The 72,089-nt window shown below is 50.7% G+C and overlaps 1 protein-coding gene and 1 pseudogene across 1 annotated transcript; both read right to left on the bottom strand.

Moving 5' to 3' along the window:
* Positions 1-17,462: 17,462 nt before the first annotated feature.
* On the bottom strand, positions 17,463-55,126 carry LOC144951936 (muscarinic acetylcholine receptor M4-like). The gene is made up of 3 exons (XM_078882296.1): positions 55,000-55,126; positions 26,059-26,401; positions 17,463-25,623 (listed from the first exon to the last, which is right to left on the bottom strand). Exons 2-3 carry the CDS (start codon positions 26,287-26,289, stop codon positions 23,764-23,766), a joined length of 2,091 nt encoding a protein of 696 aa, XP_078738422.1. The 5' UTR covers positions 26,290-26,401; positions 55,000-55,126; the 3' UTR covers positions 17,463-23,763.
* A 15,990-nt stretch (positions 55,127-71,116) lies between these two features.
* LOC144951854 (THO complex subunit 7 homolog) lies at positions 71,117-71,857 on the bottom strand (annotated as a pseudogene).
* Positions 71,858-72,089: the final 232 nt, after the last annotated feature.

Raw genomic sequence — 72,089 nt, 5'->3', positions numbered from 1 at the left:
GGAGATATCGTTCGTGGCATTGAGATCGCTGCTGACAAGAAGCTACTTCGAGCAGTGGTCAAACAAGACTTGCACAGTCAGTTCTGCTACAACGCGTGTTTTAGAACACGAGTTGGACATAAACACGACGAATGTATTCGGGAACGCATTTTCTATAACGCGGATGCGAATTGGATATAATGCGACTGAGTGAACGGAAATACGTCGGGCGCGTTGTAGCAAGCGGTTATAATGGGCGCCTCGGTGCAGTGCAGAGATGCTGCTGGATGCTGCTGGATGCTTCTAGACGCTACCCACGCGCCTCAGTGTTTGTTCAGCTTGAGTACGCATCTCACCGTGTTATCGGGGAATGTGCTTTACGCCGATATACAATTTATTATAAATTTATTATAACGCCATTTTTCTATAACGTGGCGGTGTTCTTCAGGAACGCAACTACGATCGCGTTATAGGAGAAAATACTGTTGAAGACAGCCCCCTCTCCCTCCGCCCCCCTCCCCCTACCCTTCCCCCCTCCCCCCTCGCCCGTAAGGGCTGTGTGCACAAGCGTATAAACACTATTGACCAGAGCCATCTCACAATCCCTTCTGCCCTTCACGCCCAAACTCACAATCGCGCCACCACCATCACCACCACCATAATCAACGCCGCGATTCCACTTGGCTGGGGCTGAGCCGCGCGCGCTGTGAGCGAGGCGACCAGGCGGCACGCGCCTCTGGGTCGGGAGGGAGGGGCCCTTTGTGACGTCACTGCCACGTGGGGGAGTTGGGCCGCTTCTGCGGTCTTCTGCCAGCACCTTTGAGTTGATGTTCCGTTATTTTTAATACATAAATGTTTATTACAGTAATACATCTAGAGTGAACATGCACGTATTTAGAAGTGCTTCTTGTGTTTAGTTGTATTGCTCTTTCTCTACACCTCCCACCGATTAGTACAGTTGGCTACGTACGGTGCGAAAGAAGTCCGACATCCATGATGGTGGTGATGGTGAGGCGGTACCTACATAATGAGGAAGTGGGGGGTGTTGACGTTGATGGTTGTGATGTTGATGATGCGGCCGTCTGGAACGCTCTTCCTTCCGATGTTAGGAAAACACTGGGAGCTATTCACTTTTAAATTATTAATATTGTGAACTCATTTATTTATAATTGAGTTTTGGGTTTAGTTTATTGTCCTTCCTCCTTACCTTGAGCAGACCGACACGACAAGACAGAGAGTAAAGTAGAAACAAATGCCAACGTGAGCAGTGGACACCTACTATGGCATATCTGCCCATGGGTCGCGATGATGATGTGACACATACATAAATAATGAATCCATAACATTGGTCACGAAGGTGTACGGGCTGTTCCAGGAATTCGTTTTGTTTGTTTGTTTAATTTTCATTGACGATTTGCTACTTTGCCTAATAAACCTGTGAACAGAATTACAGATTTACAGGGCTTAGTCGAACAACACAGGATTATTATTATAACGGAAATGCGTGTGCTTGCGTTCTAGTGGTAGTGCCTTACGCCGATAGTCCTGACTGCCAGTCAGTCAGTCAAGGGACAGCGTTTCCGAGTGATAAATACCGAGTGAGTTTTTGGGTGAATTTAAAACACACAAACATCCAGAGGCTGATCTCTCTCTCGCTCTGTTTCTCTCTCTCTCTCTCTCTGCAGTCAAGGGGGGAGTGTTGATGCTCGCGGAAATGAACATCAAGAGTTGCCTCTTGGATTGCGAACGCTTTGGCAGGTTGAATTCCTTGGGCCCAGCCGCTGCTGATGGATGAGCGAGCGCGCGCCCACAAGAGGAGCCTTTAGAGTCGCAATGTGCTCGGGGTGGTGTGCCGGTGGTGGAGGCATTACGCGGCTTGTGCGGAGGCTTAACAACATTTACACCTCCGATCTGTTTGCTGGGTTTGCTCCCCTCGAGGGGAGGGTGAGATGGTTTGAGTGGGGAGCTTGGGAGAGGTGGTGAGAGAGGGGGAAGGGGGGGGGGCTGGGTGGCGGGGCTGGGGTGGTCGTGGGGGAGGGAGGAGGAGGGGGTGACTCCTCATTGTGCAGGATTAACAATTAAGAAACACGCGCAAACTCTCTGCTTCAGAATCGTCAGAATAAGAGTATTGATTTATACTGGAGGAGGAATCCGATGAGCTATAAAGCAATTTTCACAGATGTCCAGTCGGGGAACGGGGTAAGAACGTCACGACAACCAACAATACAAAAACACGATAGGAGTGCTAAGTATAGGAAAGGTAAAAATATATAAAACTAAAACATTTATATTTAACCAGGTAATACTCACTGAGCTATGTCGCTCTTTTTCAAAAGCGACCTGCCGATCACAAATGAAAGCGCAACTCAGTGGCTTACATCACCGTCGTGTGTAAGTGTGGAGCAGCCACATTGCTCTAAGCGCGTGATGTTGATTCGAAATGCGGAGGGGAAAAACCTCGTGGATCCGGAGACAAATCCACGCGACCACGGGTAGAGAGAGAGAGATACGCAAACTCCACATCTACAGCAGGCCTTTAGGTCGGGGATCGAACCCACGAACTTCTGTATGAAAATGCTTTCATTTACGCTCCCAAGTTTTTGTTTTAATTCACTTAACAAGTCGCTACGAGTAGAGCACGCCGGTGTGTTGGAGACACATTTATAGCAGCACTCAACCTGCTCGGATAACTACAGGCCTGGAAGCTAATAAACGAGTTATATTACACTGTTTAACTGCATGTCTACACAGGTTGATGGTGATTAACTGTGAGCAGACAACAAACAGGCAGTGCGATGTTCGTGCTCACAAACAACGGCAGGGTGTGTAAGCAAAATGTTCATGCATAATGGATGTTGATTACACTATGAATAACCTAACTGGTAATGGATATCCATTGTCATTTATATGCATACTCTTTGGTTCTTTCGGTAAAGTCACGTTGGTATAAAATAAAATAAATCACGACGTTTCGGGCGCAACACAAGCGTCCGTCATCAGGTGGGAAAGCACGTGGTCTGCTACTGAGGCAGACTGCTACACACATTACCCCCCCACCCACCTCTGTCCTTCGCACCTGATTGACTCACAAGTGATGACATCACATTTACCCCTGTGGATTTCTCCACATCTCTGGCTGCCGTCTGATGATGCTCGTTGTAATTACTGGCGAATCGTCGTACTCGGAGTATAAACATTGTGGGTTGAATTTTTCAAAAAAATTATATACATATACAAACACGGATACAATTTCAACCGAGAAGATGGATTCTGGCTTAGCAATCATTGGAAGGATTTTATCAACCATTTCGGGTCTTAATTGACTGTGTTCACGCTTACGGTGACTTTCAGACCGCATTCAATTTTCTGCTCCTCCCTCCTCTTTTCCGAACATAGATGGACTCGTCCATCTGGCAAACAGCCAAATCGCTGTCTGTGGTGCTGACGTTAGGAAAAATCGCCACTTTTTTCAAATTTTCTTTCACACCTGATGATGATTGCTTGTGTTGCAGTCGAAACGTGAGGATTTGTATTGTTTGATATTTATATTATTTTATTATTTCCCTTCTACGTGACTTTACCGAAAGAACCAATAATATTGTGGGTTTACTCTCCAACACGCCGGTGTGTGCTGTGCTAGTGTCGCGACATCGTAGATGTCACTGGGTAATGCCGGCTCTGGCGAGGCACGGCGTGCGATGTCTTCACATTGCGGCCACCCCGTACATGTGGGTGTAGTATCAGCCCTCGAGAGGCTGGGTGAGCGCTGGGTCATGGCGCTCAGTGGCGCCACGCGTGGCGTGCAGTGCCGACCCCTACAAGATGGGGTGTGAGAGTGTCAGCCATGGGATGAGGTTACCCCAGGCCATGGCACTCTGGTTGACCTCGGCAGGCACGTGACGGGTAAGATCTACACAGGGGCCCCACGTGGGGGCTGGGGGTGGTCACGTGCCGGGGCGAGATCCTGCTCAAGGGTTTGAGAAGGTGGCCGAGGCCAAGGGCGGATGCAGCCACGGCCAGCGAGCAGAACAACCGGGTCCATAATTCTAGATTTGAAGCTTTCGTGACTGCAAGGATTCATATTCTTAGGTTTTTTTCGGTAAAGTCACGTAGGTAAAACATTAAAATTAATGAAAGTAAAATACGTGACTTTACCGAAAACACCTAAGAATATGAACCGGGTCCATCTGAAGATCCACGTTCTACGTCCAAGTGGAACTAGTGTCGTTAGCCTGGTGGTCCACCACCATCGGTTGTTATCTGGTAAAGGGGCAGTTACCCCTTTGTGTTAAGTGTGTTGGTATTACTAAATGTGTTGCCTCCAAAGAGTACGTCTGCGACTCAGTTGAATCCACTCCACTAGTGACGAATTGCTATGTTTTCTTTAGGTGACAAACTTACTAATTGGCTGTGTTGTGTGGTGGCGGGTTTAGCGACGCATTTATATTCATGCGATATAATCCAAAAACGCTCTCATTTGTATAGATTATGTTCTCCTAAAACGCGGTAGTATTTTCGTTGCATTATAAAGAAAATCGCGTTATAATGAACAATATAGGGGTAAAGCAGAGTCAGCGATAACACGTGAGATGCGTATGCAGGTTGAATAAAGATGGAGGCGCGTGTTGGAAGCATCTTGAAGCATCCAGCAGCATGGCAATGCCTTGTGCGATGCTACACCGAGGCACCCATTGGAAGCGCTTATTCCTACTCGCGCTTCGACGTAGTCCCGTTCACTCGACCGCATTATATTCAATTCGCATTCGCGTTATTAAAAATATGTTCCCTAATACGATCATCGCGTTATATCCAATTCAGCGTTATGAAAACAACATGCGGCGTTATAGCAGAAGGGACTGTATAGATATTTACTTTTATGTGTAGAGACAATCACGTGCAGGAGGAGGCGTTCTGTCAGATTTATGTGTTTTGTTATTTACATTCAGGAGCGGCACCGTGGCTAGGAGATGTTAACTTCCTTGCCTGGTATACAGGAGGTCGTGGGCTCGATCCCAATTGTGACGTCCGCTGTATATTTGAGGTTTCCGTCTCTCGCTCTCTCTCCTCGGAGTCGCGTGATTTGTATCCAGGTCCTCCGCTTTCTCTCTCCACGTTTAGCATCAACAACACGCGTTTAGAGTATGTGGCTGCTGCTATGCATCTCCATGTGACGATAAGCCACTTTGTTGAGCTATCATTTGTGATGGCCAGTTTCCTTCTTCGGAGTGGGCAGGTAGGAACTTGGTTGAACAGCGCATTCGTGCACGACAGAAAGCTTGCGGTCACGTGACGCACTTCAACCAATCCGGGAGCGTACATGTTTGGGAGGGGCTATGCACGACAGACAAATAATCCCTGGTGGGCAGTGTGGAACTGTTGTTCCTACCTGTAAAAGTGCTACATAGGTGAGTGTGGCCTTACCTGGGACAGAAAATGGTGGGAAATAGTTTAGTATTCTCGTCGGTTATGACGATGACAATGACTGTGGGTTCAGTACACAAGCCATGTAGGTTTGTATTTTGAACTTCCTTCGCACCGTACGTAGCCAACCATTGCTGTTCAGAGGTGCATAAGGAAGGACAACAAACTAAACACAAAAAGCAGTTCTAAAGAAGTTAGTTGTAAATCTAGATGATGATTTAAAATTGCATAGAAGAGCGTTCCAGACGGCCGCAGAAGCAGTGCATGTGAACGTGCGCAGTGCCGGGTTCGCAAGCCGCGAACCTACTTGCTGTACTGCCCCTGCTCCGTCTGAGCCAGACCCAGCCGAGCCAGGCACCCCACGCGGGGTGAGCTACGCGTGCGGTGCCTGGCGTGCCGAGTCGGCCCTGGCCTGGCTGCCTCGCCCCTGGCGAGCCCGAGCCACTCGTTAATCACGGGGCGAGTGCCCCAGCTGGGATTCTCACTAAATCGCTGAACTTTACCTACTCCATTTAGCAGGCAAATTATATATCTAGATATTTATTACGTAATATTTGTATTTTTTTTCTCCTGCGGAAAATAATTAACAAACGTCGTACATTGCAAAAAAGCTCGTATGAATGTGATGGATTCTCCCCCCGCGTAATGATGGTGGTGATGAGTGGAGCTGGTGGTGATGGTGATGGTGCTGGTGGTCGTGATGGTGGTGATGCTAGTGGTGGCAATGTTGGTGGTCCTGGTGGTAGTGATGGTGGTGATTGTGGCAATGGCCGTGAGGGCGGTGGTGCGGTAGTGGGGGCGGTAGTGCAGCGGTCAGCGCACTGCGCTACGAACCCGGCCAACCGAGTTCGATTCCCGCTCATGGCCCAACACCAGTGACAATTATCTGAACCGGTCCTGGGCCTCCCTCAGGTCGACTCAGCCTCAAATAAGTACCTAGTGCGGTGTGTAAACATTGGCACGACGGAGGCAAAGGCGGTTTAGTGTGGTGCTGGCCACCTACCCCCTCCCACACCCAATACCAACACCCGCAATGCGCCACTAAGTGACATCGCCACGGCGCCTGTGCCAGGCTAGGTGCACGTTGAGGCCACGTGAATTGTCGGAAGCTCGCTGACGGGAGGTCTCGAGACAGACCCAGCAGGTGCCATGGGTTGGCTGACTGAAATGATTGGTAGATGCACCAGCTGCATTTTAGACGCCCGGCGCTCCGCTCGTTGTTGTGAGCGTCGCTCCTGTGCATTCCGTTGTTACTAGAGGGTGACTGCCTCCAACAGCCCAGTGGCGTCCTTCACGAGCCTCCTCAACAAAGGCCGATCTTTGTACCGCTCGTACCAGCATCGACAAGTCCACTCAGCTCCACATCCTGTGGTACCGCATCAGTCCATCTCTTCTCCAGCCCATGTCGTGCCCGTTTAGCCCACCCACCCACCTACTCACACATTCACCCACCTACCCACCTACTCACACACCCATCCACCCACCTACCCCACCCACCTACTCACACACCCACCCAATCATCATTTCCACAAAAAAGACGAATTTTCATTTTTCATCTCTCTCTATAGCTGCAGAATTATCTCTTTTTGGCGGTGACGTCTTCCAATTAAAATAATGATTCTTCCTCTCAATCATCTCAGAATTTTTTTGGTCCTTATCTCCCCCTCCCCCTTCCCTCCTAGCCTGTCCCTTACCCCCCCCTCCCCCCGCAGTTGAATCCCCGAATCTGCAGAGCAACGCCCCGCGATGTCCCACCTCGGATTGAGTGGCAGTCGTGCGAGAGAGAGAGGAGAGAGTTGAAGAGAGAGATCGTTAGCGACCATCGCTCTCGGTCACAATGAAGTGACACAAAGGCATTGTTCAGAATCAGAATATTAATTTAGACTGGAGGAATCAGATGAGATACAACGCTCTTGTTCACATATATCCAGTCAGGGCACAGCGTTAGAACGATAGAACAACACACAATCTCAATACACGATAGGAGTGCTAAGTATAGAAAAGGTAAACAAATCACTAAAACAATAAGTGGCTTATCACGTGGAAAAGGAGAACAGCAAAATAATTAAAAGTGTCGAATGCTCCCTGGCAGGAGCCCACAGGACTGATTGAGATGCCTGGTAGATGCCCCCATTGAGGCAAAGATCCCCAGTATGGCCGTAACAGACGAGTGCTGTTAGCGAGCACCTATAAAGGTCGAGACGGCGCACGAGCGGGTGGGTGGCCACCACCACGCCCGACCGCCTTTGTCTCCCCAGTGACACAATTTTACACACCAGACAAGCTACTCATTTGAGGCCAAGTCAACCTAGGGGAGGCCCAGGGCCGGTTCAGGTAATCGTCGCTGGTGTTGGTGGCCGTGAGCGGGAATCGAAGCTGGGTATTCGGGTTCGCAGAGCAGCGCACCGACTGCCGCTCCCTACACACCCATCACACTCCTCACACGCGAACTCGGAATCAGAATATTTATTCGTACCGGAGGAATCCGATGAGCTATGACGATCGTTTTCGCACGCTACATAAACAACAGGTGCTGACCGAGAGGACCACCTGTGCCTCTCACGGTGCCAACTCGCTGCGTTTTAGCTGCGCGGCGCTCTGCTCCTTAATAGATACAACACAGGCAGACGATTAGCGAAGAGTCCGCGGTGATGGAGAGACAGAGGGAGAGTGGAGAGAGTGAGAGCGGTTAAAGAGAAAGAAGAGATTTAGGAAAGAGACTTTGACTTTTAAACAACTTTTATTGCCGCCAGCAGCAACAGCACTGGAGGCGATTCCGATATGAAATACACAGTCACCAGCAAACAAATAAACGCTATAAATCTTATAGGACAGAGAGAGAGTCGAGAGAAAGGAGAGAGAGGGGGTAGGAGAAAGGAGAGAGAGAGGGGAGAAGGGAGAGATAGGGGGGAGAAGGGAGAGAGAGGGGGAGGTTTGATAAGGTGCTGAGCCGATTTGACACACGAGTAATTTTAGCAAAAATGCGTCTCAAATGTTAATTTCGCGGCCGTGCCTCGATGACTGCGAGAGAGAGGAGAGAGCCCCTCTCTCTCTATCTCTCTCTCCATCTCGCTCTATCTGCCCGTATCGCTTACACACAGCCAGAGAGAGAAAGAGAGCACGAGAGAGAGAGTAAGCAAATGGAAAGTTTGAGAGAAAGTGGGAGCGACGCGCCGAGCCAAGTGTGATAGGGAAATCGGAGCGTGCATCAAGTCGACTGTTAACGAGTGCATTAACGGAGACACACAGAGAGAGACATAGAAAGAGATAAATTACGTAGCGGAATTATTTTGTGAGCGACCTCCAACAGCGCTGTAACCAACCACAGAAGCAGAGATAAACCAAAACTTGTATTATTTTCACAATAAGGCCCCACTGAGATATGATCATCAGCTGTTGTTCAGAGGCGACTTGGCCACAAGTGATGATAGCTCATCGTCGCTACAGTGGCTGAGATCATCATCATCATCGCCATCTCCAAGCGTGGAGATTTATAGCAGCAGCCGAATAACCTAAGTACAGTCTGTTGTTGGTCTCCTATAACGCGGTAGGAGTTGCGTTCCTGAAGTGCAACGCGTGATGGAAAAATCGCGTTATAATAAACAACATCTCACATAGCGGGGTAGAGCACAATCAGCGAGATCGCGTGAGAAGCATAAGCATCCAGCAGCATCTCAGTGCCTCGTCTGACGATGGTGTTACGCAGAGGCAGCCGTTAAGACTGCATATTCCTTCTCGCGCGACATAGTTCCATTCACGCGACCGCGTTATATCCAATTCGCGTCCGCGTTATAACAAAACGATGTTCCCTAATACATCCATCGCGTTACATACAATTATCGTCTTTACACCACACACATTATAGGAGAACAGACCGTATTTGACTGCTATAAATTTCCACACGATGCTAAGCCGTGGGACCTTTTTGCCAATGTCAAAATGATGAACAAAAAGAAAATGCATGAACATTTATGGCAAAAAAACAGGTGTTAAAATATTACAAGACCAACTAGGCAGGTCATCATGTCTGCATTGACCACACATTCGTGTGGCACAAGAGGTCCCGTAGATGGAACTGCTCAACCTGAGCTATTAAGACGTTGATACTTGGTTGATACTTGCGATGCCTTTGTACTGTTCACCTGTTGAAGTTCTCTCGTCTAACTCTGCTGTCGGCTAATCCGTTTCAAAGGCAATGGATACATTATTACCAGAACATTTTTGTTTGCTTGATTGTTGCCATGAGTATGTGTGGTTAATGCCGACCTGATGCCCTGCAGTAGGGGTGTCTATTAGGTGTTTGAACATCTTAACACAACTCCTATTGTATTGCCAGAAAGTTTATGGCCAATTCTTTCTTTTTTTCATTTTAATATCAGCCACTGCGTTGAGCTATTAAGTGTGGGACGTGGGGGGGGGAGAGACGACCGCACAGGAAAGGTCCTGGGCAATGATTACACTTTGTAACACAATTTTTGTTCCTGGATAGTAAGTGTTATTTCGTAATTTTGCTTTTGCCTAAAGTAGGGAAATTGGCTATTATTCCCCACGAAATTTGCTTTTGTGACCAGGACAGTGATATTTTTAAATGTATCTATTTTTAATGAGAAAACGGGCGAATTTGTGTCTTTTCGTTCACATAAAGTCAGAAAAAAAATACATATGAATCAAAATTAACATGTATTTATACTAAAGCAATACAAAAATGACTACAAAATATTTAGAAGTGAGTCGTTTTTCGAGATTTACGATTATACTGTAAATCACTTTCACGAATCAGCGCCCAAATGTAGTCTCCCATCATGTTCTCGTTATGCTGTCCTTGGTAGCAGCGTTCAAAGTCCAGTATATCCTGGTGGAAGCGCTCGCCTTGCTCCTCCGAGTATGCTCCCATGTTCCGCTTGAATTTATCAAGATGAGTATCAAGGATATAGACGTTGAGGGACATCCTACAGCCCATTGTGCTGTAGTTCTTCACCAGAGTCTCAACCAGCTCCAAATAGTTTTCTACCTTGTGATTGCCAAAGGAAGCCACGAACCACTGTGACAAAGCTGTTCCGAGCCGCTTTCTCATTACTAGTGAGCTTCTTGGGGAATTCATTGCACTCCAAGATCTCTGATCAAGTCGTTGAGGTATTTTTGGTTGGGGTAGTATGGGTTTCTCTCCTCAACTCCACCTTTGAAATTGTCATCTGGATCGACAACGTCTTCCTCGCTCTCTGACATGCTGCTCTCTTCTAAAGACGGCTGCTCTCTCTCCGGAGGAGTGGGTACGGGGAGCTCATGGCAGTGTGGCACCGGGGTGATAGATGAAAGAAGGTCCGGATACGTGATAGCAGGTGCATTCTTGCCAGTCCGACGTTTGGAAGGGTCCACCATGCAGAAGTAGTAGTTGCTTGAGTGGTCAGTGGGTTCCCGCCAATTTTTTGGGATAGCGAACTTCATGGCTCTTTTCCCCTCTGTACCATCCTACCAAAATAAATGTATTTCACCCATGACTAATGTGTAAGAAATTCTCGCAACATTTTTCATATATGATATATTTTTCAATAACATTGAAAATTGTAAAACATTTTTAAATAACAAAAACTTTCACTATTTCTTTTTTACAAATTTTATAACATAAAATTCCAAGCAACAATTGTCCATCTTACCTTCCGGAGTTTTGTTGCATTGCTCGCCGGTGAAATTAGGTGCCCAGGGTTTGTCTTGATGCGAAATATGCCTTGTAGGCCTCACACATCTGAGTAGATGCTTCTACAGAGTACTTGTCGCTCTTGTCTTGATAAATTGGCCACAGACATGGCAAAAATTAGTCTGCCGGATGCTTGCAGCCTCTTGATGCCATCTCAGAAAAATGCAGATATGTATCCACTTAGGCAGCTGGAGCTAAACTGAACTTATGGGCTTAAGGCCCCTGTATTCATACTACTATTTATATTACTGGAAAGTTCTAGAATGTTCTAGAAGTTAATACAAGTTTACTCAGGACTGACTCTATCTGGAATGTTCTGGAAAATAGGTACATTTCTAGCAAAGTTTATGGAGAATAATAGCCATTTTCTGTACTTTACATGCATAGGCAATTTGGAAATAATACTTACTACCCAGGAACAAAAAAACTAATTGTTACACAGTTTTATTTAACATCACTTTGTCAGGCACGCTAAGGAGAGGCTTGGGAAGCCCCATTGTGGTTTCAGGCCAGGGCGGTCCTGCACATATGCCATGTTTTCTGTCCATTTGCTGCAGCAGAGGTGTAGGGAATACCAACAGTACCCACATCTCTGCTTTATTGACCTGGTCAAGACCTATGATTCCATCAATAGGCCTGGGCTCTGGGTTTATTCTTCATGCTTTCTGAGTCCCTGACTCCCTGCTCAAAATCCTTTCGGACCTTCATGATGATGGGCAGGCCCAGGTAAAGCCACGTGACCAGGAGTCAGAGCCATTACCTGTTCACCTTGGGGTGCGACAAGGATGTCCTCTGATCGATGCCTGGGTGCAGTAAAGGAATGGATCCCTATTGGTCAACCATCTTATGTATGCCGATGATCTGGTGATTGCTGTTCACTCAGAGGAGTTGGAGGAGCTGCTGCTCGACCTGGAGCATACCATATAGAGGTGGGAACTTACCATCAGTCCCACCAAAACTTAGCACCTGCCTGGGTATGTTGTGCCATCTAACACTCCACCACCTCAACGAACCATTGGTAATGGGGTAGTTGTGGAGAAAGTGAGAGTTTTACATACCTGGGAAGTGTGGTTATGACCAGCTCCGGTTTGACAGCAGATTTCTCACTCCGAATCATCAACTGCGTAATGCTGTGTGGAAGCTACCTGGTCTGTCTCTCCACACCAAGCTTCGGGTCTTCTCGGTCACAGTCATGCCCTCTCTTCTGTATGCTTATGCAACGTAGGATCCCCTAATAGAACATCTTCGCCGGTGAGATCCACTCGGGCTGGTCTGCCTACAACACATCCTGGGTTTAATCAGGCCGAATTGTGTGAGGAGCTCACACATCCTTGAAAGATCTGGACAAAGTGTCATCAGTAAGCTCCTCCGGCAGACAAGGCTGTGTTGGCTGAGTCATGTAGCCCGCGTGTCCAGCGAGCGTTCAACATTTCACGTGGCCTTAAAGTGCAAATTGCCTGGCACAAGCGCCGTGGTGACGTCACCGCCACTGAGTGGCGAATGTTGGTTGTTTGTTTTGTTGGTGGTGGCAGTGGCAGTGGTGGTGGCGGCGGTAGTGATGATGGTGGCGGTGGCTGTCTGTGGGGAGTGGTGGTGCAATGTTTAGCGCACTGCGCTATGAACCCGGCGACACGAGTTCGATTCCGGCTCACGACCAATCACAGTGGCGAATATTTGAACCGGTACTGGGCCTCTGCTAGGGCGACTCAGCCTCAAATGAGTACATGGTGCAGTGTGCTGGTCACCCACCGCCTGGTGTGCCATGCCGCCCTTCGTCGGTGCTACTCGCTAGGGGCGCAATTGTGGCTCGCAGATGTTAACTACCTGGCCAGGTATACAGGAGGTCGTGGGAAAACCAGAGGATCTGGAGAAACATCCACGTGGCCACGGGGAGAGAGAAAGACATGCAAACTCCAAATATACAGCAGGAGTCAGGGTCGGGCTCGAACCCACGACCTCTTGTATACCTGGCGAGATAGTTAACATCTCCTAGCCACCGCAGGCGCCCTTCATAGTGCATAACACGACACGTCATGGATGAAGCGCGACAGAAAACACGCGGAATGAGCGTAGGTTCATGAGGCTGCTGAGAGCGCGAGTTTATTATGATTCATATGCAGCACAACCTCATCGTAACAACCTCATCATAGGAGCACGTGTCTAATTCAGCAAAGGCAAAGGTGGAGTCCTGCAATTTCCTTCGTCCAGCCACACTCTAAAGAGAGAGAGAGAGCATTTTTGGTGTCACGGTGGCTAGGTGGTGTTAACTACCTCGCCGGATAGACAGGAGCGCGTGGGTTCGATCCCGACCCTGACGCCTGCTGCTGTATATTTGGAGTTTGCGTCTCTCTCTCCCTGTGGTCACGTGGATTTTTCTCTGGGTCTTCCAGGTTCACCCCTCCACATTTAGAATCAACGTCACGCATTTAGAGTATTTGGCCACTGCTCTACATTTCCACGTGATGATGATGATGATAAGCCACTTAAATTTCGATTTAAAGCTTTCGTGACTGCATTATTATGTTTTATTTTTATTCTTTTATTATTAATAATATATTTTATTGTTTTATTTTTATTCTTTTATTATTAATAATATATTTTATTATGTTTTATTTTTATTCTTTTATTATTTCCCTTCTACGTGACTTTACCGAAAGAACCAAGAAGTGGCGGCTTATCATCATCACGTGGGAATGTAGAGCAACAGCCAAATACTCTGAACGCGTGATGTCAATTCGAAATTTGAAGGGGAAAAATTGCAGGCCCCGGTGAAAAATCCACGCGACCACCACGGAGAGAGAGACACGCAAACTCCAAATATACAGCAGGCGTCAGGGTATGGATGGAACCCACGAACTCCTGTACACCAGGCGAGATAACATCTCGCCAACCATGGCACCATCTCGCCACCGTGACGTCCCGCCAGCGTGAAAGAGTAGGCCAAGAGACACCCGTACTGGACAGGCGCTCTTCTCGTCGAGAGCTTCCCCCTCGATAGCAGTAGCGTGAGCACGCCGTTGCAGGGCTGAGCCTTTAGCCGTGACAGGTGATGATGGCTCAGTTGGACTTACTGGACCAACCGATGATGATAATGATGCTGCTGATGTCATCCCTGGTGGTTATCATAGCGAGGTTCATGGTGCACGTAAGTGTTTAACAAATATCCCCCGTTATAGCCTTTGATAAACTGTTGGGGCAAGTGCTGTTAGCGAGCAGCACTAATGAAAGCCGGAAGAGCACACGAGGGGGTGGGTGGCCAGCACCACACCCGGCTCTCTTTGTCTACAAGTGGCGAAGTTTACCCACTGCAGCCAGATACTTATTTGAAGCTAAGTCGACCTAGGGGAGGCCCAGGACCGTTTAAGACAATCGTCACTGGTGTTGGCCTAGAGCGGGAATCGAACTCGGCTCGCTGGATTCATAGCGCAGCGCTAACCGCGACACTACCGCTCCCTATTGTATGTAGCACACACACACTCTTGTCTTTAGCACACACACACTGCTACGCCGAGAGATGGAATCGAACGGGTGTGTGCGCGTGTGCGTCGGTTGTGGGGAGCGGTGGTCCAGTGGTTAGCTGCACCACTGCCCACGACCACCAATACCAGTGACGTTCATGTGAACCGATCCTGGGCCTCCCCTAGGTCGACTCAGCATTTAAATGGGTACCTGGTGTGTAGTAAACATCGCCACTGGGGAGACAAATTGGGGCGGAGTTGCTGGCCACGCACCGCCTCGTGTATCACAGTTCCGACCTTCGTAGGTGCTGATACTCGCTTCGAACAGCACTTGCCCCAAGTCTGGGGGGATCTTTGTCTTTGTGTACGAGCGTCGTGGTCCCAGATTTCCGAAAAACAAAAATCCCCCCAAAATCCCCCCCGAATATTACCACGTGACGCAATGTGACGTCACGCTGCGTCGTGTGACGTCACTGCCATCTACACGAGGACGCAGGGGTTAGTTTGCTCTGCAGCTGGAAGCCGTTGCAAAATATTCAATAAATATTTAGAAGTTATAATTTTTTAAAAGTCCGAGAATCAGAACATTTTAAATGCCAAATTCATACCTACCGTGAATGAGTTATTGCCTGCGTGTCAACGTGTGTGTGGAAGAGCGGTGGTGCAGTGGTGAGCAGCACGCCACGGCAAACTCACGTTAGTTCCCTGTGACGTCACATCTTGGGAACAATCCGAACCGGTAACCACAATCAGATCGTCCGAAATGTGTGTATGGGGCCCGATTGTTTAATATTTTTTTTAATAATTTTTCGTTTGAATTCGAAATTCGGAAACATAACCCCGGCTGGCGATAGGTTTGAGTTTCCCAGTAAAAAAAGATGCGAATTGGCGGAATTTGGTGAATTTAGAATGATTTGGGAAATTTTGTTTCGCTATCACAATCACGTCATCGCCCAAACAAGTGACGTCACTCAGCACCACGGAACCTCAACTGTGACGCCATTTCAAGTAACGTTATTCCGTGTGACGTCATTCCATGTGACTTCACTCTGTGTGACTTCACACCGCGTGACGTCATTTCACGTCTGACGTCACATTTTCGCAACAATCAGAATTTATAGAGATACTTGACACGTAGGCTTTCACGACCAATGTTTTTCGTAATGAAGGTGTTATGGGTTAGATCGCGTAAATATCAGAGCCGATTTGCCAATCAATTGCAAGATAATTCAATTGTCAGATAATTCTGGCAAATCGCCTGATGAAGCTGGTTGTAATTGCCAGTGGAAAGTCGCACTCCAACACACCGATGTGCTGAACTAGTGACTAATTGGTCCGTTTTGCTTACGTGACAACCCTTACTAATTTGCTGTGTCGGGTTGTGGTGGTGGGTTAAACGGCACATTTATATTTACGCAATATTTCCCCAAAAAATATTTTATTATGAATTTACAGAGATTTTTTTGTAGATTATAAGCCGAACTTTCCTATTTTCCAACCCAATTATTTATTTATATTGTTATATATATATTAAATGTTTTATTCCCGGAATTCTGGAACACATGACAAGCAACACACAGACCACAGACGTCCCATGTATACGCGCGTGTCTGTGCAGGACGCGTAATTTGCACATGAGCGCTGGGGCAACAACATCACCATCATCATTATCCTCATCAACATCATCATGATCGTCATCATCATCGTCGTCGTTATTATATCACTGCCTACGGAACAGTCAAGCACACACGATAAAAAAAAACTTTGGGCCGGAGTAAATAATTCCATGGATTCTCCCACGGCCATCACCTCCACCACGTCAACACCGCAACAAAAAACCCGCACAGCGAGACGTGGAATGAGTCGCATTTTACGGAATGGACTTGGGGTGAAGATTCCGGTGCCAGAAAAAATTCACCATTCCCCCTTTCAACGCCCACCGTGGGATCACGCATCTCATCAGCAGCATTGGTTCAACACAAGAAAGTTCTCCCCTAAACCAACTAGAATTTGTATTTTGTATTTTACCAGGTAATGCCCCACTGAGCTACGTAGCTCTTTTTAAGAAGCGACCTGGCTATCACGAATGACAGCTCAACGAAGTAGCTTATCATCATCATCATCACGTGGAAATTCATAGCCGAAGCCAAATCCTCTGAACGAGTGATGTTGATTCTAAATGTGGAGGGAAACACCGAAGGGCTCGGAGAGAAATCCACGTGACCACAGAGAGAGACGAAGACTCCAAATAAACAGCAGCAGGTGCCAGGTTCGGGGTCGAACCCACAACCTCCTGCATACCAGTCAGGCTTTGCTCGAACAAATGCTGGTGAACAGTCAGATGCTTTCGGCAAGGACCGGTTTCGAGACTCAGTATCTCATCATCAGCTGAGTCAGGCTCGCTTGAACTAACGCTGGTGAACACGCCCGGGTGTTTGGAGGCAAAGTCTCTCTCTCTCTCTCTGTGTGAGATAAGGTTTCTCGTTGCTCGCAAAGTTCTCGAAACGATCGTTGAGCGCCGTTGTGGAGAATGTTACCGCCGAACTGAATGACGCCTCCTCCCCATCCCCGTCTCTCCGCATGGAATTCGACTTTTCCATCTCCATCGACTTGGCTCGTGTTGGTATTATTATTATTACGCTACCGGGGGCACACAAAGATCGAAAACCGTCGCTGGCACCGACAAATGCTCACGGAAGCGACACAATATTCATATATAAACTCTTACAACAACCTTTTAATAAACGGACTAAATGTTTTCTTTATATATTTTTAAGCGTAATTAAACCAGGATATTTTTTTGCGTGTGTTCACACAAGACGTGTAAATATTATGTTCACACCACCACCACCACCACCAATAACACAATGTTTGTTTGTATTTTTTGTTTCCTTAAATATTTCTCTTTCAAAAAAAAAGTTTACGATGCAGCAATATTGCTTTAAAATCCACCAAAGTTAACCTTACAAAACTCACGCGCAGTAAACTTCGCCGGCCCGCTCGCCCGCCACGTCGCGCCTAAAGCCATAAAAATCACACGCGACGACACACACACACACATATATGTAATACACGCGGTGTGTACATCACACGCGGTCTGTACATCACACGCGGTCTGTACATCACACGCAGGCTGCACATCACACGCGGTCTGTACGTCAGACACGGTCTGTACGTCACACGCGGTCTTTACGTACGCGCTCTCTGTACGTCATACACGGTCTGTGCGTACACGCTGTCTGTACGTCATACACGGTCTGCGCGTACAAGCTGTCTGTACATCATACACCTGTGGCAGCCCCCTCTGTATGGACGGTGAGAATCTCCCCAAAGAGAAATCCGCGCTGGATAAGGGGCATGGCCGCTGTGCGTGTGTACAGATACTGCGACCACCATCCCCAAACAAAAACACATTGCAGATTTTAGCATGGGTTGTTGTTGTTGCAGCCGCGCTTCGTGACTCGTAAAATCCGCGAAGATTTATTTTATAGCGGATTTTAGGAGTCGGGCAGCCGCCCAGCCTTTTAAAGCGACCGAGGATTTTAGGAGCGGTTTTGTGTTTTAAACCGCGCGCGGATTTCGGGAGTGGAAACGCCGCTGGCTTTTAGCGCTCGGAGCTTCAGAGGGGGTGGGTGAGGGGGGAGGCTGCTTGGCCCCCTGAGGGGTGGCAGGGGGCGAGGTGGCGTTGGGGAGCTGGGGGGTTATCGCGGACTTAAGGAGTGGAGGGTTGATTGGATGGCGCATTTTCGGAGTGTCCCTGTACGTGTGCGTCTGTGGCGCTATTGGTCCAACGAAGATGAGTGTGCAGGACTTGGAGGAAACAGCTTTGGATCGATGTTTCGCGCTGGAGGATTGGCGGCCCTCTTCACGAAGCGCGTTCGTGGGGTTTGACATTCGCGCTCGTGGTGTTTGTTCTTGAACTCGTCCGAGGTTTCAATGATGCAGATGCCAACGACGAGGAATATGACTCCTCATTAAACACTCCCCCTGGATCCAATTTTAAAACAGCTTTTGCTTCTCAAAAGCTGCTTGCCGGAGTTAGGATTTCCCTCGGGTGTGGTGGTGTGGGGGACGCGATGTGAGTGTCGCGGTTAGCGCGACGCTGCGCTACGAATGCAGCGCCACGAGTTCGATTCCCGCTCACGGCCACCAACACCAGTGACGATTATCTGAACCGATCCTGGGCCTCCCCTAGGTCAACTCAGCCTCAAATGAGTACCTGGTGCGGTGTGTAGTAGACATCGGCACTGGGGAGACAAAGGCGGCCGGGCGTGGTGCTGGCCACCCGCCCCCTCGTGTGCCGTATCTCGGCATTCATAATAAGTGCTGCTACTCGCTAACAGCACTTTCCCCAACAGCCTTTAAAAAACTACACGAGGGATCTTTACCTTTGTCTCTGTATCAGCGCAGCGAATAATGTGCGCGTGTTTGAATCAATGCGTGTGTCCTTCTACACGTGTCTATATATACGTGTGAGTACACAAGTATGCATGTATATGTGCGTCTGTATGTATGCGTCAGTTGACCCATGGCACCTGGGTCTGCCCTGTGACCTCCTGCCAGTGGGCGTTCGACACGACACGTGGCCTCAACGTGCACCTAGCCTGGCACAGGCGCCGTGGTGACGTCACCGCCACTTAGTGGCGAATGCCGATTGTTGTTGTTGTGGTATGTATGCGGAGTGCCCATATATAAAAATATAAATATACTTCCACCACATAATATGTACACACCTTTTTTGCATATAATTGCATTTGGGAAGCCCAGGAATTATTATTATTACTGTCTACTCATCGATACTGCAGCGATAGACAATTCACAGGCAGTCATCCTGCCACCTGCACACGAAGCGATCCTCCTCCTTCACCTCCTTCCATTCCTCTCTTAAAGCCTCACCACCTCTTCTCCATCATCATCGCCCATTCCCATTCCCCTCCCCTCCTCCCGGTCCCTTCCCCTCGAGCCCCTGCCGTGACCCCCCAAGGACCCGGCTGGTATTGGTCAACTCATTCTGCGGCCCTTTGCACTGCCCCTGCCACCAGTCACTCGATTTTTGTTAACGCTTTTAAATGTTGTTATGTATATAGCACGCGCGCGCCTTCAACGAAGGTGCCAGCGCTTTATACGTGAATATGTCAATAGATGCATACAAATAAGATAAAACTATAACTATTAAAACTAAACTCTTTTTTTTATTTTAGCAGGTGAGGCCCAACTGAGCTACGTCGCTCTTTGTCAGGAGCGACGTGGCCAGATGGTGGCTCAACGAAGTGGCTCATCATTATCGTGTGGACATTTAAAGTGGCAGCCAAATACTCTGAACGCGTGATATTGATTCTAAATGTGGAGGGGGAAAAGCTGTGCGACTGGGAGAAAAATCCACGTAACCATGGGGAGAGAGAGACACGCAAACTCCAAATATGCAGCAGGTGTCGTCAGGGTCTGGATCTAGAACCCACCGATTTGTTGTATACCAGGCGAGGTAGTTAACATCTCGCCACCAGATAGGATTTCTCACAATGGAATACAAACGGATACTCGCCACGTGGGGACCTCGGGGCAGGGCCCCGGCCATATTGGAAGTCTGTGACAAAGGTCTTCACACCTCTTCGGATTCCTCCCGCAGTCTAAATCAAGATTCCGATTCTGATTCATCCTCTCGCACCAGCAGCACCGCTGCCAATAACAGCGCCAGGCTCAGTCAATGGAGCTGTGATTGATGATGGTGGTGGTTCTGTAGAAGTTAAGTGGCAAGCGGTGGCGTAGCTGTTAGCGCACTGCCCTACGAACTCAGCGACCCGAGTTCGATTCCCGCTCACGCCACCAACACCAATGACGATTATCTGGACCGGTTCAGAGCCTCCCCTAGGTTGACTCAGCTTCAAATTAATACTTGATTGCGGTTATAAGCATCACCACTATGGAGACAAAGGCGGCTGGGCGTGGTGCTGGCCAGCCACCCCCTCGTTTGCTGTGCCAGCCTTTGTAGGTGCTACTGCCTCATCGCACTTGGCCCAACAGGCTATACGGGGGCGTCGTTGTCGTTGTCTTTTGCGTGGTAGTTCTGTCGAAGTAAATGATGATTAAAAATTTGTTAACGCGCAGAGATTTCGTTCATTCTCCTCCCGAAGTATTCAGGATCTCGGGGGAAATACAGACTATAAATTAAATTATTTAAAATTTTACCAGGTAAGGCCCACTGAGCTATTTATCTCTTTTCAGAAGCGACCTGGCTATCACAAATGATAGCTCAACGAAGTGGCTTATCATCACCATAACAGCAGCCAAAAACGCGTGATGTTGATTCTAAATGTAGAAAACCGGACGAACCCGGAGACAACTCCACGCGACCACGGGGAGAAAGAGACGCAAACTCCAAATATACAGCAGCAGCAGGCGTCAGGGTCGTAAACGAACCCACGACCTCCTGCATACCAGGCGAGGTAGTTAACATCTCCTAGCCTCCGTGGCGCTCAACGGATTTCTTCTGAAAAAGAGCTACGTAGCTCAGCGGTGGGTCTTACCTGTTTAAATGTTTTAGTTTACATCATGGTTGTGGGTGGTGGTTGCCAGTTGTTAAGAAAACGTTTCAGCTCCCTGTGCAGTTTGCGCGATGCCTCTAGCGGATATTTGGTGGCAGAATGTTCGCCACAACAGTTATTATCTTTTTGTTTTAACTCCCTACCGCCCCATCCACTCCAACTCGCGACGAACGTTGACGACTCCCTGCGACGTTTGGCCGCTCGAGTCTGGCGCCCGCGTCACGGAGCTCAATTACAATTGTTTTGCACTTTTTGCAGACCTCATCGCCTGCTAGGGAGCTGCTGGGCCTAAACAGCACAAAGCAATCAGGTCCCAAGATTCCACATCTTCAAAGACACATCGCAATAATTACAACAACAATGATCTATCATAACGATGAAGTCAAAACTGGTAACCCGAAAACCCTTGACAAACTAAGAGCCGAGTTATTGCTCGGAAAAATAAATACGTAACATAATTATCGGAATAACGTTGTGCAAATGTATTTAATCTAATCACAAATTAAGCACAAACTCGAAAAAGACACTCGCACGAGGAGAGACACTGACAGACACGAGCAAACACGGACAGACGACACACACACGGAGACGCAGAGATACAGAGAGAGACTCACACACACGGAAACACAGAGATACAGAGAGAGACTCACACACACGGAGACACAGAGATACAGAGAGAGACTCACACACACGGAAACACAGAGATACAAAGAGAGACTCACACACACGGAGACGCAGAGATACAGAGAGAGACTCACACACACGGAGACGCAGAGATACAGAGAGAGACTCACACACACGGAGACACAGAGATACAGAGAGAGACTCACACTCACGGAGACACAGAGATACAGAGAGAGACTCACACTCACGGAGACACAGAGATACAGGGATACACTTGCACACACGGAGACACAGAGATACAGAGAGAGACTCACACACACGGAGACACAGACATACAGGGAGACACTTGCACGGACACACGGGACACACACGGACAGACGACGCTCTTAGAATCCTCGCCGCAAGTCTCTGGATTGTAAGACCGTTGACAGGATTCTACCGTCACCAACATCAGCACGATGGTCATCATTCCCACCATCAGCCTCCTCCGCGACTCCGATTCTACCACCGCAGCCACCTCTGACGACGCTGCGATGTGTAAGGGTCCACGTGGCACACAAAGACTTAGAGCCACGACCACCAACGGACACACTCAAAATAATAATCATCATTATACCGAATCTGACTACCACCATTCAACCTCGAAAACACGAAACCAAAATGACCGTGTTGCTGTAATTAACAGGGCCGCCGCTGCCGCCTCCTCCACCACCAGTGCGGTTAGTGGCGCATTGCTGCCGCCGCCGTCATGATGATTATAATGATCATCATTAATAATGATGTATTATTGTTACCGTCCTTATTTGTTTAAACCACGACTGGTATTTTGAAATGAAATCGCCGAACCGGCCGGGTTTTTGAGAAACCGAAGCCGAGACGATTTGTTGGCGTTCGACCATATCGCCACCATGGGGGTGCCACGCTTGCCAGGAGCTGTAAACTACCTCGCCTGCCGTACAGGAGGAGGCTGTGTATTTGGATTCTGCGCCTCTCTCTCCACGTGGTCGCGTGTAGTTTTTCTCCGGGTCCTCAGTTTCTCCCCCCCCCCCCCCCCCACATTTAGAATCAACATCACGCGTTTTTGGCTGCAGTGATAAATTCCGCGTGATGATGATGATGAGAAGCCACTTCGTTGAACTATCATTTGTGATGACCTGGCCGCTTCTGAAAAAGAGCAACTAGATCGCCTTACCTGGTTAAATAAAAAAATAGTTAAAAGTGTAACGCACGATATATGTGCGCATGTATGTTGCATGTTTTTCGCGCACCATACATAGCCAATCATGCTCATGGGAGGTGCGGGGCCAAAACACCAAACTAGAAACACAACAATCCGTTCCGAAGAAATCATTTTCCAATCTATGTGAGTCTGTGGGTCTATCTGTGAGTCTCTGGGTCTCTGTATGAGTCCATGGGTTTCTATGTGAGTCTGTGGGTCTCTATGTGAGTCTGTGGGTCTCTGTGTGAGTCTGTGGGTCTCTGTCTAGGTCTGTGGGTCCGTGTAAGTCTGTGGGTCTCGATGAATGTATGTATCTTGCACTTCGAGGAGGGGAGCGGTGCAGATAAGTGTTGCGGAATCCCGCTGTAGTTTCCGTGACGTGTATCCGCATACTCCGAGAAATGTGCCCGACAGAGACGTGCCAGAATGTGGTTGTCTCTGTTCGCTTGCTCGATCTTCGGATTTGATCGCAACAGATGGCGGCACTGTGTGGCGCAAGCCGCGTCTGTACGAAGGCAGGCCACGTCGACGACATTGAGACGAATGATGACAATACGACGACTGCTATCATGATACACGAAGCTACTCTTTACCCAGCAAATCCACGCAGAGTCCCAAAGATATCTGCTACACGAGGGTCCTTGCTAGATTGGGATGTTCGATCAAACAAGGTCATGGGAAGGTGAGACACGGCCATCGGGCAACCCACGGATCCTACAAATCCACCACCGCCACCACCATCCACTACCACCCGCCACTACTACCATCACCACCGCACTACGGCCTCTCCCGAGTGGCCACGCGTTCCTCCCCATCCGGGACTCCTCATCTGGCTGTGCCGATGTCCTTGTACTGGCAGAGGAGCAGGCGCTTGAACGTCTTCTTGAAGGCGGCGTTGCAGAGCGCGTAGCACGCGGGGTTGATGGTGCTGTTGATGTAGCAGAGCCAGTAGCCGATGATCCACACGGCGGCGGGCACGCAGCGGTCGCAGAACGTGGTGATGAGCACCATGACGTTGTAGGGTGTCCACGTGATGATGAACGCCAGCAGGATGGCGAAGATGGTGCGGGTCACCTTCCGCTCGCGCGCGGCCGCCTGCCGCTGCTTCTTCTTCTTCCCGGCGCCGCTCTTTCCGCCGAGCGCCTGCCCGACTTGCTTCCCGACGTCCGCCTGACGTTGCTGCTGCTGCTGATGCTGTTGTTGTTGCCTCTGCTGCAGTTGCTGCTGCTGCTGTTGCTGCTGCTGCTGTTGCCGCCGCTGTCGTTTGGAAGCGCCGCTGCTCACCGCCCCGTCCGTTCCATCGCCGTTGCTCGCCGAGGCTGCCGCCGCCGCTGCCGCGGAGACGTTGACGTTGGTGGCAGCGGCTACGGAGGCGGAGGAGAAGGAGGACGAGGACGTGGTGGTGGTGGCCGCGGTGGTGGCCGCGGTGGCGCTGCCGGTGCTCGTGGTGGTGGCCGCGTCGCTGCTGCCGCCGCTTGCCACCGGCGGCGTCGTGTCGATGACCGTCAGGCACGTGGCGTTGCTGCCGCCCGCGCAGCGCGTCACGGCGCGCGGCGCGGACGCGTCCCCCGTGGCCGCCTCGTCCTCCTCCTCCTCCTCGGGCGTCGAGTCGTCGTCGTCGTCCTCCTCGTCGTCGTCTTCCTCGTCGCACAGCTCGGGACCCTTCTTGGAACTCGGCGTCTGCGAACTCGACTCCGAGGTCTCCTTCTCCCCGTCGCACCTCCCCTCGCCGGTAGCCGCGGCAGCAGCAGCAGCCGCCTCCTCCTCATCCACCACCATCACCACCACCACCGCCGCCGGCTCCTTCTCCTCCTCCTCGGCGTGTCGCTTGCAGGAGGCCTCCAGCACGAGCAGCCCGTTGTTGTCGGCGTTCTTCATCACAACCACAGCCGTCGCGTCCGACACCTTCGACTTGACGCAGCCACTACCACCACCACCACCACCGCAGCCAACACCACCACCACCGCCACCACCACCACCACCACAGCCACCACCACCACCGCAGCGCTCCGTCACCAACCGCCGCGTCAGCCTGAGCCGCGAGAGGATGGCGTAGCGGCCAGGCTGAGCACCACCGCCACCACCGCGTCCCGACGCCTTCCTCCCCATCTCGCCGCTCAGCATCTTGCCGATGGCGTCCGCCTTCCCGCGCCTCGTCCTGCGACTCTTCCCGCGGCGTCCCACGCGGCTCCTGCTCGCCCGGGACACGCGCGCGTACAGCGCGATCATGATGGCCACGGGCAGGTAGAAGGCGGCGATGGCCGTGCCGAAGGTGGCGGCGGGGTTGGACAGGAACTGGATGCTGCATTCGCCGTCGGGCACGGTGCGCTCGCCCACGATGTGCTGCCAGAAGAGGATCGCGGGCGCCCAGAGCACGAAGGAGAGCGCCCAGGCGCCAGCGATCATGCAGCCCGCCGTGCGGGTGGTGCGGCGGGTCGGGTAGGCGAGCGGCTTGGTGACGCAGAAGTAGCGGTCGAAGCTGATGATGAGCAGGTTCATGACGGAGGCGTTGCTCGCCACGTAGTCTAGGGCGAGCCACAGGTCGCAGACGAGCGCGCCCAGGGGCCAGCGGCCCGCGATGATGTAGAGGGTGTAGAGGTTCATGGAGAAGGCGCCGATGAAGAAGTCGGCGCACGCCAGGCTGAAGAGGAAGTAGTTGTTGACCGTCTGCAGCTGGCGGTTCACCTTCGAGAATCGGAATCAGCGGAATGTTGGTTTAGACTGCAGCAGGAGGAATCCGGTGAGCAGCGAAGCTCTTTACTTTTTGTTAAACAGATGTCCAGTAAGGGGGGCAGCAGGGGTAAGAGCGTTACAACAACAACAACAAATAATACACAAACACGATCGGAGTGCACAATACAGGAAAGGCAAATAAATAACCGCTAAAACATAAAAATTACACTCAAACTTCCCCATCCTACCGGGCAGAGCCCACTGAGCTATGAACTCATTTTTCAGACGCGACATGGCTATCACAATGATAGCTCAACAACGTGGCTTACCAACATCGTTTGGAAATTAATATTAGCCCAAATAATCTGAATGGTCCATATAATCTGATCAATCCGAGTCATGTGAATAATCCGAATCATCTAAATCATCCATCCATGCATGTTTCACCTTGATGGAGACCATGACGAGGATGTTGCTCACCACGGTGACGAGGCTCAGTGAGCCCGTCACCATGGCGATGAGGATCACCTCGAAGGTCTGGTAAGGACCGCCCGTCGCCGTCGCCGCCAGCGGCGTGCCCGCGGTGCCGTTGACGGCCGCGTCCGCGGGCTGGGAGCCGTTGCTGGCGTTGGCGGACCCATAGGGACCCGGGTCGCCCAACAGAGTGAGGTTCTCCATGATGTTGATGAGATGATCGGGGAGATGTCTTCTGATGATGATGGTGGTGGTGGTGGTGATGGCTATGATAACGACAATGATGATGGTGGTGGTGGTGATGTTGAAGCCAGTCCTGTGGATAGAGAGAAGACGAGTTGGAGGTGGGTGCGTTATTTCTCGAAAGGATTTGTCTTCAGTCTGCAACAGGGTTGACAAGCATTCGAGAAGGAGCTCCCGCCTGTGGGGTCACGGCGGCTCCATGTGGGGTCACGGCGGCACCCGTATGGACGATCACAGTCTCCTAGAACGCGGTGGTAGTTGCGTTCCTGAAACACACCACGTTATGGAAAGATCACGTTCTAACAACCATTGATTCAATGGGAATTAAGGGGTTATGGGGTACAGTATAGTGGAGTGTATATTAGTGTAGCGTATTGTTTACTAGTGTATAGTATGGCAGTGTAATGTATGGTGTAGCGTATAGTGTTGTGTATAGTGTATTATATAGTAGTGTTATCTATAGTAGTGCATATCTGTAATGGTTTGTGTGTGTGTGCTGAACTTATTTCGCAATATATGTAGCCAACCGTGATGATCGGGGGTTCGAAGGCTGTGAAGAGTTGGCAGGATCCTGCTGACAAAGTCATTCGACTCGGTGAGTCGTTGTTGGGTAGCACAAGTGGAATCGTAGCAGTAATAATAACAACGATATTATTATTACGAGTAATGTAATACAATGTACGAAGTGTCACCCATTGTATTTGAATGTCACACTGCATGCGATCATTCATCCTCGCAGAGCGAGGGGCGATTGTGATCGTCGCTGCCCTTCTCGACACACAGAGTCCCTCTCTTCTCTCGGTCTCTCTGCCTCTCTCTTTGTCTCTCTCCCTGTCTCTCTCCCTGTCTCTGTCTCTCTTTGTCTCTCTCCCTGTCTCTCTCCCTGTCTTTGTTTCTCTTTGTCTCTCTCCCTGTGTCTCCGTCTCCCTGTCTCTCTGTCTCACTGTCTCTCTGTCTCTGTCTCTCTCCCTGTCTCTGTCTCTCTGTGTCTCTGTGTCTCTCTGTGTCTCTGTCTCTCTGTCTCTCTGTGTCTCTGTCTCTCTGTCTATCTGTCTCTCTGTGTCTCTGTCTCTCTGTCTCCCTGTGTCTCTCTCCATGTCTCTGTCTCCCTGTCTCTATCTCTCTGTCTCTCGACGGCGCGTTCGTTGGCCCCTGCACGGGGGTCAGGGCAGGCTGAGGAGAGGCGTGGAGGAAGGGAGGGAGGGGGGGAGGGAGCGCCTCTCAGTTTCCCCGGGGCGAGCGGTGCGCATCGTCACCCAGGGGTCGCGCGCTGCCAATTACAGAGGTCAAGAGGCAGCAGGCCGAGGTGAGCCCGCTTAGTTAGAGCCGCGCACTCGGGGGGAGGGCAGCGTGCGGGGGGGGGGGGGAGACGGGGGATGGAGACGGAGGGGGAGGCGGTGGGGGGGAAGGAAAGACGGGGGTGGTGGGGGGGGCATGGTGGGGGGGACGATGAAGGGTGGGGGGAGAGACGGGGGGTGGTGGGGGGGAGACAGTAGGGGGGGGGAGACGGTATGTGGGGGAGGAGTCTCTGGGGGGGAGAGGGGAGACGGGTGGGGGGACCAGACAGTGGGGGCAAGACGAGGGGGGAGACGGGGGGAGGCTAGACGGGGGGGGGGGGGGGATACAGACACTGGGTGATGTCTGCTCACAAGGGGTTCACAAGGGGCTCACGGGGGCTCACAGGCAGTGGGGGTGCGGCTGCCCCCCCCCTTCTCTCCCCGTGCGGCCAACACGTGGCCCGGCAGCCTGCCGCTCTTTGGCTGCCCCCTTTACAGGCATCCGGGTTTATTTTAAACAAAACTTAAATTTTAAACGTAATTTAATTGCAAAAATAATAATAATACATTATATTAAATGTGAGAGGGAATGGAGTCACTATGAGATGTCTTGGTGACGACAAAATATACAACAAACTGTTCTGTAAAAGATTACCTAAAGTGGACAGAAACTCAATACACGCAATGATGAAAACGAATAAAAGGTTTTTACCCCTCGAGCAATAAACCAGAATGTGCTACTACCCCTATCACTACCCCTATCACTACCCCTATCACTACCCAACCCCTATCACCACCCCAACCCCTATCAGTACCCCTATCACTACCCCAACCCCAATCACTACCCCAACCTCCATCACTACCCCAACCCCTCACTACCCCTATCACTACCCCAACCCCTATCACTACCCCTATCACTACCCCAACCCCCATCACTACCCCAACCCCTCACTACCCCTATCACTACCCCAACCCCTATCACTACCCCAACCCCTATCACTACCCCCAACTCGATCACTACCTCAACCCCTATCACTACCCCTCACTACCCCTATCACTACCCCTATTGATAAACCGACCCCTATCACGATCCCTGCCCCAACCCCTCCTCACTCCCAACTGCCCTCCTGTCACCATGAGTCCACCACCACTTTTAATAACAACCCACCCACTCTTTACTGTCATCACGAGCATCTCACGTACAAGATCATTGCTGTAAAGCGACTCGGATTAAGTGGGTGGTATATACACTTGTAAACGATCATATTTCAATAGTCGCATAGAGAAGATAATGATTGAGTTGGCAGGGAGCGTGCTACAAGGGTTGAGTGACCGTGCTGGATGGGTACTTTACGGAGGGGGTCACTAAGGGGCTAGAGTGGAGGGACGGGAATGAGTGGAGGGGGAGGGAAGAGGAAGGGAGTGGCGATGATGGAGAAGAGGTGGTGAGGCTTTAAGAGAGGAACGGAAGGAGGTTAAGGAGGGGACTGCTTCATGTACAGGGGCAGTGTTTAGTTTATAGGTAGCAGTGCTGAGTCTATGGGCAGTGCTGAGTCTATGGGCAGTGTTGAGTTTATAGGCAGTGCTGAGTCTATGGGCAGTGTTGAGTCTATGGGCAGTGCTGAGTCTATGGGCAGTGTTGAGTTTATAGGCAGTGCTGAGTCTATGGGCAGTGTTGAGTCTATGGGCAGTGTTGAGTCTATGGGCAGTGCTGAGTCTATGGGCAGTGTTGAGTTTATGGGCAGTGTTGAGTTTATGGGCAGTGTTGAGTCTATGGGAAGTGCTGAGTCTATGGGCAGTGTTGAGTTTATGGGCAGTGTTGAGTTTATGGGCAGTGTTGAGTCTATGGGCAGTGTTGAGTTTATGGGCAGTGTTAGTCTATGGGCAGTGTTAGTCTATGGGCAGTGTTAGTCTATGGGCAGTGTTGAGTCTATGGGCAGTGTTGAGTCTATGGGCAGTGCTGAGTATATGGGAAGTGCTGAGTCTATGGGCAGTGTTGAGTTTATGGGCAGTGTTGAGTTTATGGGCAGTGTTGAGTCTATGGGCAGTGTTATACTATGGGCAGTGTTAGTCTATGGGCAGTGCTGAGTCTATGGGCAGTGCTGAGTCTATGGGAAGTGCTGAGTCTATGGGCAGTGTTGAGTTTATGGGCAGTGTTGAGTTTATGGGCAGTGTTGAGTCTATGGGCAGTGTTATACTATGGGCAGTGTTAGTCTATGGGCAGTGCTGAGTCTATGGGCAGTGCTGAGTCTATGGGAAGTGCTGAGTCTATGGGCAGTGTTGAGTTTATGGGCAGTGTTGAGTTTATGGGCAGTGTTGAGTCTATGGGCAGTGTTATACTATGGGCAGTGTTAGTCTATGGGCAGTGCTGAGTCTATGGGCAGTGCTGAGTCTATGGGAAGTGCTGAGTCTATGGGCAGTGTTGAGTTTATGGGCAATGTTAAGCCTACGAGCAGTGTTGAGTCGCAGTGTTGAGTCTATAGGCAGTGCTACTCAATGTACAGGGGGTTTTATTCCAGTGGAGGGGTGCTAGGAGGGATATTTGAAGTTCGTATTCAAGCAGAGACGACGCGTACTACTTTCTTACGGTCCGTGCACCCGCAGGATTAACCATGGCGGCCATTTTTGTATTCGAACCGCGAACCTCTGCAACAAGGAGCCCTCCCTCCACCCCGCGTCACCGCCCCATCTCTACCTGCATCTCACAACGTTGCGAACAAAGATCCGTTATGTGTGCAAGTATCATCTTCGTGACACACGCAGCACGCACAGCACGCACACAACACATCGAGATTGGTGTCATTCACCAAAATAAATGCCGCCATCAGCAGCCGTCGCCCCTCTCCCTCCCCGGTGATCACGGACGACGCTCGCTCGCCTCCCATTCTCCCCCTCTTCTCGCGCTCGTCGCTTTACAAACTTTGGGCAACGCAGATCGCTAGCGAGTGCCCCCCCCCTCTCTCTCTCTCGAGGGGCCGCGCGATCGATCGGAATCGCGGGTTTCACACTCGCCCGCCGACTCGGGAGGCGCCGTGTGCGACTATGGGGCACATGGCCCCGTCACTTCTCTCACTTTCCTTGTGTGTTTCTCTTATTTTCCTTGCCCCGCACCTACGATTAGCGCGGTTAGCTACTGACGGTGCGAAAGAAGTTCCACACATATACACGACTTTACACTACACTATGATACACTACACTATATTATGATACACTACACTATACACTACACTATGATACACTACACTATACACTACACTATGATACACTACTATACACTACTGCACACGGATTCATCTTCTTGGTTCTTTCGGTAAAGTCACGTAGAATGGAAATAATAAAATAATAAAATAAAAATGAAACATAATAAGATAATTATAACGACGTTTCGGCCACAACGCAAGCAGCCGTCCTCAGGTGAAAACCAGGTCTGTCGGGGAGACAGCGTGACCTGGGGACGGCTGCTTGCATTGTGGCCGAAACGTCGTGATAATGATCTTATTATGTTTTATTTTATTATTTTATTATTTCCATTCTACGTGACTTTACCGAAAAAACCAAGAAGATGAATCCCTGCAGTCACGAAAGCTTTAAATCGAAATGCACACGCATTGTTTCATGTTGTTGTTTAGCCGTTCTGTTTCACGCATTCAAATGAACGTCGAAAGCGCGATAGCAGCCGCTCCGTCCGTCTGTGTTGCGAGGTCACGATCACTGCGGTGGTAGTCTTCTTCTTCTCGTACCTTCCTACGGATGATGCAGATTGCAGCGCAACAAGAATAATTCACACATCCAGGTGGTCAAGGCAGAAAGCCGCGTGAGGAGCAGCGGAGTGTTTCGCTGTGATGTCTCCTTTGTGCTTGTGGATCGGGGCATTGCGTTGTACGGTCTGTTCTGGATGACCACAGTCGGCACACGACTGGAGACGACTTAACATATTTCATTTAGTGCATCAGGCTTCCGCATCTGCTGCCATGGTCTGTGCAGTGGATGCAGATTAGGATGGACCATGAGTGTCGTGTAAGATCAAACCCACAAACCCAGGCGTCTTCTGCGTTGGGTCTTTCTGTTGTAGCCATGGTCAGAGAGGGAACCAACCTTCCTCAAGTGTGAAGTTGCGTTGCTAGCGGTGCCGTGCCGCAGTGGCGAGGTGCTAACTACGTCGCCTCGTATGCACGGGGTTGTTGCCTCGATCCCAACCCTGACGCCTGCTGTAGATTTGGAGTTTGTGTGTCCTCCAGGTCCTCCGATATTTTTCTCCACATTTAGAATCAACATCACGCGTGCAGAGTCTGTAGCTGCTGCTATAAAAGTCCACGTGATCAGCCACTTAATTGAACTATCATTTATGACCAGGTCGCTCCTGAAAAAGAGCTAAATAGTTCAGTGGGCCTTACCTTGTAAAACAAAAAAATTGTTTAGTTTGAATAGTTCTAGGTTTATTTTTATGTATTTTATGTATTTGTTTTATATATGTTTGTATAGAGCTCTGGCACCTTTACTCAAGGCGCGCGCGTGCTACATACATAACACAATTTAAAAGCGGCAACAAAAATCGAGTGACTGATGGCAGGGCAGTGCAAATGGCTCAATAAAAGTTATATTTGAACTGCGAATGTCTGCATAACGAGTGGCGAACGTGGGAGCGCCTGACTATGGCAGTATCAGCAGTAGTATCAGCAGTATCAGCATCGGCAACATCAGCAGCAGTATCAGCAGAGTGGCATTATCATCGTCAGTTTATATTATATATCTACTCGCTATAACCTCGCGACGCCGCGTCCGCTCTCACTGGGCCATGGGCCCGGGATGACGAGCGGGGAAGCGGAGTAATTCCGTCCATGCACGACAGGGAGATTCGCTCACGGCCCTTCCCCAGGAATAGACGATGAGAGAGTAGCCTTGCAGATCTACCAACCGGCTCGCCATTGAGTCTGCCGGATCGTTCTGCGCTCTGCGCGTCAATGAGTCGGCTCCTGACCCCTATGCTCTGTGGCTCGTCGTCAAGGGTCCTGGCTGCACTCCGACCACGCATCGGCCAGTCGACCCGGTCTGTGCACAGCACTTGCGACGTTCCTCGCCAATAAAACAGTGACGACGAAGACGGCGGTTTGTAATTTGAAGGCAACGCATTCTCCCGGTCTGCCGTCTGAGTTTGATCAACCTGAAACCGATGCAGAACTCGAGACCCTGCCAACAACGTCGGGGGCAGAGGTGTCGATGTTGATCGCACGACTGCCAAATAAGACATCGCCGCTCAACTACATACACGCGTCGATTCTCAAATCACGCTCGGACGTTGCTTGCGCCGCTGATTGTCCACCTGGAAAATCCTTCGTTCAGCGAAGGGCTGTTGCAGCCGTTGTGCCGGAAGTTCCGCAGCACTGGAACAGCTCTGCTAAAGATCACCGATGACTTCTACAAGGGCATGGATGACCGGTGTGCCGCAGCGTTGGTTCGCCACGATCTCTCAGCCGCCTTCGACACCATCGACCATGAGATACTCATTGGGTGGCTAAGGTCAAGGTTCGTCAAGCTGGGCGACGAACAGTCATCGCCTATCCCGTGCAGTCGAAACGTCGTGAGAATTTTTATTGTTTTATACAAATATTATTTTATTATTTCCCTTCTACGTGACTTTACCGAAAGAACTAAACTATTTTTCGATTTAAAGCTTTCGTGACTGCAGGGATTCATCTTCTTGGTTCTTTCGGTAAAGTCACGTAGAAGGGAAGTAATAAAATAATAAAAATAAAACATAATAAAACAATTCTCACGACGTTTCGGCTACAACGCAAGCAGCCGTCTTCAGGTGAAGAATGAGACACTGCCAAGCTAGGAGCTTATATATAAGCTGAGTTGGAGGTGGAAGAAGAAGAGAGCCTTAACAAAAGAATGTGCATATCAAGAGGAATTTAGCATATTCATGGGAAATGCGTAGGAGGTGGGCGGGGGGTTTCAAAGTCATATTATGCCCATGCATTATGCAGGATCAGCAGCACCAAAGGGAGGGGGGGGTAGCATTAACAAAGGAAGGGCATGTTAATAGTATGTAGAAGCAATGAAACATCTGAATGGGAAAACGGTGGCAGGAGATCCGCAGCGGAGCAAGTAATGCATTCCCTGTGGAGAACACAAGATACACAGTCAATGCCAGTGAGTGGACTGCGGTCTGAAAGTCACCATAAACGTGAACAACAATCAGTTAAGATCCGAAGTGGTTTATTACGTCCTTCCAATGATTGCTGAGCCAGAATCCATCTTCTCGGTTGAAATTGTCTCTGTGTTTGTATATGTGGATCGCCTCATGAACGAATCTCTCATGGTAGCCAGATGGCTTGCAGAGAACCTCTGTCTTGGAGAAGTCAATGTCATGTGAACCCACTGAATTGTAACAGTGATCTGCCACGGCTGAGGTGTTTGTCCTACCGTGTTTCAGGTCAGCTTTATGTTCACGGATGCGGTCCGAGACATGTCGTTTGGTTTCTCCAATGTAACTGCTACCACAGAGGCAACTTAGTTTGTAGACGCCAGGGTACTGTATGTCTGGAACCACGTCTTTTACAGACGGAACCAGATCACGGATTTTATGTACTGTGTTGAATCGTACCTGAATCTTGTGTTTAATCAGGATTTTGGAGATCTTTTTTGTGACCCCAGCAATGTAGGGTAAGGTGATGGTTTTGAAAGGCTCCTCAGCAGGATCCTTCTTGACGGTTGGAGTGATGGCCTTGCGGATCGTGTAGTCGGAGTAACCATTAGCCTTAAGAGCTTGGCGTATGTGTTTGAGTTCACTGGCAATGTGTTCCTGGTCGGAGATGCATTGGGCTCTATGGTATAGAGTCTTGATGAGGGAGTTCTTCTGGGATGGATGGTGGTGGGAATCCGGTTTTAGGTAGGCATCCGTATGGGTGGCTTTCCTGTAGACAGAATGGCTCATTGAACCATCAGGTCTCCTTTTAATTAGGACATCCAACCGTCAAGAAGGATCCTGCTTATTTTATTATTTTATTACTTCCCTTCTACGTGACTTTACCGAAAGAACCAAGAAAACTAAACTATTGTTTATTTTACCAGGGAAGGCCCACTGTGCTATGGAGCTCTTTTTCAGAAGCGACCTGGCTATCAGAAAGGATAGCTCAACGAAGTGGCTTGTCATCATCATCATCATCACGTGAAAATTTATAGGAGCAGACAAATACTCCAAACGCGTGACGTTGATTTTAAATGTGGAGGGAAAAAACTGAAGGAACCGGACAAAGACTCCACACCACCAAGGTGAGAGAGCGAGACCGACACGCACACTCCAAATATACAGCAACATTATTGTCGGGATCGAACCCATAGGATCTCCTGCAAAGCAGACGAGGTAGTTGACATCTTCTAGCCACCGCGGCGAGATGTTAACCGGGGCGGCCCGCCCTGTTCGAATCGAGAGCCTCTGCCACCACCCGGCAAAACGATGAATGAAGTCACGGAGCCAATGTTCTCTAGACGTCAGATTTACACGCGGCGCGCCCTACCCCTCACCACCCCACCCGCTCTCGGGCTTCTGCTGAGCGAGTGAATAATTACAGCGCCCTGATGGCATTTTAATCCCCTATTGACGAGGAAACAAAATCCATTAACGAGAACTCTCACTGCGGCCTGCGCCGCGACCACGCAGCAATGGCGAGCTCGAATCGCAGACGCCATCCTCCACAATGTGCCCATATAAACCGCGTGTGTTAAACTTCTTTCGCACCGTACGACAGCGACCGGAGACCGCAACCCGTCGCAACGTGTCACGGTTCGAAGCTAGCAGGCCACCCTGATGAATATATGTGCGTATGTTGAACATCTATCGCACCACCGTATGTAGCCGACCGTGATAATCGGAGATGTGTGGAGAAAGACAATAAACTAAACAAAAAAAGCACTTCGAAAGAAATTGGTTTTCAATTTAGTATAGTGGTGTAGTGTATGGTGGTGTAGTGTATAGTGGTGTAGTGTATAGTGGTGTAGTGTATAGTCGTGTATATGTGTTGAACTTCTTTCGCACCATACATAGACATCCGTGCTATTCGGATGTGCGGGGGAAGGACACCAATCTAAACACCAAAAGCAGCTCTAGAGGAAATTACTTTTCAACTTCGATTATTTGAAATTGCATATCTCCAGTGGCGTCCTAATATCGGAAGGAAGAGCGTTCGAGACGATCGCAGAAACGCATCTGAATGCGTGCGATACAGTGGTCGTCTTTTTTCAATGGTTAACCAACACACCCAGCCACCCATCCACTATCCACTCAGCCATCTAAACCACAACCCATCCAGCCAGCCACCCATCCACTATCCACTCAGCCATCTAAACCACTACCCAGCCAGCCAGCCACCCGACCCTCTACCCAGCCACTCAAACCGCGACCCACCCAGTAACAACCCAGGCACCACCCAGCCACCCACCCACACACTACCCACACACTACCCACCCACTTCCCATCCAGCCACCCACCCACACACTACCCACACACTACCCACCCACTTCCCATCCAGCCACCCACCCACACACTACCAACCCACCACCCACCCAGTCACCCAACCCACTATCCACCCACCCAAACCACTACCCACCCAGCCACCCACCCAGCCACCCACCAAGTCACCCACCCACACAGCCACCCACCCAGCCACCCACCAAGCCACTACCCACCCAGCCACCCACCCAGCCACCCACCAAGCCACCCACCCACACAGCCACCCAGCCACCCACCCACACATTACCAACCCACCACCCACCCACTTCCCATCCAGCCACCCACCCACACACTACCCACCCACTTCCCATCCAGCCACCCACCCACACACTACCAACCCACCACCCACCCACTTCCCATCCAGCCACCCACCCACACACTACCCACACACTACCCACCCAGCCACCCACCCAGCCACCCACCAAGCCACTACCGACCCAGCCACTCATCCATCCACCCTGCCACCCACGAATCTCACGCACACCACCCATCTCACCCAGCCATCCACTCTCCTGCACCTCACATCCACCCACACATCCACCCACACATCCACCCACACATCCACCCACACATCCACCCACACATCCCAACTACTGCCACTCACCCTGCCAAGCACCTCACGCATCCGTCCATTCACACCGAGACACCGCACACATCAACGCGCGCTCATGAATCTCTGCTCACGGCTGTGATGGAGTGGCGCTCTGTGGCGGGATCTGTATGTGTGTGAACTTCTTTCATACCGCACGTAGCCAACCGCTCTTATCGGAGGTGCGGGGTGGGGGTGGTGGGGGAGAGCAGTGGGGTAGCGGTGAGCGCGCTGCACAGGAACCCGGCGACCCGAGTCCGAATCCCGTTCACCCCCAACAGCGGTGACGATCATCTGAACCGGTCCGACGCCTCCCCTAGGTCGAGTCAGCCTCAAATGAGTACCTGGTACGGTGTGTAGTAAACATCGCCACTGGAGAGATAAAGGCGACCGGGCGTGGTGCTGGTCACCCACCCCCTCGTCGGCCTTCATAGGTAATGCTCGCTGACAGCACTTGCCCCGACAGTCTGTTTCGGCTAAATATGGGATCTTTGTCTTTGTTTTGGGGTGGAGAGGGTGGGGGTGGAGTTGGATGGGCGGGGTGGGGGAGGGTGGAGTGGGTGGGTGGGTGGAGGGGGTGGGTGGGTGGGTGGGTGGAGGGGGTGGAAGAGGGTGGAGTGAGTGGGTGGGTGGGTGGAGGGGGTGGGGGAGGGTGGAGTGGGTGGGTGGGTGGGTGGGTGGGTGGAGGGGGTGGGGGAGGGTGGAGTGGGTGGGTGGGTGGGTGGAGGGGGTGGGGGAGGGTGGAGTGTGTGGGTGGGTGGAGGGGGTTGTTTGATCTCCAGATTCCCAACGGAGCGCAATCACCGCATGGTCTCGGTGTGGGAGGCCCGCGATGAACGCGGTGGTGGAGGGGGTGGGGGGCAAGGAGGGTGGGGGGCAAGGAGGGTGGGGGGCAAGGAGGGTGGGGGGCAAGGAGGCGGAAGCGATTCGAATCGTAATCTTTGTTACCGACTGGAGGAGGATTCCGATGAGCTATGAAGCAATTTTCATCGATGTCCAGTCGTGACACGGGGTGAGAACGTTACACAACAAACAGTACAAAAACACGAGAGGAGTGCAAAGTGTAGGAAAAGTAAACATATCACTTCAAAATATTTAAATACAACTTAACACGTAGCAGGCTTTCGCGACCAATATAATCCGTAATTCAGTTTCTTTGGGTTAGATCGCGTGAATGTGAATGTGTCGGTAACTCCGCCACCAGCCGACAGCCAATTAGCCAGGGTTGTCACGTAAACAGAACGTGGCAATTCGTTACTAGTACAGCACTAGTGTATAATAGTGTAGTGTGTAGTGTATAGTGTAGTGTTTAGTAGTGTATAGTGTAGTGTATAGTAGTGTAGTTGTAATAAAGGACTCTTAGGCGATGTAGGTCTCCGTCTGTCCTTTATTGGGTTCTTGTCTCGCACCCCGCGATGTCCCCGGTCGGACCCGCACCTCTTCCCTCGCGTGCCTCGCACGCCGTTCGAGTCCTCCGCTCTTTCTGCAGCCACCCCGCTGCTCCGTGTGACTCCGCACACTCTGCAGCCACCCCGCTGCTCCGTGTGCCCCGCACACTGCAGCCACCCCGCTGCTCCGTGTGCCCCGCACACTCTGCAGCCACCCCGCTGCTCCGTGTGCCCCGCACACTCTGCAGCCACCCCGCTGCTCCGTGTGCCCCGCACACTCTGCAGCCACCCCGCTGCTCCGTGTGCCCCGCACACTCTGCAGCCACCCCACTGCTCCGTGTGCCCCACACACTCTGCAGCCACCCCGCTGCTCCGTGTGACTCCGCACACTCTGCAGCCACCCCGCTGCTCCGTGTGCCCCGCACACTCTGCAGCCACCCCGCTGCTCCGTGTGCCCCGCACACTCTGCAGCCACCCCACTGCTCCGTGTGCCCCACACACTCTGCAGCCACCCCGCTGCTCCGTGTGACTCCGCACACTCTGCAGCCACCCCGCTGCTCCGTGTGCCCCGCACACTCTGCAGCCACCCCGCTGCTCCGTGTGCCCCGCACACTCTGCAGCCACCCCGCTGCTCCACGTACACCACTGGCCGACGATGCCGTGACTCCAACCACGTGGCAAATGGTGCCACTCCTCCGCCAGCACCCCGCGTGGCTTCTCCTATTTTCACTCTCTCTCGACTCCCGATCCCCTTCTGGCTCTCACCCTATATCCTCCTCCTCACGTGACCCTGACTCCTCCTCCTCCTCACGTGACCCTGACTCCGCCCCCACTCACCCCGACGACCAAGCTCCGCCTCCCCTATACTCCGGCCCGCGTGAGTGGTGCGGAGGCAGCGCCCACCCTGTCCTTGCTCGCATTACATAATGTATAGTAGTGTAGTGTGTAGTGTAGTGTATAGTGTAGTGTTTAGTAGTGTAATGTGTAGTGTAGTGTATAGTATAGTGTATAGTGTAGTGTTTAGTAGTGTATAGTGTAGTGTATAATGTAGTGTATAGTGTAATATATTAGTACAGCACACCACTTGTGTGTTGGAGAGCCAAGCCACAACATTTACAATGTGAGTACAAAGTTTCGCCAGTAATTACAACCAGCTTCATCAGGCGACCGCCAGATTTGTGGATAAATATTTCCTTAAATAGTGGGGTAGATGTGATCACATCACTTTGCGTGCCCTTCTTGAGCGAAGTGAAGGGGGATCAATGAATGCATATAAATGACAATGAGAATCCATTGCCGGTTGGGTTATTTATTTGGTAATCAACGTACATTATGCAAGCGCATTGTTCTTGGACCTCTTGTCGATTGTCACCTATTCCGATTCTTGTTATCGGGAAAGTTAAAAGGCATTTAGAGGGAATCCTTAGGATTTTAGATTTTACGATGTTGTAATGAATTAGCGAAGTATAGTGCAGATTTGCCAATAAGTATTTCACGGATCAACAGGGCCCAATGTCGATTTCTTCTTGCATCAAGTGATGTGAGATTGGATTTTAAGGAGAGGTCACAATGGTGGATCCTGTATGGTACATCCAGTGCGAATCGAATAGCAGAATGATGAAGCGGGTTTAGTCTAAATTTTGACTTAAAGCTTTTGTGACTGCAGGGATTCATATTATTGGTTCTTTCGGTAAAGTCACGTAGAAGGGAAATAATAAAATAATAATACAAATTCAGTGGGCTCACATGACATTGACTTCTCCAAGACAGAGGTTCTCTGCAAGCCATCTGGCTACCATGAGAGATTCGTTCATGAGGCTATCCTCATATACAAACACAGAGACAATTTCAACCGAGAAGATGGATTCTGGCTTAGCAATCATTGGAAGGATTTGATAAACCATTTCGGGTCTTAATTGATTGTGTTCACGCTTACGGTGACTTTCAGACCGCATTCCATTCTCTTCCTCTACCCCACTCGTCCATCTGACCAACTGCCAAATCGCTGTTCGTGGTGCTGACGTTTAGAAAAAACTGCCACTTTTTTCAAATTTTCTTGATGTGGATTTCACACCTGATGATGATTGCTTGTGTTGCAGTCGAAACGTCGTGATCATTTTATTGTTTTATATTTTTATTATTTTCTTATTTCCCTTCTACGTGACTTTACCGAAAGAACCAAGAATACGGGTTGAGTGTTTAGTGATTTATTACGAACTGATCTGTAAGCAGCATCATCGTAGTCAAACAGTGGTAAAATGATAACTTCAACAATTTGGAGGCGTATTCGAATGAAAAAAACAATGTGTCAAAAAAATGGGGTTGGAATATACGTTTTGAATCAATCAGTAAACACATTGTTCAATGATATTGTTTCTGATATGAGTGAAGATAATTAACTGGATTTTTGTTTGAGGAATAGACCATGATCCCTGTCTTTTTGGGATTTAGGAGCAAATTTAGTGAGGACAATTGATGTTGAATTAAATCATAATCGTGTTGGAGATTCTGTTTGACTTCGTTAGGAGATTTACATGATGCCAGTATGACAGTGTCATCAGCAAAGATATTTAATTCTGTGTGAGTTCAGTTTAATACAAGATAGTTGAAATATGATGAGAACAGAATTGGACCCAGCATGGAACCTTGTGGAACACTCTTTGTTATTTAAATATTTATGGACGAGATGTTATCACGATGCACCTTTTGAGGACGGTCTGAGAGGTAGCTCCAAAACCATTTATCGTACTCTCTGAAAATTTTAGTTGACCAAGTCTTGTGAGTAGAATATCATGGTCAACATTATCAAAGACTTTTGACAAGTCGAGTAATAGTGCACAGCAGTAGTGGCCTTTATCCAGGTTACTGAAGATGAAATGTCACACATTCACCATTGCTGTGGTGGTGCAATAATCCTCTCGAAGACCAGACTGTTTACTGTGAAGGAGATTGTGAGTTTTTAAGTAGCAGTTCATTTGTGATTTAAATATTCTTGTCATAGATAGAACAAATAATACAAATAATTACAATATCACGACGTTTCGATTGCAACACAAGCAATCGTCATCAGGTGAAACATATAGCGGGAGAGCTGCCGATAGCAGTTAGTGCTACTGTGGTGTAGGTTTAGCGATAAGGAGGAGGAAACCGGAGAACCTGGCAGAAGAGGGGGGAAGAAGACAAACTCCACTCACTTGAGCACACTAACACACACACTCACTCACACTCACACACACACTCACACACTCACTCACACACTCACTCACACACACACTCACACACTAACACACACACTCACTCACACTCACACACACACTCACACGCTCACTCACACACACTCACACACACACACACTCAGTCACACACTCATTCGCACACTCACACACTCACTCAGTCACTCGCACACTCACTCACACTCACTCACACACACACTCACACACACACACACTCACTCACACACTCACACACTCACTCACACTCACTCACACTCACACACACACTCACACACACACTCACACACACACACTCAGTCACACACTCATTCGCACACTCACTCACACACTCACTCAGTCACTCGCACACTCACTCACTCACACACTCACTCAGTCACTCGCACACTCATTCACACTCTGCATAACAGAGGGAGAACATACAAACTCCACTCACACAGACACTCACACACTCACACACACACTCACACACTCACTCAATCACTCGCACACTCACTCACACTCTGCATAACAGAGGGAGAACATACAAACTCCACTCTCACAGACACTCACATACACAAGTTCACTCAGTCACTCAGTCACTCGCACACTCACTCACTCAGTCACTCGCACACTCACTCACACTCTGCATAACAGAGGGAGGACATACAAACTCCACTCACACAGACACTCACATACACAAGATCACTCAGTCACTCAGTTACTCACACTCGAGCACACCCACTAACACACTCACTCACACTCTGCATAACAGAGCGAGAACATACAAACTCCACTCATACAAACTCCACTCATGAAAGGCACTTCTCTCTGTGAGGTCACGACACTAAAGACAAAGATCCCCCACATAGCCTTTACCGACTTTTGGGGCAAATGCTGTTAGCGAGCACCTATGAAGGCCGGCACAGCACACGAGGGGGTGGGTGGCCAGCACCACGTCCGACCACCTTTGTCTCTCTAGTGGCGATGTTTATACATCAAAGCAGGTAATCGTTTGAAGCAGAGTCGACCTAGAGGAAGCCCAGGAACGATTCAAATAGTGATGGTTACTGGCGTTGGCCGTGAGCGGGAATCGAATTTGGGTTGCCGGGTCCAAAGCGCACCGTGCTTGCCGCTGCGCTAGCGCTCCCCACACATACGAGACGACTCACCCACACACACACACGGGAGCATGCAAGTACAGTACAACTGTGGCGTTTGCTGTGCTGCCCGCTACGCAGCCTACAGCAACCCTGTTATGCACAGCGCTCGCCTCTCTCAGCATTCTCCGATCTCAAAAGTCGAATTGGTTCTGCAGTAGCGGCAGCTAGATTTATCTATATAGTAAAGAATATGAAATTGGAATTACATATAATTAAATAAAATGTACGAGATAAGGAATTTGTTGAAGTAATTTTGTTGAAAATAGTAAAAGTTGAAAATCTGTTCACTCGGGGATCATAACGGACAGTAACGTTAATGAAGATGATGGCTATTATGATGATTGCGGTGATGATGATGATGGCGATGACACGCAGACTCACAAAGACCCATAGATGCACACAGAGACCCATAGACACTCACAGAGTGCCACAGATATCCACAGAGGCCTACAAACTTACACAGAGACCCATAGACATGCAAATATTCACAAAGACATGCACAGAGACCCACAGACACGCACAGAGACCCACAGACTCACACAAAGATACGCATACTCACACAGAGACCCATAGACACGCACAGAGACGCACGGACTCACACAGACCCACAGACCAGCCCAAAGACCCATAGACACGCACATACTCACACAGAGACCCACAGACACGCACAGAGACCCACGGAGACTCGATGAGGCTCCAAAGTAATGTTCCTCACTCATTTTCAGACGAGAGAGGGAGAGAGAGGGGAGCGCCGCTTTAGCCGATGAGACGGAGTCAGCGTGGAGCGAGGTGAGGGCCGTCACGCGTTTCAAGCCATTGGGGTGTAGACAGCAGCACGACGGCGATGGGGGGTGGTGTGTTCCTCGTGTCTGGATTGTCAGGGCCCCGCGCGGGGCCTTGACAATGCAGAACCACACCGCCCGACTCTGTCCTTCGTATCGATTGACGTCGTTTCGATATCCCTCGTTAGCGCCTTTCAGTGAACGCATCCCCCCCCCGCCGTGATGTAAAGCGGGGTATTGCCGATCTGTCGCCTTCCCCGCGCGTGCTCACGACTCTGCTCTGTTGGGACATTGTTGCGTAAGAGGGGATTCATCAGCTAAAAGGCCCTGATGCCATTTGTGCAATCAAATTGCCGTCCGTAATGCTGTTACTCTGGATAAACCACACGTCACATACACACACGTCACACGTACATACACGTACACACACATACACACGTCACACACACACGTCACACATACACACACACGTACACACGTACACACGTACACACGTACACATACACACGTACACACACACGTACACACGTACACACGTACACACACACGTACACACGTACACACGTACATACACACGTACACACGTACACACACACATACACACGTACACACGTACACACACACATACACACGTCACACACACACGTCACACATACACACGTACACACGTACACACACACACGTACACACGTACACACACACGTACACACGTACACACGTACATACACACGTACACACGTACACACACACATACACACGTACACACGTACACACACACATACACACGTACACACGTACACACACACGTACACACGTACACACACACGTACACACGTACACACGTACATACACACGTACACACGTACACACACACATACACACGTACACACGTACACACACACACACACGTACACACGTACACACACACGTACACACGTACATACACACACATACACACACGTACGTCGGGCATACAAATGCAACGACCCACGTATACCCTGAATAGACTGTTGGGGGGAGTGCTGTTAGCGAGCACCTATCATGGTACATTAAGGGATGGGTGGCCAACACCACGCCCGGCCGCCTTTGTCTCCCAAGTGGAGATGTTTACACACCGCACCAGGTACTCATTCGAGGTTGAGTCGACCTCGGGGAGGTCAGGACCGGCTCAGATAATCGTTACTGGGGTTGGGCGGCCGAGTTCGTAACGCAGCGCGCGAACCGTAACACTCCCGCTTCCACACACACAGACACGCACTCACACACACAGACACGCACTCACACACACAGACACGCACTCACACACACAGACACGCACTCACACACACAGACACGCACTCACACACACAGACACACACTCACACACACAGACACGCACTCACACACACAGACACGCACTCACACACACAGACACGCACTCACACACACAGACACGCACTCACACACACAGACACGCACTCACACACACAGACACGCACTCACACACACAGACACGCACTCACACACACAGACACGCACTCACACACACAGACACGCACTCACACACACAGACACGCACTCACACACACAGACACGCACTCACACACACAGACACGCACTCACACACACAGACACGCACTCACACACACAGACACGCACTCACACACACAGACACGCACTCACACACACAGACACGCACTCACACACACAGACACGCACTCACACACACAGACACGCACTCACACACACAGACACGCACTCACACACACAGACACGCACTCACACACACAGACACGCACTCACACACACAGACACGCACTCACACACACAGACACGCACTCACACACACAGACACGCACTCACACACACAGACACGCACTCACACACACAGACACGCACTCACACACACAGACACGCACTCACACACACAGACACGCACTCACACACACAGACACGCACTCACACACACAGACACGCACTCACACACACAGACACGCACTCACACACACAGACACGCACTCACACACACAGACACGCACTCACACACAGAGACACGCACTCACACACACAGACACGCACTCACACACACAGGCACGCACTCACACACACAGACACGCACTCACACACACAGACACGCACTCACACACACAGACACGCACTCACACACACAGACACGCACTCACACACAGAGACACGCACTCACACACACAGACACGCACTCACACACACAGACACGCACTCACACACACAGACACGCACTCACACACACAGACACGCACTCACACACACAGACACGCACTCACACACACAGACACGCACTCACACACACAGACACGCACTCACACACACAGACACGCACTCACACACACAGACACGCACTCACACACACAGACACGCACTCACACACACAGACACGCACTCACACACACAGACACGCACTCACACACACAGACACGCACTCACACACACAGACACGCACTCACACACACAGACACGCACTCACACACACAGACACGCACTCACACACACAGACACGCACTCACACACACAGACACGCACTCACACACACAGACACGCACTCACACACACAGACACGCACTCACACACACAGACACGCACTCACACACACAGACACGCACTCACACACACAGACACACACTCACACACACAGACACGCACTCACACACACAGACACGCACTCACACACACAGACACGCACTCACACACACAGACACGCACTCACACACACAGACACGCACTCACACACACAGACACGCACTCACACACACAGACACGCACTCACACACACAGACACGCACTCACACACACAGACACGCACTCACACACACAGACACGCACTCACACACACAGACACGCACTCACTCACACAGACACGCACTCACACACAGAGACACGCACTCACACACACAGACACGCACTCACACACACAGACACGCACTCACACACACAGACACGCACTCACACACACAGACACGCACTCACACACACAGACACGCACTCACACACACTCACATACACAGACACACACTCACACACACAGACACGCACTCACACACACAGACACGCACTCACACACACAGACACGCACTCACACACACAGACACGCACTCACACACACAGACACGCACTCACACACACAGACACGCACTCACACACACAGACACGCACTCACACACACAGACACGCACTCACACACACAGACACGCACTCACACACACAGACACGCACTCACACACACAGACACGCACTCACACACACAGACACGCACTCACACACACAGACACGCACTCACACACAGAGACACGCACTCACACACACAGACACGCACTCACACACACAGACACGCACTCACACACACAGACACGCACTCACACACACAGACACGCACTCACACACACAGACACGCACTCACACACACTCACATACACAGACACACACTCACACACACAGACACGCACTCACACACACAGACACGCACTCACACACACAGACACGCACTCACACACACAGACACGCACTCACACACACAGACACGCACTCACACACACAGACACGCACTCACACACACAGACACGCACTCACACACACAGACACGCACTCACACACAGAGACACGCACTCACACACACAGACACGCACTCACACACACAGACACGCACTCACACACACAGACACGCACTCACACACACAGACACGCACTCACACACACAGACACGCACTCACACACACTCACATACACAGACACACACTCACACACACAGACACGCACTCACACACACAGACACGCACTCACACACACAGACACGCACTCACACACACAGACACGCACTCACACACACAGACACGCACTCACACACACAGACACGCACTCACACACACAGACACGCACTCACACACACAGACACGCACTCACACACACAGACACGCACTCACACACACAGACACGCACTCACACACACAGACACGCACTCACACACACAGACACGCACTCACACACACAGACACGCACTCACACACAGAGACACGCACTCACACACACAGACACGCACTCACACACACAGACACGCACTCACACACACAGACACGCACTCACACACACAGACACGCACTCACACACACAGACACGCACTCACACACACTCACATACACAGACACACACTCACACACACAGACACGCACTCACACACACAGACACGCACTCACACACACAGACACGCACTCACACACACAGACACGCACTCACACACACAGACACGCACTCACACACACAGACACGCACTCACACACACAGACACGCACTCACACACACAGACACGCACTCACACACACAGACACGCACTCACACACACAGACACGCACTCACACACACAGACACGCACTCACACACACAGACACGCACTCACACACAGAGACACGCACACACACACAGACACGCACTCACACACACAGACACGCACTCACACACACAGACACGCACTCACACACACAGACACGCACTCACACACACAGACACGCACTCACACACACTCACATACACAGACACACACTCACACACACAGACACGCACTCACACACACAGACACGCACTCACACACACAGACACGCACTCACACACACAGACACGCACTCACACACACAGACACGCACTCACACACACAGACACGCACTCACACACACAGACACGCACTCACACACACAGACACGCACTCACACACACAGACACGCACTCACACACACAGACACGCACTCACACACACAGACACGCACTCACACACACAGACACGCACTCACACACACAGACACGCACTCACACACACAGACACGCACTCACACACACAGACACGCACTCACACACAGAGACACGCACTCACACACACAGACACGCACTCACACACACAGACACGCACTCACACACAGAGACACGCACTCACACACACAGACACGCACTCACACACACAGACACGCACTCACACACACAGACACGCACTCACACACACAGACACGCACTCACACACACAGACACGCACTCACACACACTCACATACACAGACACACACTCACACACACAGACACGCACTCACACACACAGACACGCACTCACACACACAGACACGCACTCACACACACAGACACGCACTCACACACACAGACACGCACTCACACACACAGACACGCACTCACACACACAGACACGCACTCACACACACAGACACGCACTCACACACACAGACACGCACTCACACACACAGACACGCACTCACACACACAGACACGCACTCACACACACAGACACGCACTCACACACACAGACACACACTCACACACACAGACACGCACTCACACACACAGACACGCACTCACACACACAGACACGCACTCACACACACAGACACGCACTCACACACAGAGACACGCACTCACACACACAGACACGCACTCACACACACAGACACGCACTCACACACACAGACACGCACTCACACACACAGACACGCACTCACACACACAGACACGCACTCACACACACAGACACGCACTCACACACACAGACACGCACTCACACACACAGACACGCACTCACACACACAGACACGCACTCACACACACAGACACGCACTCACACACACAGACACGCACTCACATACACAGACACGCACTCACACACAGAGACACGCACTCGCATACACAGACACGCACTCACACACAGAGACACGCACTCACACACACAGTCACGCACTCACACACACAGACACGCACTCACACACACAGACACGCACTCACACACACAGACACGCACTCACACACACAGACACGCGTACATACATAGCCCTAAGTTAGTAACTGGTTCGATGTGTAAGACATTAGCACTGGAGAAGACAAAGGCGGCCGGGCGTGCTTGCTGGCCACGCCACACACATATAAAACAAAAACCCCCGTATAGCCTCATCAGACTGTTGGGGCAAGTGCTATGAGCGAGCACCTACGACGCCTACATATCCCGTGATTATCACGGTTGGCTACGTATGGTGCGAAAGAAGTTCAACATCCACACATTGAAGTCGACCGAGGGAAGGCCCAGTCAGTGCCGGTTCAGGTAATCGTCGCTGGGGTAGGGAATGAGACTCGGGAAGCCGGCTTCGTAACGCAGCGCACGGACCTCTACACCACCGCCCCCACGCACACGCACGCGCGCACACGCACACGCACACACACGCACGCACACGCACGCACACGCACGCACACGCACGCGCACACACACGCACGCACACGCACACACACGCACGCACACGCACGCACACGCACACGCACGCACACGCACGCGCACACACGCACGCACACGCACACGCACGCATGTACCTAGTCAAAGATCCCCAGTTTAACCTTAACAGACTGTTGGGGAAAATGCTGTAAGCGAGTAGCAGCACCTATGAAGGCCGGCACGGCACACGAGGGGTACCACGCCCATCCGCCTTTGTCTCCCCCCCAGTGCTGATGTTTTAACACGTCGCAACAAATACTCATTTGAGGCTGAGTCAACCTAGCGGATGCCCACGACCAGTTCCAGACCTACACCACGGATCGTGGGGTTCGTAGCGCAGTGTGCTAACCACTACACAAACCGCTCCCCATAACAACACGTCGTCACGCAAAGACAACGACCGCCCCCATCGCCCGCCACGGACTGTTGGGGGGGCACAAGGCAGAGGTCGCAACCGGGTACCCGATACCAGTACCCTACCCGATACCCGGGTAGGGTACGGGTATCGGGTACGGGTATCAAAACCCGTTTGCGACCTCTGGCACAAGGGTTGTGAAGGGAGCAGCACCCAGACACGTCAGGAGCGGTGGCGCAGTGGTTGGCGCACTCTGCGCTACGCACTGCGTTGGATATCCTCGTCCATGGCCACCGACATCTGAGCCTCCCCGCGCTGGGCCTCCTTGAGGCTAATTCAGCCCTAAATGAGTATGTGTTGCGATGTGCAAAAACATCAGAACTGGGGAAGCCAAAGGGTCCGGGCGTGGTTTTTAGCCACACGACCCTTTCGTGTGCTGTAATCGGCCTTAGCACGCAAACACAAATACAATGAAGGTCTCCGGTGAAGTTTTATCAGACTGTTGGGGCAAGTGATGTGAGCGAGCGCCTTTGAAGGCTTACATCAGCACACGATTAGCACGGTTGGCTATGCACGGTGCGAAAGAAGTTCCACATACATATATTGTGGCTGAGTCCACCTAGGTGGCGCCCTGGCCCGATTCAGATAATCGTCACTGGTATTGGCCGTGAGCGGTAATCGAACTCGTGTCGCCGGGGTGATAATACAGCGCGGTACCCGCTACACTACCCGCTACACTACCCGCTACACTACCCGCTACACTACCCGCTACACTACCCGCTACACTACCCGCTACACTACCCGCTACACTACCCGCTACACTACCCACTACACTACCCGCTACACTACCACACTACCCGCTACACTACCCGCTACACTACCCGCTACACTACCCGCTACACTACCCGCTACACTACCCGCTACACTACCCGCACACGCAGACAGACATCCCACGTGTAGCCTCACCAGACTGTTGCAGCGCCTATAAATACCAACGGGGCACACGGAAGTGTGTTCGGCTGCCTTTGTATCCCCAGAACTGCTGTTCTTTACGCATATGGCACAAGTTACGCATCCAAATGTATACATATAAGGCTGAGTCGACCTAGATGAGTTCAGACACCAGTTGCCAACCCGCTGTAGGTCGACCTGCAGCAGTCGGGTGCCGGCAATCCACGCGCTGTTGGCCATCCCCTACCCGAGCTCGACTCCTGCCATCGTTAAATTGTCTCTGTAGCATCAACACCTATTATTACACGATGCCACTATTTAAATTTTACGAGATAAGGCCCCACTGAGCTATGTAACTCTTTTTCAGAAGCCACCTGGCTATCACAAATGATAGCTCAACGAAGTGGCTTCTCATCATCATCATCACGCGGAAATGTAAAGCAGCAGCCAAATGCTATGAACGCGTGGCGTTGAGTCGAAACGTGGAGGGGGAACCCGCAGGAGCCGGAGAAGAACGCACGCCATCACAGGGAGAGAGAGGCACGCAAACTCCAAATATACAGCAGGAGTCGGCAGGGTCAGAATCGAACCCACGATCTCCTGTATACTAGGCGAGATAATTAACATCTCGCCACGGCGACACCTGGCACGGGCCATCCCCTAGGTAGGCTCGGACTGAAATGAAGAGCTTCGTTTGGTTCGAATCCGGCTTCTCCACACGCCACAGATTATTCGGGAGGCTGCTCATACCCACGATCTCCTATCCCCTCTCATCTCACTCCACTCCCCTCCACACATTCTCCTACCTATGAAGGCCGGCACGGCACACGAAGGGGAGGGTGGCCAGCACCACGCCCGGCCGCCTTTGTCTCCCTATCGCTGACATGTACACAATGCATGAGATATTCATTTGAGGCTGGCTCGACCGAGGACAGGACCGGGAACGATTCACAGATTCGCCGCTGGTGTTGGCCGTGAGCAGAAATTTTACGCGGGTCGCCGGGTTCGTAGCGCAGTGCGTTGACACGGACACAGCCACACACAGACACAGCTACACACAGACACAGCTACACACAGACACAGCTACACACAGTTACACACAGACACAGCTACACACAGACACAGCTACATACAGCTACACGCAGACACACAAAGACACAGCTACACTCATACAAAGACAAGGACCCACGTATATCCTACATAGACTATTGGAACAAGTGCTGTTCGCGAGCGCCGATAAAGGTCGGCATGGTGTAAGTTGTTGTTGGGCCAAGGACCCACGCCCGGCCACCTTTGTCTCCCCAGTGTTAATAGTGCACGCATCACACCAGCGACTCATTTAATGCTGAGCCGACCTATGAGAAGCCATGAACAATAACCGGTTCAGATATTTGTCATTCGCCACTGACACACGTACACACACAGGTACACTGACACACGTACATACACACAGGTACATTGACACGTACACACACACACAGGTACACTGACACACGTACACACATACACAGGTCCACTGACACACGTACACACACACAGGTACACTGACACACGTTCATACACACACAGGTACACTAACACACGTACACACACACAGGCACACTGACACACGTACATACACACACAGGTACACTGACACACGTACACACACACAGGTACACTGACACACGTACATACACACATACGGTTGCTGAACGAATACATTATGAGTTTGCACTCATTACACACAAGCCACAAATGAACCACAATACCTTGCTAATTTCGTCAAGGGGCATGAACTATCACGCGATCTCCGATCATCTTCGCTGTAGCAACTTTTGGCTCAGCCATCGAACAAATATGGTCATTGCATCGCTCGCTTTCAGATGCGCTTCTTCGGCCGTCTGGAACGTTCTTCTTTCAGATATGAGGAAGAGACTCGAGCTCATTTCTTTAGAACTGCTTGTTGTGTTTAGTTTGTTGTCCTTACACCGCACCTCAGATGAGCACGGTTGGCTACGTGCGGTGCGAAAGAAGTTCAACTCATAGCACACAGGCAGACGTATGCAAAACTACTTACACTGACATGACAAAGATCCCCCGTATAACCTGAACATACTGTTGGGGCAAGTGCTATTAGCGAGCACCTACGAAAGCCTGCACGGCACACGAGAGGGTGAATGGCCAACACCACACCCGGCCATCTTTGTCTCTCCAGTAGCGATGTTTACACAGCACCAGGTACTCATTTCAGGCTGAGTCGATCTAGGGGAGACCCATTATCGGTTTAGATAACCGTTGCTGGTGTTGGCATCAGCGGGAATTGAACTTGGGTCGCCAGGTTCGTAGCACAGCGCGCGAACCGCTCCACTACCGCTCCCTATACAAAGACAAAGATCCCCCGTGTAGCCTTAACAGACTGTTGGGGCAAGTGCTGTGAGCGAGTAGCACCAATGAGGGCCGGCACAGCACACGAGGGGATGGGTGACCAGCACCATTCCCGGCCGTCACACCTGTCACACCTGTAGTGTCACAGCTGTAGTGTCACACCTGTAGTATCACACCTGTAGTATCACACCTGTAGTGTTCACAGTTGTCACACCTGCAGTGTTCACACCTGTAGTATCCCAGCTGTAGTGTCACACCTGTAGTGTTCACATCTATAGTATCACACCTGTAGTATCACACCTGTAGTATCCCAGCTGTAGTGTCACACCTGTAGTATCCCAGCTTTAGTGTCACACTGTAGTGTCACACCTGTAGTATCACACCTGTAGTGTCACACCTGTAGTGTCACACGTGTAGTATCACACCTGTAGTGTTACACCTGTAGTGTCACACCTGTAGTGTCACACCTGTAGTATCACACCTGTAGTGTCACACGTGTAGTATCACACCTGTAGTGTTACACCTGTAGTGTCACACCTGTAGTGTCACACCTGTAGTATCACACCTGTAGTATCACACCTGTAGTGTCACACCTGTAGTGTTACACCTGTAGTGTTCAGGCGAACTGACCTGCGCGTTGGCTCCGCGTGCATCCCCTCCTTCTCGTACTCTTATCATACCCCTCCTTCTCGTCCGTCAATGACTTACAATATATCCACTGCCAGTAATAGTGTGTATGTTGTAAGTGATAGTATATATTGTGATAGTATGTATTGTAAGTGATAGTATATATTGTAGGTGATGGTATATATTGTGATAGTATGTATTGTAAGTGATAGTATATATTGTAGGTGATGGTATATATTGTGATAGTATGCATTGTAAGTGATAGTATATATTGTAGGTGATGGTATATATTGTAAGTGATAATATATATTGTAAGTGATAGTATATATTGTAAGTGATAGTATATATTGTAAGTGATAGTATATATTGTAAGTGATAGTATATATACGCTGTGTCTATTATTACAGACTTTGTCCTCGGAAGGGGAGCTGCCATCATTTGCCACCACACGTCTCTATATGTCGCACGTGTCCACATCTTCGCCTACCCCTCCGCGTATTGCATTACTGACAGCATCTGGTAGCGTTGTTATTATGACAGTATACACACATACTGTCTTCACAGTCAGAGCGCACGGTCAGATCCGGAATGCTCCCTCGCCTCTAACCCCCCCCCAGTATTGTCCATCACCAACATCATCACAACCATCGCCAACCACCACCATCACCACCACCAACACAATCTCCACCACCGTCACCACCACCATCACCACCACCACTATCAAAGACGTATAGCCTGTAACAGACTGTTGGGACAAGTGCTGTTGGCGAGTAGCACCTCCAATTAGCACGGTTGGCTACGTACAGTGCGAAAGAAGTTCAAAGTACATATGAAAGCCGGAAGGCACAGGAGGTGGTGGGTGGCCAGCACCACGCCCGACTGCCTTTGTCTCCCCAGTGGCGATGTTTACACACCGCACCAGGTACTCATTTGAGGCTGAGTCGACTTAGGGGAGGTCCAGGACCGGTTCAGATAATCGTCACCGGTGCTGTTGGCCGTGAGCGGGAATCAAACCGGACTGGCCGGGTTCGTTGGGCAGCGTAGCGCTAACCACTACACCACCGCTCCCCATCACCACCATCACCACCATCATCATCACCATCATCATCATCACCACCACATCACCACCACCACCATCACCACCATCATCATCACCAATTCCGTTGATTACAAAAAATAAAAATGTAACTCACCTAGACGATCCGACTCTCAGTGATTAAATATCGATGAATAATTCCTTCCCAGCGTCAGTCACATTGCGCGCACTGCAGTCCACCTCCCCACGGCCGCCTTTGCATCCCCCGCGCCCCCACCTCCCCGGCGACCCCCTCCACCGCGGTGTCCGCTGGCGATGTTCCTTAGCGGTCCTTCTTCTTCCATTGTTCCCCGCGGCTTTGCTTCCCACGCATGTCACGAACACCTCCCCCCCCCCCGGGGGTGAGGTGGCGTGGTGGTGGTCGTGGCTATTTCGCGTAAAATATTTAAGATAATAAAATAAAACAATTTTTTTTTTATTCAATATCTAAACGTGATTTTTGCCTGCCCGCAATGCAATTTCAATGCTACGCTTCCATTGCGGTTGCAATAGGCTACACGTGTCTCCCTGCCGTGTCTCCCTGTCGTGTCTCCCTGACGTGTCTCCTGTGTGCCTGTGTGTAGCCTGTGTGTAGCCTGTAGCACTGTGTGTATACGCTGCCGTCTCTCTGTGTGCCTGTGTGTAGCCTGTGTGTGTGTGTGTACACACGCACGCACACACGCACGCACACACGCACGGCAATGAGAGATGAGCAGTCGTGCGCGACTGTGCCTGCACCGTGTTCTCTCTATGCGAGATCGCGAGCGGTGGTGTATATATATGGATGGTGTGTGTACGCGTGTGTCTGTGTACACAGGACGCACACGCACCGCTATGATAGAGGAGCAGTCCCTGGACCGCGTTCTCTATGCGAGAGAGCTCGTGGTGGTGTGTGTGTGTGTGCATGGGTGTTGTGTGTGCGTGTGTGTGTATATGGTGGGTAGGGGTGATGCACGGAGCTTAATTTCTTATGGAATATTTTTTAGGCTCCCCCTCCCCCTAGTTGCAGATAGCAGAGTGAGCAGAGTGGTGGGGGGGGCTGGTGTGGTAGCTATGGGGGGAGGGAGACTTTCCTGAGATCAGCCCTGGACAGCTCCGGTTGAAATTATACACGGGTGTGTGTTTGTGTGTGTGCGTGCATGTGTGTAAGTAGCTGCTGACCAGGCGACCCGAGTTCGATTCCCGCTCACGGTCAACACCAGTGACGATGATTTGAACTGGTCCTGGGTCTCCCCTAGGTCGACTCAGTCTCAAATGAGTACCTGGTCCGATGTGCAAACATCGCCACTCGGGAGACAAAGGCGGCCGGTGTGGTGTTGGTCACCCATCCCCTCGTGTGCCGTGCTGGCTAACATCGCTTGCCCCAACAGTCGGTTGAGTCTACACGGGAGGTCTTTGTCTTTGTCTCGAGAGTGTGAGTCTGTGTGGGTCACGGTGGCGCAATGGCGAGCGCTCTGCGCTACAAACTCGGCCGCTTCAGTTCGATTCCTTGCTACGGCGAACATCAGTGACGATTGGTGTCTGAATCGGTGCATCGATTGCCAACTAAATCTCACTCAGCAAGGGACTAACAACCTAACAACATGACCACCACACTCACCTAAACTTTCACCTATACATGATTTTATTATGTTTTATTTTTATTATTTTATTACTTCCCTGCTACGTGACTTTACCGAAAGAACCAAGAAGATTCACCTATACACTCACCTATACATTCACCACCAGCCATGGTCAATCCACTACTGGATGTAACGATCCACCCGGCACCTGCTCCACTATACTCGATGAGCCGATTCCACCATCGCTCCATCTTCTAGGATGAAGTCCTCTCAGCCCTCTTTGTATGTAGTAGTAGCAGTAATAACTATGATAATACTGGTAGGAAACTCCTCGTTACACCAGCCCACAGGGGATTATTGTGTCCGTCCGTCCGTCGTGCAGGGAGGGGCTGGGTGGGGAGGGAGGGGCAAGGTGGGGAGGGTGGGGTTGGGTGGGGTGGCTAGGGTGGGGAGGGTGGGGAGGGGCTGGGTGGGGAGGGTGGGGAGGGGTGGGGGGTGGGAGGGGTGAGGCTGGGTGGGGGGTGGGAGGGGTGGGGCTGGGTGGGGAGAGGCTGGTCACCCCGTGGTACCCTTATAAAACTCAACGTTTAACCTACTCACGCGGGCTTGGTCCGCCCTCACAGTCGGCCATATTTGCGGAATACACCACTACGCCGTTGACCCTGGCCATTGACCGAGCAACCCAACGTTCCTACCAGCAGCTCCCTCCTCTGCAGGAATGTGTTCTCGATTTGTTCCTGCTTTGTAATGGCAATTGGCGCCTGCCTGCCGGCCGCTAGAGGGCGGTACATCCGCGCGAATATCGCGAGAGGGAGACGCAAAGTGCAAACTAAAACAAAGACAAAGATCCTCCCTATAGCCTTAACAGACTGTTGGGGCAAGTGCTGTTAGCTCTTAGCATTTATGAAGGCCGGTAGGGCTCAGGAGGGGGTGGGTGGCCAACACCGCGACCACACAGAGACGCACAAGACAAAGACACACATACATTGTTTTATATTGTTTTAACAGGGTAAGGCCCACTGAGCTATGTAGCTCTTTTTCAGAAGCGATCTGGCCACAAATGATAGCTCAACGAAGTGGCTTATCAGGTGGACATGTATAGAATCAGTCAAATACTTTAAACGCGTGATGTTGATTATAATTAAAGGTGGAGGGAAAACCCGGAGAAAAATACACGCGACCACGAGGAGAGAGAGAGAATCAAACTGAAAATATACAAAAGGCGTCAGGGTTGTGGACGAAACCACGACCTCTTGAACACCAGGCGAGGTAGTGAACATCTCGCTCATGTTGCGCCACTATAACTAGGCGCCCTATTGCCGGGAATCAACGATCCTCTTCCTATTTAAAGCTTTCGTGACTGCAGGGATTCATCTTCTTGGTTCTTTCGGTAAAGTCACGTAGAATGGAAATAATAAAATAATAAAAATACAACATAATAATATAATTCTCACGACGTTTCGGCCACAACGCAAGCAGCCGTCCTCAGGTGTAGAGCAGGTCTGTCGACTCTGACAGACCTGGTCTCCACCTGAGGACGGCTGCTTTCGTTTTGGCCGAAACGTCGTGAGAATTATTTTATTATGTTTCATTTCTTTATTTTATTATTTCCATTCTACGTGACTTTACCGAAAGAACCAAGAAGATGGATCCTCTTCCTGTAGCCTGAACATCCTGCTGGGGTAAGCTCTGTTAGCGAGCACTATGGATGTCCGGAACTGCACACGATGAGGTGGATGACCAGCACCACGCCCGGTCGCCTTTGTTTCCCGAGTGTGCGAAGTTTTTACACATCGCCACCAGGTGCTCATTTGATGCTGAGTCGAACTACGGGAGGCCAGCACCGACGTAGATCATCGTCACTGGTGGCCGTGAGCGGAAATCCAACTCGGGGTCATCGGGTTCGTAATAGTAGCGTACTAACCGCTACGCCACTGCTCCCCACAATATCCACACGCACTCACTCACCCTCCCAGAGAGTCCATATACTATACGTATGTGTGTGTATGTGTCTAAATACACATAGGGAGCAGTAGTATAGCGGTTAGTGCGCTGCGCTACGAACCCGGCGACCCCAGTTCGTTTCCCGCTCATGGTCACCCACACCAGTGACGATTATCTAAACTGGTCATGGGCCTCCACTAGGTTGACTCAGCCTCAAACGAGTACCCGGTTGCGATGTGTCTAAAAATCACCACCCGGGGAGACAAAGGCGGCCGGGCGTGGTGATGGCCACCCATATCCGTTCGTGTGCCGTGTCGTCTTCATAGGTGCTACTCGCTAACAACGCTTTCCCCAACAGTCTGTTAATAGCCTATACGGGGGATGTTTGTCTTTTGTGCCTATATACATACGGATGATATAATGAGTGTTTGCTGAGACAGCGTACGGGACTTGAATGCTCGATTTGCATTTTGCTCCGTGGCTGTGGGCACGTTCAGTGGCTTTGGCGACATCGCCTCGGGCAGAACGCAGCAGCAGCAAGCGCAGCATAATATTATACATATTATTAATCATTAATATTATGATTAATCATGAATTATAGTATTGATGAATAATGTTGATCATCTCAGCTCGTAGCGCGATGCTACACAGATTGATCTCACCCCGAGTGAGAGACAGGCAGAGGACGACTGAGAGAGAGAGAGATACTCAGAGAGAGGATGATTCAGAGAGAGAGAGAGAGGGCGACTCAGAGAGAGAGGAGAAGATGACTCAGAGACTTTTAAACAACTGTTATTGCCGCCAGCAGCAACAGCACTGGAGGCGATTCCGATACGAAATACACAAAGTCACCAGCAAAACAAATAACAAATGCTATAAATCCACGCGCTGTGGCGCTAAATACGACACGCACAACACAAAATAAAAGTCACGTGGTGGTGGGCATCGCGCGAGCCACGGCAACGAGCGAGCGCTTCAGAAGGTGAACACCACGAGGGTGCCGTCCACGCTGGTACAGAGGGCTAGTCCGGCTCCCCAGCGTTCGAAGAAGACGCGAACATCACCGCCATGTGTTTGGTACGCGTGCTCCAACCGGAGCCGCGCCTTGAGCAGGCCCCTGAACACTGGAAGCACAGAGCAGCCGTCAGTGTCACCTTCCAGCATCTTTTTCCTCGTTCTGTACACCGCCATCTTCGCCTGAGCACAGGCGAAGTTAGCGAGGTCATGGCGCTTGTTAGCCAGGTAAGGCACCCCATATACCAAGCTGCTGTTGTAGAAGGACACCCCTAGTCTCCTGAAGATGTCCCCAAAAAGGCGGAACATTGGTTTGAGGTGCTGGCAGCGTATGCACTCGTGGGGCAGATCCTCCCTGGCACCGCAGGAAATGCACAAGTCTGTTACCCCCGACGAGATTCGGCTGAGCCACACGGCCGATGCAACGTGCAGTGTGCCAATCTCCACTGGAAGTCAACGAAGCGTTTGGCTACGGGAGACTTGTACATTAGTTTCCACTGGGGGGCGGCCGCAATGAAGGGGGAGAAATGGTCTCTCCATTTTGTGTCCGGTAGGTCAGCCAGGTCCCGGGAATGCAGCGCCTTGACACAGCACGTGTAGAGCGTCTTGACACAGCACGTGTAGAGCGTCTTGACACAGCACGTGTAGAGCGTCTTGACACAGCACGTGTAGAGCGCCTTGACACAGCACGTGTAGAGCGTCTTGACACAGCACGTGTAGAGCGTCTTGACACAGCACGTGTAGAGCGTCTTGACACAGCACGTGTAGAGCGTCTTGACACAGCACGTGTAGAGCATCTTGACACAGCACGTGTAGAGCGTCTTGACACAGCACGTGTAGAGCGCCGTGTTCGGGGCACTCTTCAGGGGCACGTTCCTGCAGCCTCGGAGCTTCAGGAGCTTGCCGGAATCGCTGTGGCCAGGGGGCTGCGCGCAGGAGAAGCACAACTCCTGGAAGGAAGAGGGGGAGGGCCGCCACCATCCCCCAGCACCTCCAGCTTCAGGTGCAGCTCCTTCATGGCACGGAGCACGTCCCGCAGCGGATTCTCCCCGGCGAGCACGGAGCAGAGTCCCGCGGTGCTGGTGATCTCAGCTGCGGTCTTACACTTGGGCTGGTGGGCCTGCACGAGGTGGGAGACTGTCCGCAGCCCTGCTGATGTGAGGCGTAGAGCCAGGGTCCTCTCTCCTCTGATCCCTTGGAAGAGGCCGTTGTAGAACAAGGGCTCGTTCAGGAGCTGCGCGAGGTCATAGGGCGCGTGCGTTCTGCTCCACTCGAAGCTCCGCCACGCGTCCAGTCAAGGAGAGAGAATGACTCAGAGAAAGAGCGAATGACTCAGAAAGGGACTTTGACTCTTAAACAACTTTCATTGCCGCCAGCAGCAACAGCACTGGAGGCGATTTCGATATGAAATACAGTCACCAGCAAACGAATGAAAGTAAACGCTACAAATGCACGCGCTGTGGCGCTAAAACTCAGAAAGAGAGAGAGGACGACTCAGAGAGAGAGAACGACTCAGAAAGAGAGAGAGGACGACTCAGAGAGAGACAGAGACAGATGACGACTCGGAGAGAGAGAGAGGACAACTCAGAGAGAGAGGGAGAACGACTCAGAAAGAGAGAGAGAGGACGACTCAGAGAGAGAGAGAACGACTCAGAAAGAGAGAGAGAGGACGACTCAGAGAGAGAGACAGATGACGACTCAGAGAGAGAGGGCGACTTAGAGAGACAGAGAGGCGAGGATGACTCAGATTGAGCAAGAGGACGACTCAGAGAGGGGTGGACTCAGAGGGAAGGGACGAGGAGGAGCGACAAACCACGGAGATGGAGAGGCAGCATGAGCCAGACCGGTGGTGATGCCAGGGCTACCAAATAATTTCCCAAGCTTTACGGTCCCCTCTCTATGAGCAGAGAAGCAATATAAATAATCGGAGTATACGTCTCCTCCAGGTACTGTATCTGCAAATCTTGACAACTGCTGATGAGCCACTGAATGTCGAAACCAGCCCCAGAGTCGTGGTCGAACAAAAACCCATTCTGCTGAGAAGCTGCCCTCCTCTAAAGCAGGGGCTTGTTTGTGGCTGATGGGATGTGTGAAAAAAATTTCATTACAAAATAAAATTACCATTTCATAAAATATTAATGAAATACAGCCTCTTCCATGAAATAAATATACGTGTTACACGTTGTGGAAGATGCATTGATTCATTATTATGTGTTAAATAAATATGCTTTCTCTATTAAAGAAGGGGAAAAATTTAGCCAAAGCTCGTATTGCGACCTTTTTTTTATTAATAACGGGGAACGTTGACAGCAAATAATAACTCATGGCCAAGGCCTTGCATACAGAATCAGAATATGTATTTATTCTGGAGGAATCCGATGAGCTATGAAGCTGTGTTTTTTCACAGATACCCTGCAACACGGCGAGAGACAGTGATTGTCCCAGGTTCGATCCTAGCCCTGGCTGCTGCTGTATATTCGGAATTTGCGTGTCTCTTTCTCTCTCCCCCCGTGGTCGCGTATATATATCTGGGTTCTCCAGTTTTCCCTCCAAATTTAGAATTGATGTCAAGCGTTTTGAGTATCAAAAAATGTTGCTGCTGTAAATGTTGACGTCATGATAAGCCACTTCGCGGGGCTATCATTTGTGACTTGGTCGCTTCCAAAAAAAGCGCTTCTCTTAGTGGGCTTTACCTGATGAAGTAAAAAATAATATTTTTAGTTTTGTATGTATTTTTTAAGTATTATACTTTGCTCTCCGATCGTGGTTTCGTATCATTTGTTGTTGTAATATTCGGACCCAGTGCCCTTTTACTGGACATCTGTGGAAAATGGCTTCATAGCTCAGCGGATTCTTCCTCCAATATAAATACATATTCTGGTTCTTATTCGCATCCGTGTGTTGGATCGATAGGCAGTGTTTGGTCAATGGGCAGTGTTGGGTTAATGGACAGTGTTCATTCAAATAGGCAGTTTTGGGCCTTTGGGCAGTTTTGGGTCTGCGGGCAGTGTTGAGTGTATGGTGCAGTGCTGAGACTATCAGCAGTGTTGATTATATGGGCGGGCATTGTTGAGTACATGGGCAGTGTTGGGTCTGTGGGCAGTATTGAGTGTATGGGCATTGTTGGGTCTATGGACTGTATTGGATCTATGGGCAGTGTTGGGTCTATGGGCAGTGTTGGGTCTATGGGCAGTGTTGGGTCTATGGGCCGGGCGTGGTGCTGGCCATCCACACCCCCTCGTATGCCGTGCCAACTTTCATAGGTGCTACTTTCTCATAGCACTTGCCCCAATAGTCTGTTAAGGCTATACGGGGGATCTTTGTCTGTGGGTGGCGCCGCGGTGGCGAAATGTTACCTGCCTCTCCTGGTCTACAGGAGGACGTGGGTTCGATCCAGACCCTGACGCCTGCTGCTGCTGCTGTATATTTGGAGTTTGCGTGTCTCTTTCTACGTGGTCACGTGGATTTATCTTCCGGGTCCTCTGGTTTTCCCACCACATTCATAATCAACGTCACGCGTTCAGAGTATTTGGCTGCTGCTATACATTTACACGTTGTGATGATGATGATAGGACACTTCACATTTGCACGTGATGATGATGATGATGATACGCCACTTCGTTAAGCTAACCAGGTCGCTTCTGAACAAGAGCTGCATAGCTCAGTGGGCCTTACCTGGGAAAATAAGAAGTGTGCCTATGCGTATCCTTGTGTGTGTCTCTGGGTGAGTCACTGAGTATTTATTTCTCTACGTATATATGATTGTGTCAGTGTTTGTCTCGTGTGGCCGTGTATGCCTGTGCTTCAGTTAGCGCGCTGCGCTACGAACCCGGCCACCCGAGTTCCATTCCCGCTCACGGCCAACACCAGTGACGATTATTGGGACCGATTATTTGGACCGACCAAATGAGTACCTGGCTCGGTGCATAAACATCACCACTGTGGAGACAAAGGCGGTCGGGCGTGGTGCTAGCCACCAACCCTCTCGTGTGCCGTGCCGGCCTTCATCGGTGCTACACGGGAGATCTTTGTGTGTGTGTGTGTCAGCCTGTGAGTGCGAGTTCACGATGTCGAGACGAGTTCGCAGCGCGCGGTCCACACGGACTCTGGCAGCCAGGTAGTCGCACCATGAGCACGACCGATTTCAAGAATGGCTCTACACGCCGCGCCTTATCTCGCTATCTGCCTGTGTGTGTCTGTGTCCATGTGTGTCTCTTTGTGTGTCTGTGTATACATGCGTCTGTGTGTCTGCGTGTGTGTGTGCCTGTGTGTGCGTGCCTGTGTATGTCTGTGTCCATGTGTGTCTCTTTGTGTGTCTGTGTATACATGCGTCTGTGTGTGTCTGCGTGTGTGTGCCTGTGTGTGTCTGTGTGCGAGCTGTTCGCCAACAGCACTTGCCCCAACAGTCTGGCTATACGGGGGATCTTTTCAGGTACTCATTTGAGGCTGAGTCGACCTCGTCGAGGCCCAAGACCGGTTCAGATAAGCGTCACTGGCATTGGCTGTGAGCGTGAATCGAACTCGCGTCGCCGAGTTCGTAGCGCAGCGCGCTCATCGCTATACTACCGCTCAGTAAAACACACGCACAAGCGCATAAACACACACAGCCATAAACACATACACACACACGTGTGTTGCGCGTGTTGCGTAAACGTGTTGGCGGCTGTGATTGAACGCGCACCACAATGAATGCATTAAACATTCAACATCGAGGGGGCGGAGAGGGCCCCCTCCCCCTGCCGAGTCTAAGGCCAACACAGGCGCTGCGCTCGTGGACTGAGACAGCGCAAGGGATGAAGGCGCAGCCCTCGGAAGTGCTCGCGTACGTCACTGCTGGTAGAAGAGGGAGCTCTGGGAAGAGGCCCTCTCTCGAGAAACCCTGTCTAACGCGGCCCTCTGCAGAGGGCCGCGTTAGACAGGGCTAGAGAGTGTCTCTCTGGAGAGTGCCTGGCTAGACAGTGCTAGAGAGTGTCTCAATTAGAGAGTGCCTGGCTAGACAGTTAGAGAGTGTCCCTCTGGAGAAGGCCTGGCGAGACAGTGCTAGAGAGGACCTCTCTAGCCGGGCCCTCGAACTCAGGGGGTCGGCAACCCCCGTGTCATTATTTACAAAGCACCATCACCCTCTCGTATTCATCATATTGCATTGCGGCTCATGAAATACTGAGGGGGTTTTTGGAAAGAAAGCTGTCTCTGGTGTGGACCAATCAGTTTCAAGGACGATGCATATATTATCAAAGTATGTTTTTGTTTGCATTCTGACAACAATCATTGTGGTTAATGCAGACATGATTCCTTGTTAAAGGTTTCAGTTTGGTGTTTTAACATCTTAACACAACTGTTTTGTTGCCAGAAAAAAGGGGACGACTCTATTATCATATACAGTTAAGAAAATAATTTTGGGTTTGCCGACCCCTTGGATGTGTCTTAAAATCCGGTGTGTGCGCTGCTTATGTGCGTTGATTCGTTCGAGGCATATTCGTATTATATTGACATTAGTTTACCAGGTACGGCCCAATGAGCTACGTAGCTCTTTTTTAGAAGCGACCTGGCTATCACAAATGATAGCTCAACATCGTGGCTCAACATCATCATCATCGTGTGGGCATTTATAGTAGCAGACAAATACTCCAAACGCGTGACGTTGATTCTAAATGTGGAGGTGAAAAACCGGAGAACCCGGAGAGAAAATCCACGCGACCACGGGGGGAGAGAGACGAAAACTCGAATAACATAGCGGGCGTCAGGGTCTGCTGGGTTGAGCCCACGACCTCCTGTGTACCAGCTGAGGTGGTGAACATCTCCTAGCCACCAATGGCGGAGCCAGGATTTTCAGGTAGGGGGGGGGGGCAACCCCTCTAGCAATGAAAAATGATAGAGGAGTTGTTAGTAAGCAAGGACTTATCCCTTGCTTTTTATTCGACGCGTGTGCGGCGATGGCGCAGCCTCTCGATCGAGGGTCGAATTCGAACCGCGTCGTGTGATCGGCATCGCGCTCGCTGAAGGTGTTGATGCCTTCAGGGAAGTCGTGTGCTGTGTACGCAACTGCGCACAATTCTGTAAGTCACTTATAACTGCTTTGCCGTCACTTATTGCCAATTGTGGACTCAGACTATTGTCCTATCATCTCCTAGAGTCCCTGGCACGTAATAATATGCTACACAGTGGCAGTGGGGGTCGCAAAACGCCGATTCATTACTAATAAACCCCAATGATCCGATCGAAATGAGGGATTTCGATCGGATCATTGGGGGGGGGGGGGCACGTGCCACCCCCTGGCTCCGCCAGTGCTTATAGCCACCGTGGCGAGATGTTCAGCCGGCGTGCGCCTGTCTGCGTGAGAGATCAGATTTGCGTACTGAGCACACGTTTAGGTGGGTGCTTCTAACGTTCTGGCACGTGCATGTTGATGTAGGTGCTCGCTATCAGCACTTGCCCCAACAGAATGTTAAGGCTATATGAGGGATATTTGTCTTTGTAAGGCAGGCCAGCTCCAGTTTGACAGCAGAGGTCTCACTCCGAATCAGTCGAGCGGCATTCTCTTTTCATCGGCTTCGTAACGCTGTGTGAAAGCTACCTGCTCTGTCGCTCCGCACGAAGCTTCAGATCTTCTCGCCCACAGACCTGCCCTCCCGTAAATACTCATGTGAAACGTGGACCCCTCTAATGGAATATATATCTGCGCTAGTTACAAGCATTCAGGCTGGCCTGCCTACGATCCATCCGGGGTTTAACCAGGATGAATTGTGTGAGGAGCTCACAAATCCTTGAAATGTCTGAACAAATTCCCATCAGTGAGCTCCTCCGGCAGGCAAGGCTGCGTTGGCTGGGTCATGAAGCCCGCATGCCCAAGAAGCGTATATTTGGCCGCATAGAGGGGGATAAACGGGCATGACATTGGCTGGAGAAAAGATGGACTAATGCGATATGGGAGGATGTGGAGCTGAGTGGACTTGCTGACGACTGGTACCAGCGGTGTCAAGATCGGCCTCTATGGAGAAGGCTCGTGAAGGACGCTGCAACTGGGCAGTGGGAGGCAGTCGCCCTCTAGCAACAACGGAGGGCAGAGGAGCGACGCTCAAAACAGCGAGCGCAGTGCTGGGCGACTAAAACACAGCAAATCGGCAGAGCAGGAGGTACAGCTGGTGCTTCTACCGGTCATCTCAGTCAGCCAACCCGTGGCACCTGCTGGGTCTGTCCTGTCAGCGAGCCTTCGACACTTCACGTGACCGCAAATTGCACCTGGTCGAGCATAGGCGCTGTGGTGACGTCACCGTCACTTGGTGGCGAATTTGCGGCTTTTGTTGTGTGCGTGAGTGTTTCTATGTGTTTGTGTGTCTATATGTGTGCGTGTGTTTTTATGTATTAACGTAGCAATGAGATGACGCAGATAGATGCACACCAATACCCAGGTAACGCTGTTGAGGCTATACGGTGAATCTTTGTCTTTAATTCGTAGAACATTATTAAGTTTGTCTTACTCAAATGATGTATTTTTGTGTGCGGTGCGTCTTAACAATCCGTGAGAACCCTCATCCGGTGAGGGTGTATACCGCGGAAGGGGCACGGTGGGGGTGGATAGGGGGGGGTCACGTGACCGCCCCCCCCCCATGCTTATCCCAAGAGAAACCCCAAATCTCGCTCGAAAAAAACCCATTAGAGCTGCTCCTGTGACCTATAACCCCAACCCCAAACCCTTTATCCGTGACAATCAATCCGTGTCGCGTCCCCGTGACCTGCAGCGATTCTCTCTAACATTGGCGTCAAAGACAATGAAGCAACGCTAAACGGCCAGTAACAAACGGTTCCTGAACCACACGCAAGTTTGTATGTATGCATGTTCAACTTCTTTACCACCGTACGTATCCAACCGTGCTAATCGGAGGAAGGACAACAAACTAAACACAAAAACTATCCTAAAAAATTAGTTTGTGGGAATCTCGCGCAGCAGCATGAATAGTAGCAGGAACAACAGCTGGAACAGTACGAACGCTTTACGTTTGTAAGACGAGACGTACAATAAACTTGGGGACGTTGGCGTTCCACCCCTAATTATAATTGTCAACGCCTCTCCTCCTCAGAGCGCGGCCAATGTTGAGGAAGCTCCTGTCACGCACGTCCCCACACAAAGACAAAGATCCCCCCCCCGTATTAGTCTGACAGGCTGTTGGGCCTTGATAGGTGAAGGCCGGCACTGTGTCACACGAGGTGGGCAAGTGGCCAGCATCATGCCCGGCCGCCTTAGCCTCCCCAGTGGCGATGTTTACTACACACCGCACCGGGGACTCATTTGAAGCTGAGTCGACCTAGCGGAGGCCCAGCACCGGTTCAGATAATTGCCACTGGTGGTGTTGGTGGCCTTGAGTGGGAATCGAGCTCGGGACGCCGGCTTTCGTAGCGAAGCTTACTAACCGCTGCACTACCGCTCCCCACACACAGACACACAGAATAGCAATTGACACACAGGGAATAACAACACACAGGGAATAACAACACACACACAGAATAGCAACCCACACACACCGAATAGAAACATACATCCCACCACTGGCAACATACACAGAATAGCAACACCAACACAGAATATCAACACACACACAATAGTAACACCCACACACCGAATAGAAACACACACAGAATAGCAACACACACAAAAATAGCAACACCAACACAGAATAGCAACACACACACAATAGTAACACCCACACACCGAATAGAAACACACACAAAATAGCAACACCAACACAGAATAGCAACACACACACAATAGTAACACCCACAGAATAGCAACACACACAAAAATAGCAACACCAACACAGAATAGCAACACACACACAATAGTAACACCCACAGAATAGCAACACACACAAAAATAGCAACACCAACACAGAATAGCAACACACACACAATAGTAACACCCACAGAATAGCAACACACACAAAAATAGCAACACCAACACAGAATAGCAACACACACACAATAGTAACACCCACAGAATAGCAACACACACAAAAATAGCAACACCAACACAGAATAGCAACACACACACAATAGTAACACCCACAGAATAGCAACACACACAAAAATAGCAACACCAACACAGAATAGCAACACACACAAAATAGCAACACACACAAAATAGCGACACCCACACAGAATAGCAAGACACACACAATAGTAACACCCACACATAGAATAGCAAAACCCACACAAATGTAGTGCCGTAGATGGGCCACGCTTACCGGCAGTGGTAGACGAGGCCCATCTGCACGGGTACCCCGTCCCGCCAGGGGAGGGGCTGCCGTGCCAGCCCAAGAGGGGAGGGGCTGCTGGGGGCTCAGGCCCCCAGACAGCTAATCCCCTCGGCGCCACCAACGGGGGGGGGGGGCTGCGGGGGATCTACGATCCCACGCAACGCCACCCCTCGATGGGCAAAGTGGCATAAAGGGGACCTACCCAGCCGATTGGGACCAGTCGCAGACGAAGTACGAAGACCAGCCAGCTTAGGACCCTGGACCCCCTCGCCCCGCTTGTCCTTGTCAGGGCCGGGACGCTGTGCGGGCCAGTGGTGGGACTCTGGGACTCCCGGCTCTGCGCCCTTGTAAGGGCGAGGTACGAGGAAGCCAGAGCCTAGACCCGCACCTTGGCTGGGTCTGGTCAGGTAGCCTCCCCTAGGGTAATTGTAGCCGGAGGACCCGAGAGCGTAGCTAGTGTCAGGCACGCGAGAAGTAGGCTGTGTCCCTAGGCTGTAACAGTGTATCAGGACTGTTGGAGTGGTGTATTGTAATAAAGAAGTTGCATCTACAAAGTGTCTCCGGGAACCCATTACACATAGAATAGCAAGAAAGACACATATAATTGGCAACACACACAGAATAGCAACACAGAACAGCAGCACACAGACACACAGAAGTGCTACAAAGACAAAGATCCCCCGTATAGCCTTAACAGACTGTTGGGGCAAGTGCTGTTAGCGAGCACCAATGAAGGCCGAAACGGCACACGAGACGGGTGGCCAGCACCACGCCCGGCCGCCTTTGTCTCCCCCGTGGTGATGTTTTTAACCACCACACCAGGTACTTATTTGAGGTTGACTCGACCGAGAAGAGGCCCAGGAACGGTTCAGATATTCGGCACTGGTGTTGGCCGTGAGTTAAAATCGAACTCGGCTCCTTCACGAGCCTCCTCAAAACAGGCCGATCTTGACACCGCTGGTAGCGGTCTTCGGCAAGTCTAAAGACCATCAACACGATCATCATCATCATCACCACCGTTCTCATCAGCAGCCCCATCATAGGGGAGTGTTGTCAGTGGTAGGTCGCGACGCCTCCAGCGCTGCTGCAGAGCTCTTGCGGTTCGACCCACGCAGGCAGCCCTGGTTAATCCCCACAGCGCCACGTTAACTGAAACACACTGCACGCATAGTCCACGCTTGCCTTGGTTAGAGCGGACAAATTAAATAATTTCGTGACGTCGTTATTAAACAAGTCGATCATTGCTCGCCCGGGTGGCACAGGGTAATATTTTACAAATACGCATGTAAGTTGAACATCTTTCGCACCGTACAACAACAAAATATATGTATCTGTGTGAGTCTATGGCGCTCTGTGTGAGTCTATGGGTCTCTGTGTGAGTCTATGGGTCTTTGTGTGAGTCTATGGGTCTCTGTGTTAGTCCATAGGTCTCTGTATGAGTCTATGGGTCTCTGTGTGAGTCGATGGATCTCTGTGTGAGTCGATGGGTCTCTGTATGAGTCTATGGGTCTCTGTGTGAGTCGATGGGTCTCTGTATGAGTCTATGTGTCTCTGTGTGAGTCGATGGGTCTCTGTATGAGTCTATGGGTCTCTGTGTGAGTCGATGGGTCTCTGTATGAGTCTGTGGGTCTCTGTGTGAGTCGATGGGTCTCTGTATGAGTCTGTGGGTCTCTGTATGAGTCTATGGGTCTCTGTGTGAGTCGATGGGTCTCTGTGTGAGTCGATGGGTCTCTGTATGAGTCTGTGGGTCTCTGTGTGAGTCGATGGGTCTCTGTGTGAGTCGAGGTGTCTCCTCCACTCAGGGGAGCTCCAGAGAGCCGAGTCTGGAGTGGAATGTCTGTGGTTTATTTGTGGCGGCGTCCCTTGGAAGAGGGGGAGAGTTGCCCACACTTTACCCCACCATTGCTCACAGTAGTAATTCTATTGTCTTCGTAGAGGACAAATCCTCACTCCAATGGGTTAAGTAGAGACGACGTGTCTCTCCCTCTCTCGCACACACAGAGAGAGAATCTGCCACAACTGCCATCAAAGGCTTTCAGACAACGGCAGGTTATTATTACCGAAAAGATAATCTCCTGTGAGTGCGCACAGCGTCTCTGATGGCGAGTTGAAAAGGAGAGACAGCAAGAGAGAGGAAAGCGAGATGGGGGGGGCGAGAGAGGAGAGAGAGTGTAGATAGTGAGACAGAGAGAGGAGATAGAGAGGAGACAACGAGAGGAAAGAGAGATATAGATAGGAGAGAACGAGGGAGAGAGAGTGGAGAGAGTGAGCGGAAAAGAGAGGAGAGGGCGAAAGAGAAAGAGAGGAAAGAGATATAGAGCTTTAATAACAGTTACAGAGAATGGCACCCACTTTCAAATACTTAATAAGACATACATTTCACGAGATTATGGAAAGACAAATTATGCACAATGAGCCAAGTACATAAATTTACGTGGAATGAGCAAAAAAAGCGGAATAAGGTTTAATTGCTGTTCACCTCCATCAAAGTATAATCTTCAGCCTCTGCAACTTTTTCATCATTCTCCAGCATCTCTTGAAGCTCATTGTTGGTGTTTAGAAGCACGTGGATCTGTTTCTTCCGCAGCTCCAACTTGTTCTCAACATATTTTTGGTTCTTTCGGTAAAGTAACGTAGATAAAAAAACAAAAATATAAATTAAAAGCAAAAAATCCACGACGTTTCGATAGCAACACAAGCGATCTTCTTCACGTGGAAAGATAAGAAAAAAACACTCTTAGGCTTGTAACCGATTCTGGAGATCTTTGTCCAGCTCATCAAGTTGCTTGAGTGTCTTTCTTCAATCAGGGTGCTGCTCAATTACTTGGCCAAAACATCATCTCGTGACGATTCTTGCATATCCGTTTGGCGTGAAGGATCTCCTACTTGCACTGCGTGATCCTTCCATGGCCAACTGCAATGCTGTCCCCGATATGTTTGTAGATCTTCCCGTAGTTGTTCATCTCCCGCAGGTTCGTGTTGTGCACCACACACAGTTCTGCCCAGAGAACTCGCATGGTACCAGGGCTCCAACCATCCGCTGGTACTGTCTGTAGCTCTCCTGCGAGGGCAAGTCATTGCTACACCACTTAATGAAGCTCTTCAGCAGGAAATTGATATGGGGATCGTCTCCGCCTCCACCTCCATCAATCAGCATCACCTCGTCGTCAGTAGCAGCCACGCTACCCATGCTACCTGTCCTCATAGAGAGAGAGGAGAGAAATAGAGAGGAGATATACTTTTTGGACTTTTTAAACAACTTTTATTGCCGCAAGCAGCAACAGCACTGGAGGCGATTCCGATATAAAATACACAGTCACCAGAAAGCAAATAAACGCTATAAATCCACGCGCTGTGGCGCTAAATGCACCGTGCACAACACGAAAGAAACGTCACGTGGTGGTCATCGCGCACGCCACGGTGACGAGCGAGCGCGT

The sequence above is a fragment of the Lampetra fluviatilis genome, chromosome 64 (assembly GCF_964198595.1).
Source record: "Lampetra fluviatilis chromosome 64, kcLamFluv1.1, whole genome shotgun sequence".
NCBI lineage: Eukaryota > Metazoa > Chordata > Hyperoartia > Petromyzontiformes > Petromyzontidae > Lampetra > Lampetra fluviatilis.
This window is presented reverse-complemented; position numbering and strand designations above follow the sequence as displayed.

Coding starts and splice junctions, on each gene's coding strand:
- LOC144951936 (XM_078882296.1), bottom strand. CDS start 26,289: ATGGAGAACCTCACTCTGTTGGGCGACCCGGGTCCCTATGGGTCCGCC. Junction 25,624..26,058: donor TCGTCATGGTCTCCATCAAG/GTGAAACATGCA, acceptor CGATTCTCGAAG/GTGAACCGCCAGCTGCAGAC.